Source organism: Cibotium barometz, chromosome 52 (genome assembly GCF_041138505.1).
Source record: "Cibotium barometz isolate CiBa-2024 chromosome 52, ASM4113850v1, whole genome shotgun sequence".
Classification (NCBI taxonomy): Eukaryota; Viridiplantae; Streptophyta; class Polypodiopsida; order Cyatheales; family Cibotiaceae; genus Cibotium; species Cibotium barometz.
This window is the reverse complement of record NC_141097.1, coordinates 15,501,292-15,562,239: the sequence shown is the minus strand read 5'-3', so window position 1 is coordinate 15,562,239 and position 60,948 is coordinate 15,501,292. Positions and strand designations below refer to the sequence as shown.

At 42.3% G+C, this 60,948-nt stretch overlaps 1 protein-coding gene across 1 annotated transcript; it reads left to right on the top strand.

The window, feature by feature from the left end:
- Nucleotides 1-2,265: 2,265 nt before the first annotated feature.
- On the top strand, nt 2,266-39,787 carry LOC147608856 (4-hydroxy-3-methylbut-2-enyl diphosphate reductase, chloroplastic-like). The gene is made up of 10 exons (XM_086788159.1): nt 2,266-2,606; nt 3,230-3,426; nt 3,556-3,735; nt 3,852-3,983; nt 4,093-4,167; nt 4,257-4,362; nt 4,486-4,580; nt 4,787-4,972; nt 5,150-5,236; nt 39,233-39,787. The coding sequence occupies exons 1-10, from the start codon at nt 2,333-2,335 to the stop codon at nt 39,323-39,325; spliced, it is 1,425 nt and encodes a 474-aa protein (XP_086644285.1). The 5' UTR covers nt 2,266-2,332; the 3' UTR covers nt 39,326-39,787.
- The last annotated feature ends 21,161 nt before the right edge of the window (nt 39,788-60,948 follow it).

Here is a 60,948-nt window from a genome sequence, read left to right as displayed (position 1 = left end):
ACCATTGTGTTTTTCTCCGTTAAATCTACTTTAAAATGTGCAAAAGCAATGGTAGAGAGCTATTGGTGGCATTTCTCACTAACTTAGGAAAAGGTCCAAGAAGGGACCATGAATTTTGCTTGCTCGGTAGATTATGCACAATGCCACTGAATGAGAGAAGAGGTCTAAGAAGGGTCCCATGAAGGTCCCTTGTTGTTGCTATGCACAATGCCACCAACATGGACAGGTAATGTTTTACCCACAAAACTTAGGTGGCTTTTTTATGAAGTTAAACTCGCCCAAAGCTATTAATACCAGAGCCATAAAAGGAGCTTTACCCAAGAAAAATGGCTCAAGTTGACAGAATGGAAAGGCCAATAAACTCAAAATTTCTTGAAACTACTTGAGTGTAGTTGGTTAGCACATTTAGTAAAATCATGTATCTAGAAAATTTATAATGCTAAAAATTACTAAAATAATATTTATAATGTTAAAAAATACTATAAATAATATTAAATTTATTACCTTTGAGGAGAAATCTGTAAAAAAAAATCACTTAAGTTGATGGAAAGTATACACCATGGACTCTCTCTCTCTCTCTCTCTCTCTCTCTCTCTCTCTCTCTATATATATATATATATATATATATATATATATATATATATATATATATATATATGTAATATTATAGCACGCTTTCAAAGAGAAATTAAGTAAATTTACAAAAAGGGCCTAAATGATGATCGTGAAAATTATGTTTTGTAAACATTTTTGGTGGTTGTTTTATTTTTTAAAATAATAATTTATGTTGAGAGTGTTTCCCTACAGAGAAATTATTTAAGTTGTCTTAATTAAAGATAAATATTTTTTAAATTAAAGTCTCTAGAAGCCATACAAATTGTTTTTCTTAAACAAGACTAATGTTAATTCCTCATTTGAGAAATACGTCATGAATGTTACAGCCGAGTTTTTAAGGTTTGTGGCCCTTAGGAACCTCATAATCAAAGACATTCAATTGGGGGCTTGCTAGCTGGAAGTTTAAATGGGGTCTTCTCTGGAAAGTGGACATTCTAATGAGGATGAAGATGTTTTTGTGGAAAGTTATTATGACTGCTCCGCCCTTAGGGATCAAGCTGGTCAAAAGGAATTTTACTTTTGGTGTGTGTCCTAGGTGTAGATATGCCTTTAAAGATGGGTTTCATGCCTTTTAGAGCTCTCCTGCCCATTAGGGATTTCTAGGGAAAGACAAACATGTGGATAGCTAATTGGTGGGTGTGAGAATGACCTTGCCTATGTGGTTATTTGGAAAATATTGGGACTCAAATTCAGAGACTTCATGGGTGCTGGTTGTTATCAGGTTAACAAGCTTGTTGGAATAAATGGTTATCTAGGAATATCATAGTGTTTAATGTTAAAGGTAGTCAAGGGCTATTTTTGTTAAATGTAAATATACCTGCATCTCTAATTGCTAGGCTATGTATTATGCCAATGGGTGCAATGCTAATGTTCTTAAAGTACTTCAAATAATACGTAGATAAGGGAGGATTAAGTGAATCTATGGGGACTTTTGATAATGATATTGAGATGTTAGTGCATACTTCTAAAGGGTCTAACCATTATTACTATTTGATACAGAGGTACAACTCAAAGAGCTGTGGAGGATAGAAGGAGCTGGTTGATGACAAGCAGAACTTTTCCTAAGAGAGCCTTGATTTTTGTCATTAAAGAGTTGGGTTTTCAGTTAGATTAACTTTCCTGCTGTGTGGTCGTCGCAGCTTGTATATTTTAGGGGTTGAACTGCTGGGAGTTTGTGCTGTACTCAGTTTTATTTCTATAAATAAATAAATAAATTATATATATATATATATATATATATATTACAACCCCCCTAAAAAGGAACCTCATAATCAACTTATATTCCATGCATTTAGGCAAGTTCTTGGCCATGGGAGAAAGGCCTTTAAACATTTATATCCCTTTGTTAAGCAATAATCACATATTGCAGAAGGACAAGAATTTCACAGCGACTCACGAGTGTAGTGAAAGGGAATAGAACCCAAATTCAGGGCCGACTGGAAAAAAAATATGGGGCAGGGTGGGACTTGCCTAAGGTGTGTGGGGTTGTTGAGAGAGAGAGAGAGGAAAATGCTATTTTATAATTATATATATATATATATATATATATAGAGAGAGAGAGAGAGAGAGAGAGAGAGAGAGAGAGAGGGCCTCAAAAACACACTATTATTGATGGCATTGGCATGTTTTATCTTTGTGGTCCACCACCTTATACTAACAGGACTACAATAAGGCTTCTTGGATAGAAACTGTTCAGGCAGAAGCTAGCAAAACCACTATGGCTGCGTTAGTCCCTGGAGGAGCAGCAGCATCAGCATCAGCATCAGCATCATCTGTGCATCCTGCCCTCACACCTTCCTTCCGCCGGGGTTATAGGACCCTTGTTGTCCGCTCGAATGGCTCCGCCCTCTCCACCCCCGCAGACCCCGCAGTGCCCGAGGCCATGGACACCAAGGCCTTTAGAAGAAACCTCACCAAAAACGAGAACTACAACAGAACCGGATTTGGGCACAAAAAGGAGATGCTTGAGCTCATCAGCCAAGAATATACAAGTACTCTCTTTACCTATGTATGATGTCCTGTGTATTTATGTATGTATGTATGTATGATGTCCCATGTATGTATGTATGTATGTGTGTATGTAAGTAGACTCTAGCTTTTCTGTACATTTTCAAATTAACCCGTCCTAGGAACTTATTTTGTACTGTCTAATATATGGGATGCACAAGACTACCTTGTGTGCTCATCTGTAGCGTGCACGCACGTGCTGTGGGATGCATTTACGGCTAGTTAGTTATGCATACGGTTGGTTGGTTGGTTGTTTAAGAAGATAATTGTGTTAGTTACCTTCGATGGTTCACTGGGTGAGCTGCATTATCCCCTATGCTTCAGTGGGTGAGTTCCATTTTCCAGTGGGGAGTTGCAGGTCTCAGGTTCAGTTTGACTACATGCTTTCCTCTCTGGCTTGTCCAATAAAGTTGCACGTCTCTGTCTAGACGAACTGTGCCGACAGGGATCAGGGCATCTAGCGTATGTGTTGGATGGAAGGGGTTGATGTTGTGAAGCTTTATGAGTAGCCTCTCTCAAAGTTAAGATCGTACCACTTAGGCAGTTACATGAACTGTCCATCCGATAAATGTTGATTCAAAATCACTTGTTCATACACTGGTTGCAGGCAACATTGTCAAGAAGCTTAGGGAAAATAACTATGAGTACATATGGGGCAATGTTACTGTGAAGCTTGCCGAAGCATTTGGCTTTTGCTGGGGTGTTGAGCGTGCTGTTCAAATAGCTTATGAAGCTAGGAAGCAGTTCCCGGTGGAACGCATCTGGATAACAAACGAGATGATTCACAACCCCACAGTGAATAAGGTAAAGATCAAACCTGTGAATAGGTGCTTTCTTTACCTCTCTTCCCTGTAAGTTTGAGATTAGTCTGGTGCATCTATAATGATATGAGCCTTTTGCGGTTTATAATTGAGATTCTAAAGCTGGTGACAGAGGTTGAAGGAGATGAAGGTTGAACTTCTACCTGTAACAAAGGAAGGTAAAGATTTCGATGTGGTTAGTGAAGGGGATGTAGTCATCTTGCCAGCTTTTGGAGCAGCCGTTGAAGAGATGCAGACATTGATAGACAAGAAAGTCCAGATTGTGGACACCACCTGTCCATGGGTCTCTAAGGTATCACCATCCTCCTCCGAGTTTGAACTCTGAGGTATCCCCGTCCTCCTTTGTGTTTGACATGGTAAGCTGTGTGCAACTGACTATGTGTGCCTTGAATTGGAAGGACTGTACAGGTATGGAATACAGTTGAGAAGCATAAGAAATCACTGTATACATCAGTCATTCATGGAAAGTATGCACATGAGGAAACCATTGCAACAGCTTCTTTTGCAGCAAAATACATCATTGTCAAGAATATTAAGGAGGTACTTTCTCAAACAAATGTGCTCTTGGAATCATATGTTCTAAATTGTGCCATGGCCATTGCCAAAGGTATGTATGTAAGGTCTTTTGATTTTGATCTACCTTCAACAGGCCATGTATGTGTGTGACTACATATTGGGAGGAAAGCTGAATGGTGAAAGCGGATCAAGGGAAGAGTTACTTGAGGTTAGCATTAAATTTATGTATACTGCTCCTACTCAACTGTGTTTTGAAGCTTAAGATTATGCACTAAAGTGAGCGTTTGTCTTCGGCAGAAATTCAAATTTGCAGTTTCCAAGGGCTTTGATCCTGATGTTGACCTTTTGAGAGTTGGCATTGCCAATCAAACCACCATGCTAAAAGGAGAGACTGAGGAAATAGGTGGGTCATTCAAGGATTGGCTGCCTGCTTTTTTGATACTGAAGCAGCACTGGCCGGTAGAGAGATCTATTATTTGGTCTTCATTCATAACCTGGCCAAGTTTTATATTCCTATAATATGCAGGAAAGCTGTTTGAGAGGACAATGATGCAAAAGTATGGTATCGAGAATATCAATGAGCATTTCATGAGTTTCAATACCATATGTGATGCCACTCAGGTAGTGTAAATCATCCTCTTGGTAAACTCCTCCTACAGACAAATCCTGCCACTGGACAAGCAAGCGAGTCCCCCTTGCCCATGAGGGACGGGCTGGTGAGAGCTCCTTTTTCCACAGGCGAGGGATCACGTCTGGAAACCCTCTGATATATTTGTTGGGTTTTGTTTTTGTTGATATCTCTGGTGGTGGTGTCCTTGTACAATCAGGAAAGGCAAGATGCCATGTACGAGCTGGTGAAGCAAAAGCTTGACCTTATCTTGATAATTGGTGGCTGGAACTCTAGTAATACATCTCATCTGCAAGAGATTGCTGAGCTTAGTGGGACCCCATCTTACTGGATTGACAGTGAGGACAGGATTGGCCCTGGGAATTTTATCGCGTACAAGCTCTCTGTAAGTTTTGGATTTATCTACTTCTCATTCGTAAATCTAATCACACAGAGCCTAATTTCCATTTAGCAGTGGTGCTCACAAAGGGTGCATTTTTCTTCTTCTTGGGAACACAAAGGGTGTATTTTTATGCAAGCTTAATCTTTGTGGTGCTGTTGACTACGTGTCCACTGAATGCAGCATGGTGAATATGTCGAGAAAAAAGACTGGTTGCCAAATGGGCAGATTATCATTGGTGTCTCATCAGGGGCATCTACGCCTGACAAGGTAATCAAGTTTCTCAGTATTTTGTAGCTTTGCAGAGTGATAAAATTGCAGTGCTTATGCATCTGGAAGTCTTTATCTAGATTAGATTAAACATAGCTTAATGGCTGTGTTATTTTGAAAAGGATGTTCCTTTGAGAAGGATGTTCCCTTGAGAAGTAAAAGAGGGTCAAGCAACAGGTCAACGCATTGGGTTGCGGGAACAATAGGTCTTTAGCATGCCTTGCCATTGCAGCTTTGGGTTATATATTTTCTTCCCAGAATGCGTGTTAGATACTCTTCTTAATCAAACTATGGATGGTCTGTCATGGGGTGTTACATCCCGAGGCACAGCTAACCCAGCGTTAGGTTAACTGGGGGATGGGATTAGACATCTAAACGGGGAGGTTAGGAGTTATTAGAGGCTTGGGCTATTTATGGCACCTATGTATTAGGTGGCCTATATAAGTGAGTTATTGAAGTCAGTTTGAGAGAGAGTTCCTCATACCTAGACTCTTGGCCCTACCGAGACTACTTGCTGTGTTAACATCAGAGGGGTGTGTCCAGTGTTACATAGAAACGTTTTTCATACCTCTTGGAAATGTAGGGAACGTTTCGCCTCGTATGAAACACGTTTTTTTTTTCCAGCCCGATTTTAATAATGCCCTGGAGACCATGTTGCTTTCCTTTCGTACGTTTTTCCATGTGCGTTTTCCAGAGGTGGTTCCCTGCACGTTTCTCAATGATGTGTAAACCAGCTGGCCAATGATAGTGTGCCTGTGATTGGCCCGTGTGCTCCTTGGTGTCCTTTTGCCCTTTGGAGGTCTATTCAAGGGGTAATTTTCTTTTGTGCTTTATGTACATTTTCTCTGTAGAGCTCATAAAGAAGCACGTTTTTTACTCTGTGCTCAACATTTCTTGCATATCTTCCTTCCCTTGCTCTATGGAGGCCTAAGGCTACTTGCCTCGGGTAATATAGGGTGAATTTGGAGCGTTTTTACAAGGACCAAGACTTCTTTGATATTAGAAAATGAGATTTCTTTATGTTCTATGTCGCACGCTATCTCAAGCAAATCTGCCATCTGCAAACACTATGCAAGGTGGCTTTCCAACAGTGATGGCCACTTTCTACCCGCTCTCCAAGTCCCGAACAACCCAAGAATTCTCCAACAAGCACCAAAAAACAACAAACCCTCGAGCTCTCACTGTCTCCAAGCTTCAAGACACCTGGGACTCTAATACCATGTCGGAATGCACAACAGAAAATGAGACAATTGTTGTGAGAAAGGAAACGCAGAAGTATAAAGAGAGAGAAGTTGTATAAACTATATACAATCAAGATCCAATACAAATGGAAGTGGGGAAGCAAGGGTGGTATTTATACCACCCTATGGTGCTGGTCGACCAGCCCAAAAACAGCCGACAGGCTGTAGACATGTCCACGATTGGAATAAAACCAGTCGGCCAACACAACATGGTAGTTGGCCAGGAGAAAAACAGGTCGGCTAGGACCGGATCAGTCGGCCAACAGAGGAAGTTCCCCACGACAAGCAAAAACTGGGAAAACAATGGAAAAGTGAGGAAAAAATGGAGACTACTCCTAACTTGGGCGGGCACACCCACAACAAAGGCCCTCACTCCCTACTGAGTAATATGGTAGGGACAGGAGATGACTGCTAACAGACTAGTGGGTAGATGACTTAGGGGAAGACTGTGTCAGAATATGCAGTGGAGATGAAGACAAAATCTGAAAACTCAAGAGCAAGTGCACTGCAGAAAAACACAGCAATAGAGAAGGAGAGAGAGAGGCGTGCAACTCTGCTATATATACACAAGAAAATCCCGGAAACTGAATACAACATGTGTGGGGGCAAGGGGCCATTTTATATGGCCCCTATGATCCAGTCGGCCAATAGTAAGGACAGCCGACAGCATCAAAAGACACCCGACTTGCTGAAAATCCCAGTCGGCCAGCTCCTGTCAGTTGGCCAGCACACGTGTGAAGTCGGCTAGCCACAGAGAGAGACGAGGAGCAGCAAGAGCAGTCAGCCATCACCTGGATCAATCCCAAAACCACAGGACAGCCTCCCACACCTGGTAAAAATAGGGAAAAAATATGGAGAGTGGGGAAAAATGAGAAAACACCTAAATCGGGCGGGCACGCCCACAACAGAGCCCCTGGTGTAAATATACAGATAGGAGATGACTGCTAACACCCCCTCTCAGCTCCTGGATGTGGAACCAACCCCAAGGAGCTGGAGTGCCGTCGGAGCATAGCCTGAGATAGAGACTTTGTGAAGAGGTCCACCGCACTGTCCTCTGTGGAACAGAACTCATCAGCAACGATCTTTTCAAGAACAAAATGCCTCTGGATGACCGTGGGTTCCTCCAGTGGAAACCCAATCTTGCCAAGTAACCTCTATAGCCTCACCACCTCGCAAGCAGCACCACAAGCAGCTCGGTACTCTGCCTCTGTCGACGACAAGGCAATAGATGGTTGCCTCTTACTGCTCCATAAAACTGCTCCTGAGCAAAGGGAAAAATTGTAGCCTGATGTCAAGGTCCTCGTGTCTGGCTCTCCTTCCCAATCTGAGTCACTTCGACCGTGGAGTTTGACTCCATCCATCAATCCTCCTCCTGTGTAAAAGAGTCCAAGATCCTTCGCATGCTGCAGATACCACAAAATACGCAATCCTACCTCCCAAAGAGTCCTCTGCAAACATGAGCTCAACTTCCTCATCAGGAAGCTCTCGTCCAATGTGGTATGCATCAACCAAATCAATGAACCATTCTGCTTCCGAGTCAAGGAGACATCATACTGCTCACAAGGATCAACACCTATTACGGTGAGATGCCAAGTCCTAGAAACCTGCTGAAGATCACTCAAGGCCTTCGAAAACCCGTAACCAACCCCCTCTGAATCTGGAACCACAAAGCCTAGAGAATTTGCAACATCCACCTCCTTCTGGAAGTAATCAATTGTCACCTGCCTGGCCTTCCGATAGGTCCCCGTGGAAAGAACTTCCTCATCTACAAGAGTTTCTTTGTCCCGGATACTACGAGACATCAAAGCATAAGTTACTTGTAAAGTTTCCTCTGACTGACGAGCACAAGAACTATCAACATCTGTATTGGAAAGTTCCTGCCAACTGCTGCCATCATTTGGCAAGCCATCCACCATCTGGTCCTAGAAAGCCTGCATCTGCAGCGTATCCACACTGAAGCGGCCATTACCAGACTCCACTAATCACATGGGCGATACCCTGTTATAGAGAGAAGCCAAATGCTGCCATATACCTCTGGCCAGCATCATATGCTTGATATGATTGATTCCCTGCGGTGTGCAGTTGAGGAAAATGAAAGAACGGACCCTGGCATTGACACGATCCCACAATTGTGCCTGTGTCTCGCGTTCCTTTCGAATCGAGGGTAACTCCCCTTTTTCTAACTCCGGCCATGGAACCCCAACAACAATGAAATCAGTAAGGTCGTAAGACTCCAAAACAGATTCCATCATTACCTTCCATATGCCGTAGTTGTTCCCGTCCAACGGACGGTCCCTTGGGAACGTGGGGAGTGTCGGGATCTTCACATGCTTCTCAGCCATCTCAAGCAAATCTGCCATTGCGGGAGTGTAACTGAAAACGGTGGGTGGGTGGGAAAAAGGAAGAACTTAAACCTGCAAGTGGCTGTCCAGCGAATCAGCCCGCCTTCCTCTTGCTTCTCCTCTTCCCGTACGGTCCAAAATAGTCCACCAATCAGCAACAAAACAGCCCCCCTCTTGCTCACACAGTTTCCAAGATTTATCAAGAGCCTAGAGCTCTAATACCATGTCAGAATATGCAGCGGAGATGAAGACAAAATCTGAAAACTCAAGAGCAAGTGCACTACAGAAAAACACATCAATAGAGAAGGAGAGAGAGAGGCATGTAACTCTGCTATATATACACAAGAAAATCCCGGAAATTGAATACAACATGTGTGGGGGCAAGGGGCCATTTTATATGGCCCCTATGATCCAATCGGCCAGTAGTAAGGACAGCTGACAGCATCAAAAGACACCCGACTTGCTGAAAATCCCAGTCGGCCAGCTCCTGTCAGTCGGCCAGCACACGTGTGAAGTCAGCCAGCCACCACAGAGAGAGACGGGGAGCAGCAAGAGCAGTCGGCCATCACCTGGATCAATCCCAGAACCACAGTACAGCCTCCCACACCTGGTAAAAATAGGGAAAAAAAATGGAGAGGGGAAAAATGAGAAAACACCTAAATCGGGCGGGCACACCCACAACAGAGGCCGTGGTGTAAACATACAAACCGGAGATGACTGCTAATAGACTGTACCTACTTGGGGTTACCTCCGTTCAGCATCAACTCTTGATTCTGAGTGAGGGTCAGTGCTCGTGCGTAAGTCTGAGGCTCGAAATTCCTCATTGGGTACCTAATGGTGGTGTCTAAACCTCGGATGAGCTGCTTGAGCTTATCTTCTTCCGATATGCCCAATTGTTGGGCCATTGTAATGACCTTGTTGAAATTGGCCAAAATAGAGGAACCACCCTGAGTGAGTTTGTAAAACTCATCCTCAAGATTGGTCATGTACTATGGTGGAAGAAAACGGGCTTTCAGGTCAACCATGAAGGTGTTCCAATGAAAACAGAATTGGCCTGTGAGATGGGGTCTGTGTGAAGTTGAGACCAATGCTGCCACCAAGTAATGGCTTCCCCAATGAGTTGGGGAGCTGCTACATGGACTTTGTCTTGTGGATTTGTAATTTTAGCTTTAAAAAATGTGCTTCAAATTGATGAATAAATTGAGTAATTGCAACATGATCACACTTACCATCATACTAGAGGTTCGTATGACGGTGGTGGTAGGGGAGGTGGAGGACAAGGAATTCAAAGCCTGCTGAGGAAGAGCCGCTAGAATTTGTGCCATCGTTTGCTGATGCTGGATTTGCACAGCCTCCCAATCGAGTCTTTGCTGGAACTCTCGGTCGGCCTTCTCTCTGTGACGTTGGTCTTCCTCATACTTGCATGTGGCTTCCCTATCCCTTTGTTCCTCCGCACGTCTCAATTCTTTTTCTTCTTCTGCTTTTTTTTTTTTGGCTTCTTTATCTTTTCTTCTTTGTTCGTCACGTTGGTCTTCATTTTTTCTTCTTTGTTCCTCCATATGTGGGCTTCTCTTTTTCGGCGGCAAGCTACATCTTCAGAGAATTTATTTGCTCTATCATTATTCCCAAGAGCTCTTCTATGCTAGCGTTTTTTCTATTTGGAAGCTTTGTGCCTCCATCTCTTCTTGTTGGCTTTCTTCGTGATGTGATGTCTCTCTCGACATGGTGGAGGCCTGGGTTTCTTTTCCGGACCGCAGTTTTACCATCCACCGGATGCTCTCACTTTTTTAGATAGCCGAGTTGGGTTACTAGCTTGATGCTCTGATACCAATGTTACATGCACTGAGCTTGATCATGATAACGCACAACAGAGCCTGCTTTTTCCTTTACGTGGTGAGAATCTTTAGCATCAACTTTAGAGAGAGAGAGAGAGAGAGAGAGAGAGAGAGAGAGAGAGAGAGAGAGGAGAATGAGAATGTAGAAGACGACACAATATTGGGTCTCAATACCCACTGAAGGGCCCCCCCTACAAGCACGAGTATTTATTCTTTGGAAAAATGTTGTACAATGCTAAGTACAAGTGAAATGAATGCCCAACGGAAGGACGAGGAAGACCATACGTCGGCTGAGTATCCACCTAGTCCGAGACTCTGCTGAAGACTCTTCTGGCCACTGATGCAAGTCCAAATAGCTGTAGGACTGCACATATGCTGGCTGAATGTGAAGAGGATAGCTCCCTTGTAGCCTGGAGTCAACTGGATCTTGTCTAGCTTCTGCACTTTATGCAGAATACCTGAATGGATTTGTGTGGGACTAAGGCCATGTTTATATATGTCCTTCTGGCTACAGTTGACTGCTGCAAATGGACAGTCGGCCTACATAAATGTCTCCCACGACTAGCTAATGCCAGTGGACTGGTGTAGATTCCCGTCGGTTGCTAAAATTGCCCACGACTGCACAAAATGCTAGCTGGCTACATGAAATGCCAGTCGGCTACACTATTTCCTGTCAGCTGCACAGTGGGAACATGCATTGGATGCCACAGGACCATGCCACTTTCTAATACGCGATGGTTGGCTTTTCTACAAAGGCCGACTGTGTGTCATGAAGTCGTTCAGGGCAGCCCTTCTCCATGATGCCCATGACGCCATTACAGGTGGTCATAGGGGCATGAATTCGACTCTAGAGAAATTGGAACGGCAATATTATTGGCCAAAGATGAGGCGAGATGTGTTTACATATGTACAACGCTGTGATATTTGTCAAAAGGTGAAAGGACCTCGTGGAAAGAAGATAGGTTTGCTACAGCCCTTGCCAATTCCTGAGGGTCCTTTCCAAGATATTTCGATGGACTTTGTCACGAATCTACCTCCCAGTCCGAGTAAGCGTAATACGCAGTGCTTAACTATTGTTGATAGATTTAGCAAATTTGTTATGCTTATTCCTTGCAGGGCCAATGTGACCGTCAAGGATGTTGCCCAGTTGTTCATTCGGCATTGGTACCTGATTGGCGGGATTCCTAGGACCATAGTGTCAGATCGAGATGCCAAGTTTACCAGTCATTTTTGGTGGACTAAGGGCTCACAATGGGGTCACGACGTACGACAAATAATCCTAAATCTATATGAATGCTGCATTGATGATCATGCGAGTGTGTCACTGTGTACCCCAGTGCAAGGCGCACGTGACAATATGGGTGAAGAGTGTTGGTCGCCACCTACATAAGCTGTCAACCAGCAGTGGACCTGAAATAATGGAATTAAATCCCATTTAATGCTACATTTAGCCTTAGATGCTGCCCACTTTGTTGCCATGAAATCTATCGCCTGTTCCCTTGGAGCTCTACTAGCTGCCGACTGGGTCTTTATGGCTACCAACAAGTCTCCAATGCCCCTTACATGCTGTCAATGCTAATGGTAATGTTGTTGATGATGATGATGTTGGCTCTAATGTTGTTGATGAAGATGATGATGTAGATGATGATGATGCCAAATTGTCACTGTGCAACCCAAAGGGTGTGCACATGACATTCCCTTCTACTAAATTTGTTGCTAAGGTGGAGACCTTGCAACACTTTGATTCCGATAACTGATTCCAACTCCACTGATGCCACTGACACCCTACTTCTTCTCCTGCAGGGATTGGGCCTTATGTAGAAGCAAGTGAGGAATACCTAAACCAAGAGTCCTGAACTGCGGAAATTTGTCTAGCGATGCGGCCTAAAACTGCTTGGAAAACTCAACACACCACTGACTGGCCTGTTGAAACCTTTCGCACACCATCTCCGGAAAGCATGATACCAATGTTGCATTGTCACATGCACTTTGCACCATAGTGCATGCTGACAAGATGGCTCATCATCGGTGCGTCATTATACATTAGTAGGACCCTTTAGGATATGATTTTGTCGTATGCCGTGGCCCTATTGTAAGCCCCAGTCCGGGATATGTCAGGCACGAGCTACATGGTCTTTTCTCAGCCATAGAGTGTTCAGTCAGTCCGTCAAGTCCCTTAACCCACTTGAAGAGAATCATTCATGCATGTAGAAGTCAGTCTAGAAGCCTTAGGGTTTGCATTAGGTCATGGTATGCATTGCATATCATTCATCTCATGTGCATATCCTTCCATTAGCATCTCTATCCCCTTTAGCCATAGCATTATAGCCTAGTCGGCAACATTATAAACATTATATCCAGCATATATATCCTATTTACCCAATCATGTTGCACTAGGAAGCCAGCTGACCTGCCCTTGAGCAAGCCAACTAGCTCCATTCTTTCATATAAATACCTAGCAATTTCGGCATTCATTGATTCATCAAAGCATTCAAGCATTCATCAATCAAATCAGCAAGCGAACAACATCCAGGCTGAAGCGCATCATCCTTCTACTCATCCCTGCAAAAAACGCAGCACGTCTCAGCCTGCATAATCAGCATCTCATCGTTTTCTTCTCCATCCTCCCAGGTGAAGGAAAACGCATGCATAAACAGTCCCTCAGAGCCATAGAACAGTCCTCCAATTCAGTCCCTTCTCTCAGCCTCAGATTGCAGTCCTACAGTCCCTTGGAAGAGTGCATTGGCATCGAGATTGGTCATCATTGGTGCTTCTACAGCAATGTGCAATCAGCCTTGCTCTTCGTCTTCTGAAGGTCTTGCATTTGGCTCATCTACAGTCTCAAAGTCAGTCCTGCAGTCATTCTCTTCAAAGAAATAAAGCAAATACTCCTAGCAATAGGAGGGGGCCCTTCAGTGGGTAATTGGGACCCAATATGGTGTGTGCAGATCTCTATCTTTCCCTCTCTCTCTCTCTCTCTCTTAAAGTTTCAAGTGATAAAGTGGATTGCTATAGACTCACGAAACTCAGGATATAGAAGCCAGTGTGAGACTTTGTGTGACAGCCTACATTATCCTTTCATCTACGCATAATCCGCTGCATGTTACATGCATGCATGGAAGCCTTGCTGTATTGATCCACAACCCTAAGCCTGATGAAGAACAAGATGCTGATTAAACATGATTAAGACAGAGGAGAGAAGAAGAGAGAGGTCGTGTCAGGGTTTTTCTTTGTATTTATATGGTACAAAAAGGATGTTGAATATATGTACATGGCTGAGGCCCTTGGTCAGCCCCAAAGGGGTTGACCTCTGGCCCTACATATGCTCTATTGACTTTTGGGAATGCTTGACTAATGAAATGACTGAATGAATTATGACTTGTTGCTTTTATATGTGATAGAGATGCTGGTCGGCCAACATATGCTGCTGTCGGCCAGCTTTGGACAAATATTTAAGGATTTAATCCCAATAAATGTTATGCTTTTCTACCCACAGTGCTTACACTCTTCTGATGCTAGGCCGCTTGCTAGCGGAGTGTCTCCTGGTTGTTGCCGACTGTGATCTGAAGGCTGCTAACAAGACTCTCAAGCCCTCCAATGCTTTTGATGATGGTGATACTAATGATGATGATGATGATGTTGCTGATTCTGATGCTAATGCTTATGATGCTTCTGATGAAGATGATGCTGTGGCTAATGCTGATGATGACACTTGATGATGACCTACATGCTGTCCTAACTAATGATTAATCAGGGATTAAGATTATTCATGTCGAGGATTAGCCATGGCACGGGCGTACACGAGAAAACTTGATGATGGGGTGGACACTCTGTCATCCTTCCTCCCTGGACTACTGACTTTGACCTGGCTTTGACCTTCTACTTTAACTTTGATTCTTTTTGTCTGGAAACCTTCCACTTATGTTCTCCACTTCCAAGTCTTGTTGAAGAAAAGACCATTTGTTTCACTATCATCCCCATGCCTGCTATCCCTTACCCTTAACACAGCGGTGGGTTGCCTACGAGAACTGATCATGCCTGTTGCTAGGCCTTTGGAACTAATCTGAGACCTTAATGACGTACTGGTTATGCGTACATACCCTCAGAGAATGCTTCCTCTAGCTTCACTTGTTGCAAACCACTCCATCTGCTACCCTGCTGCATTCTTCTGATGGAACTGTGCACCTTCCTTGGGACTATGCTTAGTGGACTGAGCCTGAATGCTCTGATACCAATGTTACATGATGAGGGTTGATCGTGGTAATCATAGCATTAATTAACTTAATTACTGTAGAGATGAATTTAGATGAATGCAATGCAACTATAGTAATGAATCCCATCTTGTTCTGAAGATACCATATGCTCTGGCCTGCATCGAGGCTAGTTACCCTAGATGCTCTGATTTCAATGTTACATGATGAGGGTTAATCGTAGTAATCACAACCTTAATTAACTTAATTACTGTAGAGATGAATTTAGATGAATGCAATGCAACTGTATTAATGATGCAAATGATTACAACTGAGATGAGATTTGTGAACGGATGTATGATGCCGATGTCGATACTGATGTTGACTTCATGCTGAATCTGCTAAATTTTTTACTTGATCAACTTCTGATCTAATGAATGAACTTGATGATTGCTGATTTATGACTTGATGTTTATATATGGGTGAAGGATGCTAGTCAGCCAGCTACAGAAGCTGTCAGCCAGCAGTGGACCTGAAATAATGGAATTAAATCCCCTCTAATGCTGCATTTAGCCTTAGATGTTGCCACTTTCCTGCAATGAAATCTATCGCCTGCTGCCTTAGATCTCTGCTAGCTGCCAACTGGGTCTTTATGGCTGCCGACAGGTCTCCAATGCCCTTTCCATGCTGTCAATGCTGATGGTGATGATGTTGATGATGATGCTGCTCATGAAGATGATGATGTAGATGATGATGATGCCAGCTTGTCACCGTGCAACCAGAAGGGTGTGCACATGACGTTTGCATCATGAGAAAAAGTGGCGGCTCCATTACCACCACAAGGCTCGTCATGGCCTTAGCGGACATCTTGCCACTTGCGGACACCTTACTGCATGCTCTCCTTTCTTGGGCACCACACCAACACGACGGTCCCATACCCGCCGGATCAAGTTTCTTAAGATAAGCAATCCCAGCCCCATAACCGGTCGCTCTGTGACTACATGTGTGGCCCCTTTGTTTGCATCTTTCTGACCTTGTCGTGGCATTCCTAGCCCACGATCCCAATCTTGGGTGCTATCGGTCCGTAATGTGCCACTTCATCTTCATTGCATGCCTTCACTGTCTTGCATCAAAGCGTCACCTTCCATGCTGGTTACTCTGTGAGATCCTGAGCCCTTTGTTCTTCTTGTTCAAAGTGTTGTCATCCCCACCAGGACCAAGTTGCATGATGTTAGACATCATCCCCTTGCTGCTAGCAACCTGTGTGGTGTCCTATTTTAGCCTTTAGGGCTGACCATGTTAGCTGGAGGGGCTGGTCACCCCTCACATCTTTTTCCATATTTTATCCCCATTTTATGGAGTCTTGGGCATTTATCCCTAGTCGTGAGCTAGTCGGCAACCTCTACATGGGCATATATATAGCCGGGCATACCCTCCCTCATTTTTATTGCTTAGCATTGTTTGCCGCAGTGTTTCCTCTCCATCTCTCTCTCTCATGGTATCAAAGCGCTAGTGACATGCAGCGTTGGATGCTCCCTCCTACGTTTTTTTTCTTCTCAGATTTACTGCTGGTCGGCTGGTCACTTCCTAGCTCTTCTCCATTGCAACATGTGGTCTTCCATCACTGGTTTTGACCCCTAACACATATCACATGCAGAGGGCTTTTGTTTGGATTGTGGCTTTGGTGGTAGTTTGGTACTTGAGGAGGACACTGAATTTTTTATTTCAGTCAGCGTTTTGCTGATTTTGGAGCATCTATACCTGTGTTTTGTTCCTGGCCTACAGAGTTACCCAATTTCTTCATGTTCCTTACCTTTTGTTGGCGGTGGAGTGCTGTTTTTTGCTGGACAGCAATGTTTTGGTTGCGTTTTGCTTCCCAAAGGAGTTTTCTACACTCACATCTCCAACGACTTCACTTGAGGATCAGTTTCGGGAGCTGTTTTGTATCTGTGGAGACTTTCTTCTTTCTTCTGTGACAGGAGTTTACAGATTTTGGAGGAGAGCAATGATCTTTTCAGAGATCCTGAGTAGAGTTTATTTTGTTCGAGCCTATGTTCTTTGGAGTGTTTGCAGAGAAAGGAGGGTGTTTTGCCTGTGAGGTGTGATCCTTTCACATAGATCATTTGTTTGTTGTTGATTCTTGGGATCTGATTCTACTTATGGAAGAGTCTTCTGCTATCAATAATGCTCTTGAGGACTTTGTTACCACTGCAGTTTATATTCCTACTTCCCTCCCTCATTGTGAAGAGTCTTACCTCTGTCTCTCTTTGTGATGCTTCTAAGGATGCCGCTCCTCCCTGCCGATTTGATGCGGTGTGTAGGTTTGTTGTTTTGGAGGATGGATTTTTGGACCCGATGGGATGTTTGGATCTGATTCTACTTATGGAAGAATCTTTTGCTACTATCAGTGATGCTCTTGAGGACTTTGTTACCACTGCAGTTTATATTCCTGCTTCCCTTCCTCATTGTGAGGAGTCTACCTCTGCCGCTCGTTGTGATGCTTCTGAGGATGCCCCTCCCCCTGCCAGTTTTGCTTTTGGTTTGATGCGGTGTAAAGGGGGGTTGTTTTGGAGGATGGACTTTTGGACCCGGTGGGATGATTTGGATCTGTGGTTGCTAGCCGTGCCTAGGGCACAGTGGTACTTCCAGAGTTTCTTGGATCCTCTCATAAGGCCGTTAAGTGCAATCTTGTGAGAGAATTCTCAATGCAATCCGTCTCTACATTGTACAAAAAAGAATGTAAAGTTAGAGTCAAAGAGAGAGTAGCATTTGAATATAGATTTAGAAAGAATAGGAGACAAAGATACAAGATTCAAGAACTTACCAAGTTCGGTGTACCAATACCGTATTACTCCCACCAAGACACCGGCTCCAACTATATCTCCTTGAGCAATGCCAAACATATGGCTACCGTTGGGGTAAATGAAAAGCTCATCCTCGAGATTTCTCAAATGCTGTATATCACCTCCCACCAACTTGGTAATGTGCTCAGTCTATCCTAACTCTAGCTCCTCATTGAGATATTTTTCCTCATTCCTCCAAAAGGGATGCAAAATGTGAGCAACAACATGGATTGACCTATGAAACCAATCCCAACGTCGATTCCAGATGTCCTTAATATCTTAACTCTACTTGTGACATACGTAAGAGATCAAGATTTAGGAAGCACCAAGAAAGCTGCAAATCTAGACTCTATACATTTATAAAAGAACTTTTAGGAAGAGAAAGAGTGAAAGACTAAAGTTAAGGCCTAAGGGTGAGCAACTGTTAGGCAACAAGATAGTACATGGGCTATTTTTCACACGAAAAAGAGAATCAGACTCTCCACAGCACAATTGGAGAGACTTTCCTTTTGCCATTGCAATCTGCGATTGCTAGAGCAAAAGGGTCATTCCATTTAGCCTCGCCAAGTGAATCCTGATTTGATTGACATCACGAAGTACAAGGAGATTCCCGACATTCTTCAGGAGGAGAGAGACATCTATTCTATGATCTATGAGCAGATCATGGCTCGATCTCGCACTACACGATCCCATCGAGAGGCTAGTCACAGCCGCACCTCTAGAGGATGAGGCATTTGAGGACTCAGCTGCCAGTAGTGACCATGAGAGTGAGACTGCATAGGCAGAGAATGCATATGAGGATGAGCATGAGGAGGAGGATGAAGTAGATAGCAACTAGCAACATCATTTTATTTAAACTTTGTTATTTAGTTTAGACATGTTACATCATATATTTATGTACTCTTCCTAGCTGCTAGCATCTAGCTTCATTTGCAATTTATGCCATGCATTATGAGTCATGACTCATCACCCACATGGTGATCCTTTTGATTTCTGTTTAGTGATCACTATTGGTGAAGTATGAAGCTTTTTCTTGGTAGTGGATAGTGGCCCAATGATCAATTGTGATTTGTGATATCTTACATGTATTTTGTTTGTTTATTGAAATGAATTCAGTGTGGTCTCTTATAAGTTATGTCATAGGGCTAAATACATATATTTTTTGTATATTCCAAGTTAAAAATATACATATATTTTTTATTTTGTTTGAAACTTTTTTGGACCCATTTCTTACCTTTTAGGAAACGTTTCAAAACATACGAAACCCATTTCATACCTGCCATTTAAAAAACGCCTGGCAACACTGGATGTGTCCTAGTGCTATAGGAGTCGGGACACCATGGCTTTGCACGTGGAGCCAACTCTCTAGATGCTTGTAACCTCCAACTCAGGGGTGAGCCTATGGTTGGGTGGTTAGCTAGATGCCGGTGTCCTTATGTTCCTACAATTGGCTAACTACAAGTGTTTACAGGATATGGTCCTAACATTGGTATCAGAGCCAGCCCTATTGGTGTGAAGTCAAAGGAACTCCGGAAGGAGGAAGGTGTAAGTTCGTTGCCAAAAGTTTCGGCTCTGGCCAAGGGCAGATCCCTGTGACTCCCAAGAACTGTATGGGTGGTATGGGACACGTTGGATGGAAGGGGAAGGGGAAGGCTATGGGAGAAGGTGCTGCTGTTTTGCTTGTCTTTTTGTGAAAAAGATGGCTCTTGATATGTCAAGTTGCTGTTTTTTTTGTGACCAGCAGGTATGTAAGGCTGCTTTTGAGTTCAAGGCATAGGTGTGCTCCGGCTCTAAAACCCTAGTATGCTGTCCCGAGGGTGTACTGGTCTGTGAACAGACTGTACAGAGTGTATGTATGGCCTGAGGGGCTGTACACAGGCCGTACAGGTCCTCAAAAGGGGCTATGTACATGGTGGACTGTAACATGTATGTGCAGGCTATACAGGGGCTGTGAACAACAGCCATGAGAGTTCCCATGAGCCTGGCTGTACTGTACGGATAGGTGCTGCATGTGGCCGTACAGCTGCAACAGGTGGGTATGGTTGCCTGCATGGGTGGCGCTTGGGATGCTTGTGGACTCTGTAGAAGGCGGCCAGTAGAGGGGCAACCAGCCCAATTTGGAAAAAGAAAGGGGAGAAGATGGGTGCACATGGGCTTCCTTCAATTTTGGAGGTTAAAAAAAGCATGTGTGCTAGTGTTACCATTTTGGAACCCCAAAATAGTGTGCTTATGTTGCCCTTTTGGAACCCCAAAAAAAGTGTGCTAGTGTTGCCATTTTGGGGCCACTTCTTGGGGTGTCTTAAAATGGAAAAGGCACATGTGTTAAACTTTTTAGGATGTCTTAAACAAGAAAAGGCACATGTGCAGTGTTGCCACACATTTCTGAAACGGCAGGTATGAAACGGGTTTCGTACGTTTTGAAACGTTTCCTAAAAGGAAAGAAATGGTTCCAAAAAGGTTTCAAACAAAATAGAAAAAATATGTATATTTTTAACTTGGAATATACAAAAAATATATGTATTTAGTCCTATGACATAACTTATAAGAGACCACACTAAATTCATTTCAATAAACAAACAAAATACATGTAAAATATCACAAAACACAATTGATCATTGGGCCACTACCCACTACCAAGAAAAAGATTCATACTTCATCAATAGTGATCACTAAACAGAAATCAAAAGGATCACCACATAGGTGATGAGTCATGACTCATAATGCATGGCATAAATTGCAAATGAAACTAGATGCTGGCAACTAGGCAGTAATAAAAGAGTACATAAATTTATAATGTAACATGTCCAAACTAAATAAGAAAGTTCAAATAAAATGATGCTGCTAGCTGCCATCTACTTCATCCTCCTCCTCATGCTCATCCTCATATGCATTCTCTGCCTATGCAGTCTCACTCTCACGGTCACTACTGGTAGTTGAGTCCTCAAATGCCTCATCCTCTAGAGGTGCGGTTACGGCACTAGTACTAGCCTCTCGATGGGATCGTGTAGTGTGAGATCGAGCCATGATATGCTCATAGATCATAGAATAGATGTCTCTCTCCTCCTGAAGAATGTCGAGAATCTCCTTGCACTTCGCGATGTCAATCAAATCAGGATTCACGTGGCGAGGTTCAATGGGATAACCCTTTTGCTCTAGCAATCGCAAATTGCAATGGCAAAAGCCAAGTCTCTCCAATTGTGCTGTGGAGAGTTTGATTCTCTTTTTCGTGTGAAAAAGAGTCCATGTACTCTGGTTCCTCTCACAAGGCCGTGAAGTGCAATCTTGTGAGAGAATTCTCAATGTCTACACTGTCACCAGGAGGTGAAACTTTTTGCAGTTGTTTTCTTTATTTACATTTCTTTATAAATATATACATTTTTCTTTTCTTTCTCTTTGGTTGCTGTTGTTTTTCCCCGGGATCTCTTGGAAGGGCTTGGGCCATTGCAATGTCAGAATGGGTCAGCCAGTGGGACTTTGGACCAGTGGTTGGCTAAGCCTGAGAACTGCACTGAAAGATGAATGACAGTGTCCAGGACATGGCCATTGAATGAGGGCATAGGCCGGTTTACACTAGTAAGTGGCCGCCACCGAAATGTGAATGTATCTTGAATTCTAAGCAAATTCTAAAGTGACCATAGTGGTCAAAGATGGTTAGGAGACCAGAAGGAATGCAGATGACATCATCCCTAAAATCTAGGAAACTGCTATTTTTGGCAGTGTCGGAATTGAAAAGTCTTCGTGTCAGTTTGTGCAGAATGTCAAGGGGACCAAAAGCTGGCAAAGGACTGTTGTGAGAGTGTGAACTAGTCAGGAGATTTTTAGCTTGGAAGATTGCATGTGGAAAAGGCTTAAAAATGTGCCAAGTGTCAAATTTATGTGCATTTTCCACACTGGGAAGGGGGAAGCGTGGGATTTTGGGCTGAATGAGGCTCATTTGCAGCCATTATGGTGGATTGTTGCAGGTTAAGAGCTATTGTGGTGCACTCCCTTGCCCTGCAACTCATGTATTGAGGGTTGAGCTTGCTCCCCACAGCCTCTCTCTCTCTCTCTCTCTCTCTCTCTCTCTCTCTCTTTCTCTTGCAGACTATGGTAATGCTCTCATCAGATAAAATCAGGTACAGTTGTGTGAATTTCATGCTTATATGCAAAGGCTAGTTGCCTCCTTGAACAGGAACCGGTGTAGTTAGTTTCTACACCAAAGCAGGGACGGAAGAGGGTAATAACCTCTTCAATACAACGCTGTTTCAGCACTGTTTAGGTGCTGTTTTTGGGCTGTTATGTTGCCCGGTTGATGCCAGAATGCAGTAGGACTTTGCTAAAGTCTTCCAGGACAGTACAAGGGTTAATTTGGGCTGAAAACAGAGCTGAAAACAAGTCTGTGCAGAAAATTACAGCAAGCTGAATTGTGATGTTTTGGACTCCATTGGGTAGTCTGATGCCTATGGAAGTGAGCCTGTTAGTTGGGACTCATTCTGAGATGTTATGGAACAGTTTTAGTGCAGTTATGTTGGCAAATTTCTCCCAGAATTTGTAAAACTCAGCTGGTGCAAGTAGAGTGCTCTATTGCACTCGTGCTTTGTATTTTCCAACTTTTTAACAATAAAGAAATACCGCAAGGGGCGCCGGACTTCGGGGCCAATGTGTTGTTGAGCGAGGGAGCGAGGATTCTGTGATTGTGTGTCTGAGTAAGTCCAGGTTATTTGTGAATGAATTACCGCTTTATGTGTCCATAGACCGGTTTTATGGTTCCGTTGCCGGGACAGGGTCCTCTTTTCTGCAAGAGCCCGGACACGGATTGCATTGGGTGAACAAGAGACACACACAGAGAGGTACAGCTGATTACAGGTGAGAAAGATTACGAGATCTTTCTTTGGATACAAGATTTCTTTGAGGGCTCAGTAGACAGTAGACAGCATGGCAGATAAGGGAAAAGGAAACCTCCCGGCAGAAGAGAGTTCCTCTTCTACCCGCCGACACCGTAGAGAGATGACAGGTGCCAAAGTGTCAGCATCTGAGCGGACACAGCCATTGTCACAGCCAGCCATGTCAGTAGAAGAACAGGAACAAGAGGATTTATTTCATGCGCAGCTCCTGAGCATGGTTGGTACTTTTGAACAGCTGGTGAAGAATCCCAGGATGAAGAGATATTTGCAGTCAAGGACAGGGGATTCCCAGGCTGAATCATTTCAGCATGCAGTTGAGAGGGCACAGGAACAAGTGCCAAGGATGCCACAGCATGTAGAGCAGACACCAGCAGTGGCAGCTGATCCAGTGCAGCATGTTACACAGGCACAGGATCAGGCAGTTAATGGTCAGGGCAGTAATGCACAAATGGTTTTGCCGACCATTCCTCCTTTGGTTGCTGCCCAACCTGGTTATTTTGGTGGTGGGTCTATTTTCCAGGCCATGGCTAGACCGCCCACAGCTTTGCCAGGTTTGATGCCAAGAGGGTCACCAGGACTGATGCCTACAAAATTTGTGAACCCTCTTTATGCCAACATAGGTGTGCAGCCTGGACTTCAGACACATTTCAGTCCAGTTTTGATGCCTGTAGCACTTGTTAATGTGGCTGAATTTTCTCAGCCTAGTGGACAAAGGGCAGCAAGGACTGGTGCAGAGAAAGTGCAGAAGGATTTCCCATTCTTACAGTCGCCAGTCTATGATTACTTGACCCCCAAGAGCAGTAAGCAAAAGGATTACAAAGAAGGTGGTCAAGCAGTCAAGTTTGAGACTTTCAGTGGGATGCAGGACAAATTGAAAGCGCTGACTTTCATTCAGCAGTTTGATGCAACATTCACTGGAGGCAACTTCACAGAGCAAATAGAGAAGTACTGCTGTGGTTTGCCCAAAGAGATCAGGGATTACTGTATTAAGACCAATGTTTCCAACATGACTCAACTAATTGAGAATGCAAACATGGCTAATGCACTGCTTCAGGGAGGTTCAGGTGGTTTCAAGAGCACAGTGAAGAAGGAACCTCAAGGCAAAGGACAGAAGAGGCCACTGTATGGCAAGTCATTTGAAGAGAGAAAGGCATTGATGCAAGCTGGGAAATGTTTCATCTGTGAACAGAAAGGGCATATGGCTGCAAAATGTCCACAACAGCCAGCAAAAGATGCGGAGGATAAACAAGGGCCACCCAAGAAGAAGACAATGCCGAGTGTAGGATTGATACCTGACATGGTTGGTGACCAGCCATGTGATGATGCGACAGAATTGTGCAGAGCATGGGGTAAAATCAGAGATGCTACAGTGCTGATTTTCTTTGACCCTGGTGCTCGAGCTAACTTTATTTCACCGGCATTGGCAGCCAAGTTGGGAATTCGTGCTGAAGAGATGGGACCAGTTGGACAGGCTGATTTGGCATGCCCTGGACATTCAGTTCCTGTCACTCCTATACTTGGCAAACTTCGCATGCATATACAGAGTTATGTCGACACAGAGGAGTTTCTTATCATGCCCTTGGAAGGATGTGATGTCCTATTGGGAATTCCATGGTGTCATAGGAAACATGTAGTGTTGGATGCTTTCAACAGGAAAATCACAATTGTACATAGGGACAAGACTCATGTTCTGGATGTGAAGCTGAAAGGAGAGTTTGTCCCAGTTATTTCTGCTTTTTGAACCTGAATTTTGAATGACCTGTACATTTGATGGGAGAAACAGAAAATTAGGGTTAGGTTAATGTGGGAGACATACACAGAGAAGCAACAAGGGAGAGAGAGAGAGAGAGAGTTGTGGGGATAAGTCAACTCATGAGGCATGAGTGTGTGACTCCCCTATCACACATGTATATTGCACTAGTACACATGGTGCACTTAGTACATTAAAAGTACTAAGTGTACTATGTACTATAACTTATGGGCTTGTACACACTATAAGGGTGGGCATAACGCCTTTACCCCAACAACCTCCCACTTAAAGGCAAAGTGCCCTTAAATGAAGGAAAAGAAAAATCAGCATGTACATGATAATATACAAGGCCATATCAAGGCTGAAAATGGCCTCATCCAATGCCCATCAAGTGTCTGCAATGAGCAAACCACTCCGGAGGCAAACTCTTTGTCAACAGATCAGCCGGGTTGTCATCCGTATGAATCTTAACAAGCTGAATTTGCTTGTTCTCTATCACCTCTCTGATGAAGTGATACTTCACATCCACATGCTTCGTCTTTGCATGAAAGACAGGGTTCTTTGCCAACTGGATGGCACTCTGACTGTCACAATGCAACAATGGAATATCCCCTGTATAACCCAAATCAACCACTAACCGAGATAGCCATAATGCCTCCTTGCAAGCCTCTGTGGCTGCAATATACTCGGCCTCTGTAGTAGATAAGGCAGTGCACTTTTGCATCCTGGATATCCATGACACAGCACCTCCTGTGAATGTAAACACATAACCGGTAGTAGACTTCCGGTTATCTGGATGACCGGCATAATCCGAATCCGTGTAACCATGCACTAATGCATCCTGTTTGCCAAAGCAAATGCACAAATCCTGTGTGCCCTTCAGGTATCTCATGACACCTTTCACTGCTTCCCAATGCTTCTTGCCAGGGTTGGCCATGTATCTAGAAACCACTCCCACTGCAAATGCAATGTCCGGCCTAGTAGCAACCATGGCATACATGAGACTGCCACAAGCTGAAGCATACGGAATCTTGGCCATATCAGCCCTGTCTCTATCTGACTGTGGGCTGTCCATAGCATTGAGTTTCACATATGGAGGCAAAGGAGTACTAGCTTTCTTCCCCCCGTCCATATTGAACCTCTGCAAGACTTTGCCAATGTATTCCTTCTGAGACAAATACAACACATACTGATTTCTGTCCCGAAGTATCCGCATACCCAAGATGTGATTTGCATCACCCAAATCCTTCATATCAAAGGTTTGATGCAGCCTCTGCTTCAAGGCATCCATCTCTTTACGAGATTTCCCGGCAATCAACATATCATCAACATACAAGATGAGGATCAATAGACTGCCATCCAAAGCTTTCTTGGTGTACAAGCAGTGATCTATGTCACTTCTCCTGAATTTCTGAGATTTCATGAATGTATCAAATTTATGATACCATTCTCTTGGTGCCTGTTTGAGCCCATAAAGACTCTTTTTCAGCTTGCATACAAGCTTCTCCTTTCCACTCACTGCATAACCCTCTGGCTGCTGCATATATATCTCCTCATGGAGATCACCGTGAAGAAAAGCAGTCTTCACATCCATCTGAATCAAGTCCAGATCATCATGTGTTTCCTGCTTGAAGCCCTTAGCCACTAACCTGGCTTTGTATCTTGGCTTTGCATCTGGTGCAACTTTGAGCCTGTAAACCCACTTGCATGGCAAAACTTTCTTGCCTGCAGGCAAAGGCACCAACTTCCATGTTCCATTTTTGTGCAGAGAATCCATCTCTGACTTCATGGCACGCTCCCAAAGAGCCTTGTCTGCCCTCTGTAAAGCCTCCTTATAACATGAGGGCTCCCCACAGTCAATAAGCATCAAGTAGTCAACCCCTGGAACAAACCTGTCAGGGGCTCTGGAGGGTCTTGTGGACCTCCGTACCCAATGACCATCATTTGCAGGTTGCTGTCCAGCCTGCATATCACCCATTGGTGGCTCCTGTTCCATGCCATAAGGCTGAAATATCATGCCCGGTATCTCCTCTAACTGTGGTATATCCATAGGGATATCTTCTGCCATATGTGGCTGTCCATTTGGACCATTTTCAGCACCATTTAAGGGCTGGTTTTCCTGCTGTAATGGCTGATTTACAGCCCTTTGTTGTTGTCCATGATGTCCATCATCATCAAAGATGACTCTGCCAGGCTCCTGTTGCCTTGCAGGCTCCTTATACATGCATGTTTCATCAAAAATGACATCATTGCTGCGTATGATCTTTCTATTCATGGGATCCCAAAGTCTATACCCCATTTCACATTTGTCACCATATCCTAGGAATATGCATTTGTGAGACTTAGGATCAAGTTTGGTACGCATTTCCCTGCGTATGTGCACGTACGCAACACAACCAAACACTCTTAAGTGCTTGTATGACGGAGGCTTCCCTGTCCATACTTCTTCTGGCACTTTCCCACCAAGCCTCGTGTTAGGTGATTTGTTTATAAGGTGAATGGCTGTCATAACAGCTTCAGCCCAAAAACCATGAGGTAATGCAGCATGTGACAACATAGAACGGACCTTCTCCTGTATGGTCCTGTTCATCCTCTCTGCTGTCCCGTTTTGTGGAGGATCATAAGGAGTAGAGAGCTCCCTCTTGATGCCTTTAGCATCACAAAAGTCCTGAAACTGTTTGGACATGTACTCTCCACCATTGTCGGAACGCAAAGCCTTCAGTGTTTTGCCAGTTTGATTCTCAACAAGAGCAACAAACTTCTGAAACACTGCGAATGTATCACTCTTCAAACGAAGAGGATAGACCCACACCTTGCGTGTGGCATCATCAATAAAAGACACAAAATATTTTGCCCCTCCCAAAGAAAGCTGAGGCATCTCACATACATCTGTATGCACAAGCTCTAACTGAGCATCTTTCTGTCCAAGAGCTTTCTTGTGGGGGCACTGCAGTTGCCTGCCATATATACAATGCTCACAAAACTGAAAACTTGAAAACTTTAGAGAAGGCAAGTAACCCAAACGAGACAATTGCTCCATTCCTTTGACACTCATGTGTCCCAACCGGCTATGCCACAGAGATTTCCGGCAGCTCGGTTGCATTTACATTAGCATGGTGACAAACACCTGCATGCATAAAGTAAAGAGTGTCCACCTTAGAGCCTCTGGCAACAACCAGTGAGCCCTTACTAATTTTCCACTTTCCACGACCAAATGTGGTAACATAATCAGCATCATCAAGCTGTCCAGTAGAAAGCAAATTCTTCTTGATCTCAGGCACATGCCTGACATCATGGAGCATAAGCTGTGAGCCATCTGAAAACACAAGCCTCACATCACCTCTGCCAAGAATCTTGCATGCATGGTTATCACCCAAATAAACCACTCCTTCATTGCCAGCAGTATACCTGACAAACAAGTCTCTGCAACCTGTGACATGAAAGGAGGCACCTGAATCAATGATCCATGAGTGCATACCATGACCACCTGTAAGAAGTGAATGGGCATCAAGTGAAGACGTAAATAGGACCTCATCCTCACTGTCACCTGCATGTGACACATTGATTTCTTCAATCTTGACTCCACTTTTGCCCTTTGGCTTCATCTTTCTCTTTGTCTTTGCCTTTTCCCTTTTCCTTTTGATCATTTTTCCATTTGTAGCATTGCTTTTTAATGTGTCCCTTCTTGCCACAATAATGGCATTCCAAATCCTTTTTGGAGCGAGACTTGCTCCTTCCCCTTTCTTGGCTTTTCCCCCTTTGCTGGGATCTCCCACGTGCATTCATTGCATTGGACTTTCCAACAGAGTTGTTTTTCCTGTTCATCTCTTCTTGAAGAAGAGCACCCTCAACATCTGCATATGACAGCATAGCATTCGAATTGCTAGTGGCTGTCCTGAATGTGTCCCAACTCTCTGGCAAAGTGCATAACAAAAAAGTGGCTTTGAACTCATCGTCCATTGCCAACTTTTGATTAATGACCTGGCTGACAATACCATTAAACTCATTTAGATGGGCTGTCATAGACGCCCCTTCCTTCATCTGAAGACCTATGAGTTTCTTCAACCAATACACTTTGCTTGAGGCACTTTGTTGGGCATACAAGTCCTGCAATCTCTGCCACATTCCCCAAGCTGTCTTCTCTTCACGAATGCTGAAAAGTAATGAGTCTGACACAGACAACATGATAGTAGATCTTGCCAGCTCATCCATATCTTCCCACTCTTCAGCTGTAAGAGAAGCGGGCATTACACCCCTTTCTTTGATAGGCTTGTGCTGCTTTTTCTGGAGCAACACATTGTAGCACTGGGTTTGCCAAATATCATAGTTATGCGAGCCTTCAAGCTTCTTGATGTGAAGCAATGAAGAGCTCTCACCTGTGGTTGCCATAGCAATATGCAACCTGTAAATGCCTGACTCCCTGCAAAATGTGCAAACACTGCACCAAAAGCACACACAGTGCTCACAGTTTTTCTCCCAAGCTTTATCTCCCATTGCGGAAGCAAGAATGCAACTTTTCTCCCACTGTATGTGATGAAAATACCAAAATCTGGTTGCTGCAGATTTTGGACAGCACCTTAAATGTGCTCTTTTGCCCTTCCAAAGTACTGTACAGCAGTACCAAGTGCTCACCAATGATGTACCAAACCTGTACCGGCAAGTACAGCAGCTGAAATTGAACCTTTTGGTCACTCAAAACAGTGTACATCCATCCCAAAACATGCACAAAGCTGTGCCAAATCTGTACCAGCAGGTACAGTAGCAATAAATGCTATCTTGGCTGTCCAAAAGAGTGAAAATCAGACTTTTACAGTCCTGTATACTGCATACAACAGTCCCGAACAGAAATTGGGCAAAAGCCCCTTGACTGCAAGCTGATTTTTTGAGGATTCAAGGCATAAATGTCTTGCCTGCTGCTTTGCCAAGCTCAACAAGCATACAAACTTGAAAAGCCCCTTGATTTAAGATCAATTTTTGATCATACATGGTACATTGACGCACATGAAGGCATCCAGAGTGTTCACGATGCTTCCCCCTGGTCACATATACATCCAATACATGAAAGCCCCTTGATTCATAGGCACATTGAGTGCTTGTAAGGCATCAACACATTATCCACAGCATCAAATGCGATTGCCTGCATGCAAATCAACCAAATCGGCACAAAAGCCCCTTGATTTGCACTGCAATTTGCTGCAATTTTGCCCAAATGTGCGATTTTTCACATCATACAGCATGTATGAGTGCTTAATTGCACAATTACATCAAAAGCCCCAAATTTTGACATCCATTTTCCTGCAAATTGATCCTGATTGTGACCAATTTCCTGCAAATTGATCCTGATTGTGACCAATGTCACCCAATTTTACCAATTTTGCTCAAAATTGAGCAATTCGACACCTGTATCTGCTCAATTGTTGATTGTACTTGCTCAATTGCAAATCGCAAAAAAAAATTGAGGAAAATACCTTGTAATTTTCTGATTTTTCTCTGATTTGCAGGCGAATTTGGTGCTGATGCTTGATGCTGATGCTGATGCTCCTGCAGCTGTGCAGGTAGGGACGGCTGGGTGACAAACTCCTGGTTTCCCCTCTTCTAAAGAGCCTCAAGAGATTCCAAAACCCCAGCTTCGCTACTGTTAAAAGCGAGCAAAAGAGGCAAAGGAGTAAGGAGATGAACGAAACCCACTCGCGCTGTTGACGTCCGCCTGTGCGCTTGATTCAACGCACGCCTTCGCCCAACGCTTGTAGTTTTTTGCTGCCGCCTAGCGCTGAACTTCAGATGACGTGATAGCCTTCGCTTCACGCCCGCCTGACGTATTCGCCTAGCTTCGCCTAGCACCGCATACACGTCGACGGGCTCCCTTCGCTACTGGCCAGGCGTCGAGCGAGAGCCTTCGCTTGCGTATCTTACTCGCTTCACGCCCGCCTGACGTATTCGCCTAGCTTCGCCTCTGGCCTCTTCACACACAGGCTAATGGAGAGTCGAGATGCTGCCTGCCTGCGTCAGAGATTCGAAGGACACCTGCTCTGATACCTGTTGATGGGAGAAACAGAAAATTAGGGTTAGGTTAATGTGGGAGACATACACAGAGAAGCGACAAGGGAGAGAGAGAGAGAGAGAGTTGTGGGGATAAGTCAACTCATGAGGCATGAGTGTGTGACTCCCCTATCACACATGTATATTGCACTAGTACACATGGTGCACTTAGTACATTAAAAGTACTAAGTGTACTATGTACTATAACTTATGGGCTTGTACACACTATAAGGGTGGGCATAACGCCTTTATCCCAACAACATTTGTATTATATGTTTGGCAATGTACAGTTTTGACATTTGTTGTCAATTACTTAATCAATGAATGAACTTTCAGTGCTTTGAAGTTGTATCTGTTACACTTCAATGAATGATTATACGTGTTGTGACACTAATAGTGCGGGGACACGTGCTATCGCCCTGTGTTGCATCCGGAAACATGTATTTGAAAGGCTTGAACCTGCGATGACACAAATGGTAGTGGGGATTCCTATCATCGCCCCGTGTCATCTGTTCGCAGGAGATACATGCGATGACACTAATCACCTGGGGAATCTTGTGATCGTCTTGTGTCATCCGTTTGCATGTGGACTTGCAATCGAGGTCGCTTGCTTCTTTCAAGAGGGGGGTATGTCACCAGGAGGTGAAACTTTTTGCAGTTGTTTTCTTTATTTACATTTCTTTATAAATATATATATTTTTCTTTTCTTTCTCTTTGGTTGCTGTTGTTTTTCCCCGGGATCTCTTGGAAGGGCTTGGGCCATTGCAATGTCAGAATGGGTCAGCCAGTGGGACTTTGGACCAGTGGTTGGCTAAGCCTGAGAACTGCACTGAAAGATGAATGACAGTGTCCAGGACATGGCCACTGAATGAGGGCATAGGCCAGTTTACACTAGTAAGTGGCCGCCACCGAAATGTGAATGTATCTTGAATTCTAAGCAAATTCTAAAGTGACCATAGTGGTCAAAGATGGATAGGAGACCAGAAGGAATGCAGATGACATCATCCCTAAAATCTAGGAAACTGCTATTTTTGGCAGTGTCGGAATTGAAAAGTCTTCGCGTCAGTTTGTGCAGAATGTCAAGGGGACCAAAAGCTGGCAAAGGACTGTTGTGAGAGTGTGAACTAGTCAGGAGATTTTTAGCTTGGAAGATTGCATGTGGAAAAGGCTTAAAAATGTGCCAAGTGTCAAATTTATGTGCATTTTCCACACTGGGAAGGGGGAAGCGTGGGATTTTGGGCTGAATGAGGCTCATTTGCAGCCATTATGGTGGATTGTTGCAGGTTAAGAGCTATTGTGGTGCACTCCCTTGCCCTGCAACTCATGTATTGAGGGTTGAGCTTGCTCCCCACAGCCTCTCTCTCTCTCTCTCTCTCTTTCTCTTGCAGACTATGGTAATGCTCTCATCAGATAAAATCAGGTACAGTTGTGTGAATTTCATGCTTATATGCAAAGGCTAGTTGCCTCCTTGAACAGGAACCGGTGTAGTTAGTTCCTACACCAAAGCAGGGACGGAAGAGGGTAATAACCTCTTCAATACAACGCTGTTTCAGCACTGTTTAGGTGCTGTTTTTGGGCTGTTATGTTGCCCGGTTGATGCCAGAATGCAGTAGGACTTTGCTAAAGTCTTCCAGGACAGTATAAGGGTTAATTTGGGCTGAAAACAGAGCTGAAAACAAGTCTGTGCAGAAAATTACAGCAAGCTGAATTGTGATGTTTTGGACTCCATTGGGTAGTCTGATGCCTATGGAAGTGAGCCTGTCAGTTGGGACTCATTCTGAGATGTTATGGAACAGTTTTAGTGCAGTTATGCTGGCAAATTTCTCCCAGAATTTGTAAAACTCAGTTGGTGCAAGTAGAGTGCTCTGTTGCACTCGTGCTTTGTATTTTCTAACTTTTTAACAATAAAGAAATACCGCAAGGGGCACCGGACTTCGGGGCCAATGTGTTGTTGAGCGAGGGAGCGAGGATTCTGTGATTGTGTGTCTGAGTGAGTCCAGGTTATTTGTGAATGAATTACCGCTTTATGTGTCCATAGACCGGTTTTATACACTGTACAAAAAAGAATGTAAAGCTAGAGTCAAAGAGAGAGTAGCATTTGAATATAGATTTAGAAAGAATAGGAGACAAAGATACAAGATTCAAGAACCTTACCAAGTTCGGTGTACCAATACCATATTACTCCCACCAAGACACCGGCTCCGACTATATCTCCCTGAGCAATGTAGTAGCTCGTCCAAACATATAGCTACTGCTAGGGTAAATGAGAAGCTCATCCTCAAGCTTCCTCAAATGCTGTATATCACCTCCTACCAACTTGGTAATGTGCTCGGTCCATCCTGACTCTAGCTCCTCATTGAGATATTGCTCCTCATTCCTCCAAAAGGGATGCAAAATGTGAGCAACAACATGGATTGACCTATGAAACCAGTCCCAACACCGATTCCAGATGTATTTAATATCTTAACTCTACTTGTGACATACGTAAGAGATCCAAGATTTAGAAAGCACCAAGAAAGTGTCAGAATACGCAGTGGAGATGATGACTAGATCTGGGAACACAAGAGAAAACGCAATGCAGAAAACAACAGCACAAGAGAGAGAGAGAGAGAGAGAGAGAGAGAGAGAGAGAGAGAGAGGCGTGTAACTCTGCTCTATATACACAAAGAAGATCCCGGAAATGATACACTAAGTGGCAAGGGCTGTGGGGCCATTTTATATGGCCCCCAAACAGCAATCGGCCTGCTGTAGGGCAGCCGATAGGACCACATACTCCACGACCTGCTGAAACAAGGGGAGCCGGCCATCACCAAGAAGGTCCACGTTCGTGCAAAACAGTCGGCCACCTCGAGTGTATACACAGATGCAGTAGGCCAAGATCAAGGTCCTCCTGCCACTACAGGACTGCCTCCCATGCCACAGAAAAAATAGGAAAAATGGGGAAAAAATACGGGGAGTGAGGAAAAATGATAAAACACCTACAAAGGGCGGGCACACCCACAACAGAGGCCCTGGTGTATATGTATAGATAGGAGATGACTTCTAACACCCCCTCTCAGCTCCTGGCCCTGAAACCAACCACAGGGAGCTGGGGTGCCGCTTGAGCAAATCCTGAGATAGCGACTTCGTGAAGAGGTCCACCGTACTGTCCTCCGTCGAATAGAACTCTAGCAAGATGTCATCAGCAACGATCTGTTCACGAACAAAGTGCCTTTGGATGACCATGGGTTCCTCCAGTGGAAGCCCAATCCTGCAATGCAACCTCTGCAACCTCACCACCTCACAAGCAGCATCACAAGCAGCCCGGTACTCTGCCTCCTCTGTCAACGACAAGGCAAAAGATGACTGCCTCTTACTGCTCCATAAAACTACTCCTGGGCCTGAAGTAAATCTCCTCGTGTCTGGATCTCCTTCCCAATCTGAGTCACTCCAACCGTGGAGTCTTGGACTCCATCCATCAATCCCCCTCCTGTGTAAAAGGGTCCATGATCCTTCACATGCCGCAGAAACCACAAGATACGCAATCCTGCCTCCCAAAGAGTCATCTGCAACCATGAGCTCAACTGCCTCATGAGGAAGCTCCCGTCCAATCTGGTGTCCATCAACCAAATCAATGAACCATTCTGCTTCCGAGTCAAAGAGGCATCACACTAAACTACTCACAAGGATCAACACCTGGTACGGTGCAAAGCCAAGTAGCGCCTTGCCAAGACTCAGGAAGCATTACCCGGCAAGCCAACAAATCTAGGCGAGATGTCAACTTTAAGGAAGGGGATTGGGTATATCTCTGTATCATGAAACAACGGCGAAAGCAAGTGGGCAAGTGCTGTCCCAAACTATCATTCCGAAGTTTCGGCCCATTTCCAGTCATTCAAAAGTTAAGTGATATCTCTTTAAAGTTAAAGTTGCCGGAAAGTTAGACGATGCACAATGTCTTTCATGTTTCTTGGTTGAAGCCATATGTAGGTCTAGCATTGCAGATATATCCGAAGAGCAACAACCAGATATGATAGACGAAGCTGAATTCATAGAGCCAAAGCAGATTCTCCACCACAGATGGAAGCATGGTTCCAGTCGAAGAATCCGACAGTTCTATACAAAGTTGAAAGACTTCAAAAGCCATGAAGCAGTTTGGCTGGATGAAGAGTTCTTTCAGGAGTACCCCCAGTTCTTGGTGGACTACTTGGAAACCCTTAACTTGTCACCAAGTTAAGCAGGAGGGAATGTCACGTGCACCCTGCGCACTAGGGTACACAGTGACACACTGGCATGATCATCAGTGCAGCATTTATATAGAAGTAGACTTGGAGAAAGCATCATACGGGAGCATATAGTTGTCTGCCATAGCTTTAGTTGCATGTTAGGCATTTGTAGGACATTTTCACATAGAAGGGGCCAGCCCTAAGGCCAGCCCAACATGGGTTAGCCATGCAAAGGGCAACCATGCCTTTGCCAAGCAGCCCGACAGGGGCTTGCAGCAGCGGACAGGGGTTTGCAGCAACTGACAGGAGATAGTGCAGCCGACTGGCATTTAATGTTGCTGATTGGCATTTTGTGCAATCGTGGGCAGTTTCTGCAACCTACACCAGCCGACTGGCATTAGCCAGTCGTGGAAGACATTTATGCTGGTCGAGTGTCCATTTGCAGGAGTCGACTGCAGCCAGGAGGACATATATAAACATGGCCTCAGTCCCACACAAATCCATTCAGTTATTCAGCATAAAGTGCAGAAGCTAGACAAGATCCAGTCGACTCCAGGCTATAAGGGAGCTCCTCTTCACATTCAGCCACATTCAGCCAGCATATGTGCAGTCCTACATCTATTTGGACTTGCATCAGTGGCCAGAAGAGTCTTCAACAGAGCCTTAGACTAGGTGGATATTCAGCCAACCTACGGTCTTCCTCGTCCTTGCGTTGGGCATTCATATCACTTGTACTCAGCCTTGTATAGCATTTCTCCAAAGAATAAATACTCTTGCTTGCAGGGGGGGCCCCTCAGTGGGTATTGGGACCCAATACTATGTCGTTTTCTACATTCTCATTCTCTCTCTACTCTCTAAAGTGCACACTCCTTCACAGTGCAAAACAATAGAAGCCCACACTCCTTCACGGTGCAAAACATGGGATAGGCCGGAGGAGCCGAGTCCCTTTTCAGATCAAAGAGGATCAACTTGGGTGGAAGCGACACAACGGAAGCCCACACTCCTTCACAGTGCAAAACATGGGATAGGCTGGAGGAGCCGAGTCCCTTTCCAGATCATATAGAGGATCAACTCGGGTGGAAGCAACACAACGGAAGCCCATACTCCTTCACAGTGTAAAGCACGGGATAGGGTGGAAGAGCCGAAGCCCTTTCCAGATCATAGAGGATCAATGCGGGTGGTGCGGCATGCAAAGCCCTTTCTCCTTCACAGTGTGAAGCAGGGTGAGACTGGAGGTGTCAACATTCCTTTCCAGGTTTTTAGAACCAAAGCAAACAACCTTCAAGAGCTGGACAACTCACAAACCAACTTCGAAGCCTAGAGCAGCCTGGATTGTGAAAATCCAATGACCAGAAGTCCATCAAGCTACGGTACAGTAACCAACTCGGAATATGTAATGATGATGTGAAACCATAGAGCTGGTGGAAGCTACTGGGATGCAGAAACCATACCCGCAAAGCAGGCATGCAAGTGAGGGTAAGGCCAAAGATGGGACCAACAAACTCATGACCTCTTGCAGAAGAATGTGCGCCAATGAGACGGAGTCCTCATCACAGGTTGACATGTTGGGCAAGTAAAGCTGATGAAGAAGATAGCACTCGGGTGAGGGTAAAGCCATATACATCACCAACAGCCCTGGTCATGAAGACAGCAGAGAGCAGTGCAGGACCAAGCAAAGGTCCACCCAAGTGGCCATGCAGCCAAACATAGGAGGCTCACAAGGTCACACAACCAAGAGTACCCTTGGGCTCTAAGGTGTCACAAACACTTTGGGCTCCATGACGGCCCAAATTGGAGAAATCAAGGGAGGGAGAAGCTTCTATGTGCAACAAGTGCCAAATCAGGTCAACAAGGACTACAAGGCACAGAGTTGGATGACTTTGGAAAGCAGGCTTGATGAAGGCGACTACATGCAAATTCTCAATTGCAAGACATGGAACGTAGTGCCGGGCTCATAGCACTCTGTGTGAGGGGGTGAACAGGTATAGCTAAAGTTGAGCAGGTGGACCCAAGTTGTTTAGCTCAGCCAAGAGGAACGATAGATGGAAACAGCTATTTGTGCAAAGTGGCAGTTGTGCAGGTAGTTGGGTGAGGCGAAGTGTTAATCGTTTCATTGAATTCTAAAGAGAGACTTGGTCTAAGTACCCCGAAGATGGAAATAGCTGGATGTGCAAGTGGCAGTGTGCATGCAGCTGGGTGTGGGCAGAGTGGCAGCTGTCTTACTGAAGTTCAAAGGTAACATGGTTGTGGAAAGCACTCAAATCCAGCCGAAGGGCAAAGAGGGTGCAAAACAAGAGGGTTACAGCCCAAGACAATGTTCAAGCAGGTGAAACTTGGGACTTAGCCGACCAAGCAGAACTTGTTGGGATGGTGTCAAAGAAGACTGTAATCTTCAATGAACTGCTAGACACATTCTAAACGCACAGGCTCAAGGTGATGGGTCAGAGTCGGGAAACAAAAGATCATGTGAAGGTTGTCATGGTGTCATGGTGGCCTAAGCAGAGACTTAAGTGGATGGACTTTGCGCCTTGGTGAACATGTATATACAAACATAAAGGTCAATATTGTGTTAATTTTTTCTGTCTTTAGTGGTGCATATGTCCTGTAAGTTCTGATTTTTTTGACCTTATGAAGGTATATATATATATATATATATATATGTATGTATGTATGTCCTATCAACTATCTTTTTGTTGTAATAATTCTTTCTATTTGTTATGATCCTTAGTGCTAGGCTTCATCATGGCTGAGTCTGCCCTGCATCTCTGGAGCTCAGATAGAAACTCAGTACATAGACCTTTGTATGAAATTTCAATATATGCTCTTATGTGTGCGCGTGCGTGGGTGTGTGTGTGGGAGCATATATTGATACCAAGTTCTACACCCACTATTGGGCATTGATGACGTTAGTGGGGATGTCATAGTATCTAGTCCACATACTATTCATGATGGAGTTGATGGTTTATTGTCTTGTGGATGACTACCATGAGGTTATAAATTGCTCTTTCTTATAAGGTGAATTTGGGCATGTTCATGGATTCATGGATTCATCTAGGTATATCTTGACATTGTATTAGTGGACATGCAAATTTATTGTGAAGTTTTCGTCGAAGTTGCGGCCAGTTGATATTGTGTTAATTCTTTCTATCTTTAGTGGTGCATATGCCCTATCAACTTCCTTTTTGTTGTAATAATTCTTTCTATTTGTTATGATCCTTAGTGCTAGGCTTGATTATGGCTGAGTCTGCCTGGCATCTCCGGAGCTCTGATAAAAACTCAGTACACAGACCTTTGTATGAATGTATGCTCTTATTTGTGTGTGCGCGTGTGCGTGTGTGCATGGGGGGGTGTGCGTGGGAGCATACATCGATACCAAGTTCTACACCCACTATTGGGCACTGATGACGTTAGTGGGGATGGAGTTGATGGTTTATTGTCTTGTGGATGACTATTATGAGGGTGAATTCTCCACTTTTGTACCTATCTACGGGCTCTCCAGTTGTCAACTTGGCATCTTGTGCCTGGATCTCTATGTGACATGCTACCAAGGAGTTCAACTCGGCTTCACGGTTTGAATCTTCCCACGTACTCGTCTCTCCGATCCTCCCAAAACTTCCAGGTTGAATCGTCAAACCATGCTCCGTTTTGCCCATATACAGCTTCTAACTTTGCCCTTTAGTGGCTGTAAAGAATAATCATGTCTTTGTGGCACTGGATTAAGGTGTGCATGTGACATAATTTTTCTTTCTTTTCCTTTTCTCTCTTTCATGTGTGGGCTTTGGCCTAATCCTCCTTGATGTGATGAGTCTGGTTCTCCTTGGTTTGTGGGCTTTGGTCTGATCCTCCTTGATGTGATGTGGGCTTTCATGTGTGGGCTTTGGCCTAATCCTCCTTGATGTGATGAGTCAGGTTCTCCTTCGTATGAGGAGTCTGATGGTCTCTGTTATTGGCAGCCTCGTCCATGTGACCCCGATGCAGCATGACCATACAATGTATGTAAAAACAACACCCATAATTTTGTTGGCGAGGATAAAAAACTGAAGTCTGAAAAACTGCAGTCCAAACCTTGCCCTGCTACAAATGCTAGGTAATGTATGGGAGGCCATAGCTTTTTCAGATTTGTTGCTTCAAATGGTCAAGACAACAATTATACACCCACGGCATTCAGGCATCTTTACTTGGTTCCATTTGGTAGCAACCCCCTCTCCCCCTCCTCTTCTCTTGCTCTACTGATATGTTTGGTTGAAATCTGATCTAAAACCCCTAATGGTGCTTTTCATGAAATCCAGGACAGGGGACAAAGTAGAAGGTATTCTCCTTCAACTCCACGTATACATGTGTTACTTGCAGGCCCTAAAGATCCTCACACTTTGCTTCTAGTTTTGGCCCGGTTCTGGGAAACAGATTGCTGTAGGGTCAAAAAAGGGTCCCCCTGGGGGACGGGGATTCCTATGTGGGTCCTTTCAGCTTCCCAAGAGCTCAACATGGCTCCAACCTAGCCCCCTAAACCTGCACATTTCTGTTAGTGCTAAAACATGCTAACTTATTTGATCTGCTCTTGGTGGAACACCCAGACCCTTTACGCATGGATTAGATGGTGGGCTACGTGTGGTGAACCTCTTAAAACTTCACGATTCTGATTAGCTATTTTCCCATTTTTTTCATGTGCAGGTGGTTGAAGATGTGCTTAACAAGGTTTTCCAGTTAAAATATCAGGAGTCTGCAGTTTGTTTGATGATGATATGGAGCATGAGCTTGGTATAGATGCAATGCACCCTTGATATTGCCTTGGAAACCTAGAATTCTTAAAGGCTTGTACAGTGGAAGCTTCTGAAAAAATAATTTGTTTAAGAAGAGGCTGATCATACATAGTGAAGGCTTTCTGGGAATTGGGCTGGTTTGCACAAGTCAAACGTCACATTGGTTGGAAGGTGGTGGCCAACAACAAACATCTAAGGCAGTTTCATGAAAACACTGCTAAATAAACTGGTTGCAAGGTTGGCTCTACTTGTAGGCCCTTGCCATGTCTTTTGTCCTGATATCGTATCTACAGGAAAGCCTAACTTGAATGTGATTATTTTGTCAAATCAATTGTCATGTAGCTCCATCTGGGATTTCAAAGGGTGTGCACCTGCCATTGTTGTATCCTTTGAAAAATGTATCATATCTTGATAGGAAGTTTGAAACCGATGTTCATTTTCGAGAAGCAGAGACTTTTGCTATGTATATTTTATGATGGATGTTTTTTAGTTCACTGACCTATATATGTATCAGTTGGTACAGCAGTATATGTACGTGTTAGTGCACATGTTGCTCTCTCTAGAAACCCTTATGGAGTTGTAATACCTATGCCCTGCCATTTTTGTACTAACAACTCATGAGTAGGTTAAATTCTTGTAATGAAATGAATGACCTCTGTCACTTACACATGGAGAGATTGGTGGATGTGTTGACATGCTCAATCAACATTTCTTCTTGTTTATATATTAAAATCAAATGATCATCCCTCATATGAATATCTTATATTACATCCTTGAGAGAGAGCAAGCGTGTGCTTGTACGTGTGCATGTGCATGTGCGCGAGTTAACATGGGGACAATTTTCAAGAAAAGATGCACAACTGTCATTACTCCCAAGACATCGCAAGGAGGTATATATTATTATTATGTCTATTTTTGCAAGTTATTATTATTTATTCTCAGATGTCTCTGTTAAGCTTTCCTATTTTTGATTTTGTTTGTTTTTAGTGATTCTCTTCCTTTTAAAATTATTCGGAAGTTCAAATTCATCTGGCCTTGTGAAGTTATATCGCAAACAAAGAGGATTTGTGATAGTTGGTTGGTAAGACCAGGTATATAGGCCTTGGAAGGCATTGCACGGTCTGAAACTGACTCCTCGAGCATGGTATGAGCAAATTATCATATATTTTGTGAGTATTTGGTCTTTTGAAAAGCTCGTTACATGAAAATTTATATATTTTCTTTAAGCAAGGCATGTACATGATCAGTGTCATTTATGTGGACGATCGGATTTTTTGGGAACCATGAGGAGAAGACCAAGCAGTTGAAGGAGATGTTGAGTTTAGAGTTGAAATGAAGACCTTGGGTTTATGCATTTTTGTTTGGGGATTGAGGTCTTTTAGACTTTGGAGGTCTTGCTCGAGGTATAGGTGATGCCATCTCTATTGTACCTCAAATGTATTTCAACACCCACATGATTGCCTTCCAATAGTTCTCTCGAGGCCGATTTGAGAACTTGCCCAATATATCAATTGCAAAGTTGATGTCCCACCATGTATTGGACAAAAAATTCAAACTCCCCACAAGATTCATTTACTCCTTTAGATCCTCCAAAGTGGAGAAGTGTCTTCCTTGGACAACTTGGCATCAACCTTCATAGAGATCCCAATTGACAAATGCGTTTAGTATTTCTCTTACATACTTCTAGTGAGAAATGAGGATGCAATCCGGTGCCTAAAAGACCTCAATTCCCAAACAAAAATGCATAAGCTTAAGGTCTATCACTTCAAACTTTGAACTGAGCATCTCCTTTGCTTGCTTGGTCTTCTCCTTATGGTTCCCAAAAAATATGATTGTCCACATAAATGACTGTGATAATGTATATGTCTTGCTTAGAGAAAATTTATAAATTTGCATGTAACAAGCTTTTAGAAAGACCAAATACTCACAAAATATATGACAATTTGCTCATACCATGGTAGAGGAGTTGGGACATCAGCTTTGCAATTGGTATACTGAGGAGGTTCTCGAATCAGCTTTGAGAGAATCATTAGAAGGCAGTCATGTGGGTGATGAAATACATCCTAGGTACACTGGAGTAGGTCATCACCTATACCTTGAGCAAGACCTTGGCTTAGATTGGGCAAAGATTGTACAAACATCCATTTTTGACTATTGTTTTTACTTGGGTATGGAGTTATCTCTTGGACCAGTAAGAAATAGCATGCAGTGGCCCTTTCTTCTATGGAGGTTCAGTGCAAGGCAGCTTGCTTTTCTTCATTTAAAGCGGTTTGGCTAAGAAGAACTTTGGGAGACATGGGAGCTCCACAAGAGTAGCCAACAGAGTTGTGTGACAATCAAAGTTGCATGGCAACCCGATGTTCTACTCTTGCACAAAGCACATTGAGATACAATAAAACTTTGTGCATGAGTTGATCATGAATAGGAGAGGTCGAGCTGATCATGGTTGGAGAGGTTATGCAATACATTCGAGGTATCCAATGTACATGGAGTATGACAGCACCTATACCTCTAGCATGACCTTGAGTGTATATTGTGACTTAAATTGGGTAGGAGATTATGATAACGTAAAATCAATTTTTGCTTATTGTTTTTTACTTGGGTCTGGAGTTATCTCATGGACCAATAAGAAATAACCTATAGTGGTTCTTTCTTCTACAAAGAATATAATACAACTTGCTTTGGTTTATGTGAAGCTGTGGTTGAGGATAATTTTGGGAGATGCACATGAGCATCCACAACAGTGGCAAAATTGCATAGCAATTACAAAGACCTCGATGTTTCATGCTTCCACGAAGCACATTAAGAAACATTATCACTTTGTGCACAAACTGATCATGGATAGGGAGGTCTTTCACGCTTCCACAAAGCACATTGAGAAACAATATCACTATGTGCATGAGTTGGTACGCTGGACATCTACAGTAGTAGAACTGTTGTGCTTTGCTGATAATGGAGAATTGTGCGGATATCTTAACAAAGTCTCTTGGGAGAGATTTATTGGAGCGACATCTTCATCGAATCAAAATTACGACCAAGCGGTGACATATTGTTCTATTTTGTAAGGCTCCCTTTATGAGGACTAGTTATTCTGTGCTAAACTTCCAGCCACCTGATTAATGTCTAGTTTATAAAATTGAAGTTGGCCATAGGTGGCCGGATGATTGTGGGAGTGCTTATGTAAATTTGGCACCATATTAAGTAGGATGCATATGAGTGAGGGTTGATAGACCACATTCTTTCCGACATACCTTATCCTTGGGTTATGATGGATGGGTATCGAGACAACCTCGGATGTGCTTAAGAGCTACACCTAAGATAGGCCACATTCTTTCTGACATACCTTATCCTTGGGTTATGATGCTCCGATGGGTATCGAGACAACCTCGGATGTGCTTAAGTAGGATGCATATGAGTGAGGGTTGATAGACCACATTCTTTCCGACATACCTTATCCTTGGGTTATGATGCTCGGATGGGTATCGAGACAACCTCGGATGTGCTTAAGAGCTACACCTAAGACCTATGGTCCTATGTTTCTTTTATTATCTTAATCAAATAATGTGATCAGTTCGGTCCATTTGGACTAGTAGGATGGTTGACCTATGATATTACCAACCCTAGGTACTATATATATAGACAAGTTTAGTAGACTTCTTGGTCATATATTGAGATCATAAAGTTTAGATCTATCTTCAATCAATTGGACACCCTTATTGCTAGTACACATGATAGCCTTAGTGAGATCTATCTTCAATGAATTGGACATCTTTGTTGCTAGTGCACATGATAGCCTTAGTTTCATACTCTACTTAGACCACCATCAAAGCTCCGTGTCAGAGGCATAGGTGGATAGACATCATTAGGATGTATTTCGTTTGCAAACATTAATTCAATTTTATTCTCCATCAAAGCTGCGTGTTTTGGAGCACACGAGCGGGAAGACATTATCAGTTTGTATTTAGATTACAAACATTAATTCAATATTATTCTCCATCAAAGCTCTGTGTCACAGCACGTGGCTAGGCATACGTTATCAATTTGTATCTGGTTTGCAAACATCGATTCAATATAATTCTCCATCTCTTCTACACTAAGATTTTTGTGCATACTTTAGACTCTTGTCCCTTCTCAACAAAACCACAATGTTGAGATACATAAACCACCTCATGTAAATCACCATTCAAGAAGGCAACCTTGATTACAACTGATGTACATTCCATCCATGCTACACGATTAGCCAATGCAATAATACATGGAATTGTAGCCATACGAGACGTGGGAGAAAAAGTCTCATCATAATCTATGTCCCTCTCAGAGCATAATCCGTTTGCAAACAAACCTTATCTTGTAGCGTCAACGTTACCATCAGCTTTACGCTTAACCTTATAAACCCACTTTGTACGAATAGCTTTTTTTTACCATAATTCAAATCTTCCAACCAAGTGTGATTTTTAAGAATTGAGTCGTACTCATTTTTGTGAATAGCCTACATCCAATGACCATTGTCGTGTTCTTCCTAAAAGAAAATAGGTTCCTTTTCATTGTAAATACTGGCAATGAGAGCATGATAGTGTTGATGCATCAACCATCACAGCCATGCCTGACTCTTTCTTCTTCTCTTTCTCCAGCCTTTTTATGCATTCATTGATATAGTGGTTGTTAACCCATTCTTAGAGTTAACAAGAGCTACTACCATTATCTTATATCAATGAGTCAAGGTAGATACACGAAAAGGTCATACATTCAAGATATGAAGCAATGGTGTCCAAGTCTACAACTTGGACGTGCGCCTGTAATGGTCTTGTGGAATACTTATGGTGATTTTCGCTTCAAAGAGTGTGTGGCCCATTAAGCTAGGATGAAGTCCCAAGTGATGTACTTCATGTGTATATTATGAGAGTAGTCATTGTAATAGCATTAGGCCTCTTATGAGCCTAAAGTGTCCGGCTGGCCACAGTTTAGTGAGTGTGAACACTTATGGCCATGTATATAAGTGAAAATATCTCATAATACAAGGACTCTCCCATTGTGCAATAGAGTCTTGCTCTTGATAATCCTCTTGTTGCTAATCTTTCTCTCTAATGTATGCTAGTGAGTGTGTGTGAGTGATGTGAGGTGAGAGGAGGGACGAGTACACGTAGTGCAACGCGGGAGTGTGACAACGCTCGTGGGAGACGCTGTGGAATTGCTTCTCAAGGAGTTGTAGAGCTTGGAGACCTCGAGAGTTACAAGCTCGGTCATTGGAAAGATCCTCATGACAGTTGCAATTCAGTAGGTAATCTCTTGTTGGATGTAATTTAAGGAGGGTTAGGGTGAGCCATAACATCTTTGGCGTCGCTGTCGGGGAATCATCCCTTGGCTTTTTCCATCATTTTTCTCTAATCTATGTATTACCCATTTTCCATTATCTTGAATGGTTTTCCATGAAAAAGATGTGGATTTGATGGAGATTTGTGTTTGATTTTGTGAGAAATAGCTTTCTTTTTTATTTTGTAAAAAAATGTTCTTTTAGCTTAATTTGTTGTTTTTGTTGTAGATAATGTGGTTTTTAATGTTCCTAGGGCTTGCACATAATTTGTATTAGGCTTTGTTTGCATCCATTGTATCAAACAATGCTATGGAATGCAATTTCTAGTGATTTTTAGCTCTCTTTAGAATTAAACATAGAACTAGAATCATTAATTTTTGGTTGATTTGTATGTTTTTTGTTTGATTTGTATGCATTAGAGTGAGCAAGTATTAGGAGTAGCTTAATTATTGAAAACATTTCTCAAAAACATCAAAAAATCGTTGAAATCGACTAACCTTCCTTAATTGATTGATTTTTGTCATTAAGGGTGATTAATCCAATTTAATAGGCAAAAAGATTAGAAAATATACTTTTTGGAGTCAAATTTGATCATATAAGAGGTTGAAATTAGTGTTTTTGGATGTTTTGTGAGCATCTAGATGCATCAAAACATGTAATTGCATCAATTTTTTCATTAATTTGAGGAATTGTCTCTCTTTTGCTTAATTTTGCATAAATAGAAGAGACTAAATTAAGAGTTTAATTAATTTCTAATTATACATTAATTTACATATTAGTTGATGCACATAGCTTAGCAATTTCATGCTCTATCCAATGATGCTCTTTATTAGTCCAAAAGGAGAAAAGACTAGTGGAAGGATTAATTCTTGATTAATTCTAGGAATATGAAACAAAAATGGGATCTGAAGCTAAAACAAAAACTGAAACATCCATTGTTCCACTTGAAGATTCTATCATGATATGGTTGGATTTTCCTACTACAGGCAATGATGTTAAGCATAAATGCACGTTGATTAGCCCTCAAGCTAGTCATAACATCATGACAATAGACACCTTGTCATTTGTACAACCTAAAATCATACCTAGAGACAATGGTCTTGAAAGAGATGCCAATGGAGAAAACATTGAAGTTCCAAGATACTTTAGCTATGCTACTCAAACAATCGGTGGAGATGTGGAATTTAGATTCCATGTTTTCCCAGATCCCCTTGAGTGTGATATCATCCTTGGTGGAACTTGGATACATGACTCGTTGTATTCAATTGATGAATCTATACAAACAGTCACCTTGAACACTCCTGTAGGCGTTGTGCAATTGCTATTTCGGGAGGAAGAGACCTTGGAAGAGTTGGAACTTCCAACATATCTTATGGAGAATATCCCAAGAATTATAGTTGGATTGGAACTTTCCAATAAAATCACTATAATTCAAGCACAACTTTATCCAAAACGAGAGCAGAATCTGATGACTCGAGTTATGGGATTTGTTAGGTCAACCAACACTTACAGCTCATTCTGAAAGAATTCTATTTAAAAAAGATTCGAACATGCCATGTTTGGGGTACTTTGAACATACAATGTATATTGAAACTAATTCCCTTACTTGCTTGTGGTTGAGTATGTGTTGGAAGCAGATTTGATCTTGGGACATAAATGGACTATTGCTACCCAAGCACCTTTGTGCTTTGCTTTCTAGCGATGATAGGGTCATCATGATTGTCAATGACACAAAGTTGACAATACCATACTGCAAGGAAGAGGATCCAACCCTAATGGATTTCTATGATGCTGAACGCAAAAAGTTACAAGCCTCTTCCACGGAACCCCCTCTACACAATGACCTACCATCTGCATCAATGACCAACCTCGATAAAGCATCTATCCTCTCAACTCCATCCTCACCACAACAAGGTCCAATGCCACCCACAACCTCGCAATCCACATCGATTCCTGAAGAAGTTCCCCAAGCGCAACCATCTAACAAGGAACTCAAAGGAAAAGTCTTGGAGCTCATACCTCTTCATCAACAAACCTCACCAAAGGAGACGACAATATGCTCAAAGCCTCATAATTGAGAACCTTTACATGGTAAGATGTATGGTGCCCAAAATTAAAATAGGTACCCAAATACTTAGCATTAAGGCTTACAAATCTTCACAATTAGGAAACTATAGCCTCCAATCTTTCCAAAATATAACTTGTGTTGCCGAAAGCTATTGTTTTGCAGAAGAGATGATCCTACTATAGCAAAAGTTGTAAGGATTATGTATTTGAGTATAGGATTGTACAAGGGACAAGAGATAATTCATTGATCAAGGGAGGTGAGGTTGGAGAAGCCGCGTCGGGGGGGGAGGGGGGGTTGGTGGTAGCATTAGGAGGCACAAGATCTAGCAGTAGATGTCATATAGGGGCAGAGCTACATTAGGATATGATAAACATGAGCAGGTGGCAAAGCTAGGAGAAGAGGGGGCAAGGGAAAAAAGAGAGAGAATGGGGCAACGGGACGAGTGGCAAGGGAGCACAGGTGGCCAAAGCTAGGAGAAGAGGGTGCAAGGATGACAAAGAGACACAGGGCGATGGGGGAGTTGAAGAGGGGGTTAGGCACATGAGGCAAGAAAAGGGAGGGGTGAAAATGAATGGAACACATTGTACGTAGGGGGGTGCACTACAAGCATTCAAAGGCGAGGTAGGGGGTATGGTCTTTAATAATAACAATAATAATATTGTTATTGTTGTTATTTTTCTCTTTTTAATAGTATTATTATTTTATGTGTGTGTGTGTGTGTGTGTGTGTGTGTGTGTGTGTGTGAAATGAAGGGAAGAAAGAGAAATAGGAGAGAGAAATAGGGGGTTATTTTTAAGGATTATACACACACACACACACACACACACACACATGTATATATTTTGAAATATAAAATTAAAAAGAAAAAGTAAAGGGAGAAAATAAGAAAGATGTTTTTTTATTGAAAAGTAAAAATAAGGGAGAAATTATATATATATATATATATAGATAGATAGATAGATAGATAGATAGATAGAGAGAGAGAGAGAGAGAGAGAGAGAGAGAGAGAGAGAGATTTGGTTAACCAAAAAAGGAGGGGGGGTGTGCAAAAGTGTATTTGCATGCATGTTCATGTGGATGTGCATGTGTAAACGAGGATGTACAAGGTGTTAGTGTGTGCGCATGTATGCAAGTGCACACATAACGTGTGGGGATGTGTACAAAAATGGGAGTGCACGAAGAGCAAAGGTGCATGCACATGTGTGCATGAAGTGCAAAGGTAAGTGCACGAAGTGTAAAAGTGTGTGGGGTGCTTATGCAAAGGGGGCAAGTTCCCATGTAGGTGAATGTGCACTTGCAACATGCACATGTGAAGTGTAAATGGAGGTGCATGGGGTGCATGTGCGGTGAAAGAATATACATGCAACTACTTCTTGTAGATATGAGTTCGTCTCATGATGAAGGATAACCCTAATGCCCTTATTTTAGGAGTTGGTTGCAGTGCTGTTAGAAGAGAAATCACAGCAAAACTAAATGAGTATGCATATGGGAGATTAGACATTTGCCTGCTGGGCAAAAAGGTAGTAAAGGCAAAGCAATTTCTCAAGGTAGTTATAAGACAAAGGAAAAATCAGCCTAATCTTCGGGCAAGGATGCTAAGAAGGGGGGTGATAAGCCTAAGAAGAAAGTAAAATGCAACTATTATCAGAAGCTATGCGGCTCACCCTAGCCCTCCTTGAAACACATCCAACAAGAGATTACCTGGTGAACTGCAAATGTCATTGATGAGGATCTTTCCAATGGCCAAGATCGTAACCCTCGAGGTCTCCAAGCTCTACAACTCCTTGAGAAACAATTCCATCGCATCTCCCATGAGCGTTGTCACACCGTCGCATTGCACTACATATACTCGTCCCTCCTCTCATCTCACATCACACACACACACTCACTAGCATGTATTAGAGAGAGAGATTAGCAAGAGGATTAGCAAGAGCAAGACTCTATTTCACAATGGGAGAGTCCTTGTATTATGAGAGATATTCACTTATATACATAGCCATAAATATTCACACTCACTTAAACTGTGGCCGGTCAGGCACTTTATACTCTCTATGTTTTGCCTTCTTGCACATCATCTCTACACGGATGATATTGGTTTTAGGACAATGAATGAAAATGAGTGAAGTCATACTGTGGGATGAGGTGGCTTGCCAAGAAGTGGAAGTCACACTATACAATGAGTAAAAATGAGTGAAGTCACACTGGGTAATGAGGTACACAATGAGGTGGCTTATAAAGGAGTAAGAGTTGGAAAGTTACTACTATGTTGAGATGTTAAGGATAATAATTGGAAAACAACAATATCATTTCCCTATCAATTTATAATAGATCTCAAGAGGAGAAGGCTTCATGACCATCTCTATAAGTCTAGACACTACATCTCTGATGCGTGTTGCTACACGAGGCAATAGACCTTGTAGGCACAACCTACAAGACAAGGATGTAGAAGTCATCCACCCCCCAAACCAAGGTATTGGGGAAAAATCATCCAAAGCCTTTGCTGCTAAAGGAGCCCAACTAGCATAGCAAGAATCCTAGTCAAGGACATAACCATCAATCTAAGTGCTCTCACCATAAATCTCCTTCTCATTTCTCTCTCTCTCTCTCTCTCTCTCTCTCTCTCTCTCTCATTACTCGTATCTCTATTTCTACCATGTCTCTTAATTTCTCTCTCTTTCTTTCTCCCTTTCTCGTTCTCAATTCACTATCATCTGTCTCTCTTTTCTTATATGCCATGGAAAATAACAATACTCATTATCCGTTAATAAACACTGATATTATGTTGCTAATTGTACTTGGGAGACACTTGAGTTCAAAGGCTTTTGACCAAGAATAAATGATTGACAAACTTTATTAACAAGAAAAGTCTTTTGGCTCACCACATGATTGACAAACTTTATTTTAACAAGAAAAAATGTGTTTATTTCTAACCTAATACAAAAACCATACCTAGTTTCCTGATGAGCTTGCTCACGCAAGAGGCTCAAGCAGGAATAGTGCTCAAGTGACTCTAGTCCATCACGAGGAAGTTCATCCTGTTGATCCACAATATATAGTTAATGCCTCACAAGAACAAGTAGTATACTTTATCAAAATGATGCAGATGCATTGCTTCTTTACGACATATCGCAGGCATTTCTCGAGTACAGGTATGACTTTGCATTATTAACTAAAGAAATTAGAATCATATGCTTTTTAAAATTTTGCATGATTGAGTAAGAAAAAAGAATCTTAAGTTTTCTTTTGAGTAAGCTCTTGTAGTGGTTTGAGCTCCAAATATGTTTAAGTAAGAGTGATCTTGTAGTGATTTGAACATGGGACTCCCAAAAGGAAGCTCATATTGGGGACATCATATCCTCCCTTAAGAGGGGATGGGGACTCGAGGGTAAGGGCTCATGATTATTATGCATTACATATGCAAGTGCCCATGAGGGTTGCCATACCACATAGGCATCTTTTGGCAACTTGTCATATGCTCTGGACCTTGTCTATGACAATCAATCAGCAAAAGTAGTATGCAAGTTGGCTCCTCAAAGCTATGTCGCTCTAGATCCAAGGACTTGGACTGATGAATTTCTGAAGCGTGGTCTCTAGTACACATAGCCACTATGAGTACCAGGATATGCTACTTATGGAGATGGAGTCAACAGAGTTCTTCAGTCACTGAGGTATAGAGGCGTGGAGAAGGTCTTGCAGAGGTCGTTGAGAGAAAGAGGATGAAGAGCCTAACAAGCTACAGCCAGAGGCCTACTACACATACCTAGGATGATGCTTACACAGATGGAGTTAGCAGAGTTCTTCAGTGCTGTGCACGCCGCCTGCAGCTTACAGAGGCGTGGAGAAGGTCTTGGTGCCAGAACAGGTCGTTGAGAAAGAGGATGAAGCACCTAACCAACTTCTAGTACACATAGCCACTATGAGTACCGGGATGATGCTTACAGAGATGGAGTTAGCAGAGTTCTTCATCAGTCACTGAAGTAACGGCCGCCGCCAGCTTACAGAGGTGTGGAGAAGGTCTTTGCGCAGGCTGAGACTGGGATGAGAACTACACCTACTGTTGAAGATGCTGGAGCTGTTGGAGGAGAAGGGCGTGGCTAGCTTGTGAGCAAAGCAGTTAAACAGGGCTCTGCATGTCGCTGGGCAACACCACGGTATGCTTAGTTACTGATGAGACTGTTAGCTTCACACGATCGTTGCAGTATATATTTATTTTAAATCAAAATATAAAGGATTATTAAGTCAAACACATAGTCTTACTATCAATGTTCAAAACTATTCATAGCCAAATCAAGGCTCTTTACTTTATTATGGGGATGATCTGGAATTCGGCCTTCTAGCCTCTATAGACTGGGTTACAATCCCTACGGGACCATACACCTCATCATCGGATAGCTGATGTGACGAGGACTCAAGCCGGCCTATTGCCCTCTCAGCCTCCATCACTTGATCCTCTCACCCCTTAGAGGAGTGTCTACACGCTACTGCACTAGCTTAGGCCCGCAAAACTAGGCAGCATCACAATATTCACCTCCATTGGTAAAATCTTATTCTCCCAATAGTATGAGGGATACCTTGGGTCGACTTCAAGCCTCGCTAACGTCGTCACCCGGCTACACAAGCACAAAAACGAGGTTAGCGGTGTCGAGGGGGGGAGAAGATATACCTTTACTTCTTAACTCAATCAAGATAATAATTTACAAACTAAACTCTAGAATATGACTGATTTCATCACTTTCCTTAAGAAAATAACAATTTCACAGAAATTTTGGTATAAAGAAAAGTAGCATCTTCTTTCTTAATTTCTGTAAAGTTAACGTTAAAGATTAATTTTTTAAAAATCTCCTTTTAAACGATGACCAAGCTAACCTACATTAATTCTTTGTGGGGCTCCCAAGGGGAGAGATGGGGCGGCATCTAGAGCAACCTCTCTAGACTCATTGTTGTACGCATCTCTCGAGGCGATACTTTGGCACTTTTGTGAAGGAGCCATTTTTCCTACCTTCTTGTAGGCCACAATGTCACGAATCCAACGCTTCAATTGGATCACAAATCGGAGCTCATTTGCTCAAGCTATGAGCAAAAAACTCCTAGGTGTGAACCACCTCTAAGAGGCTAAAAGCCCTTACTAAAGTCAGCGCTAATGGGGGGGAAAGGTGTCCTTAAATTGGATGTGCAGGGAGAAGGTTATAGCTAAAGGGGGAGAAGGGGGAGTCCTCCCTTAAGTCTATTCACACAGGAGGGGGAGAGCACAGCTAGGGACACTCTACTCTCAAGGGTGACAGAAGGGAAAAAATATTCTGTTGAGGGCTTACTTGGAGTTGGGCAAAAATGGCTTGCTGGAAGAGGGGTGCAGAGGGTTCTCTGGTGTAGTCCCCTATAGAGTGCCGAGTACGGACTATCGGGTACAAGCACTGTGCAGAGTATCGGGTGTGGGCAGAGGAGGGTGCTGGGTGTCTCGACCAACGAGGTACTAGGGGGGTTTATATAGGTGCGGGTACGGGTACAGGTGTAGGGAAAGGGAGAGCAAAGCGTGGGTGCAAAGGACGATGTACAACAAAAGTACACCAACCTATGGGCCTAGGGAAAGGAATGGTACCTGTACGTGGGCAAAAGCTATGGTACGCATGTACCTTCCAGGTCAGAGACAGCATGGGCATCCATGTGGTGGTCTATGTGGACCGTACACTAGGGCGGTCGGCCTTTAGTCCTCGCATAGGCGTTGTACAGGCGCTCGAGTGTGTGTACGATATCTTTTTGTGGCGGCGGGGACCCCTAATTTGGGACGTCAGCCTCGCTATGCATGACAAAGCACCTAGTGGTGTGAAAAAAAAAACGACGAAAATATCCGAGGTGTCTCCCTAGTCGTAGGATGGCTGACTATTTGTCAATCAGACACCAGGTCGTGCATTTATTAAGGTTCAAGTTTATCGTAATTTAATGAAAATAAATAAAAATTTACGTATAGGCTCAATCCAATGTCTGTTTTGGATGCAGTAAAATCCTATATTAGGATAAAATCATGTGCAGATTCCAAATTTAGACTCAAAATTCTAAGATTCTAAGTGGAAACAGTTTGTTTATTAAAATTGTGGATTTTTACACCACAAAAAGACCATAAATTCATGGGCATATATTATTATTGAAGATGGGCATGTTACATCCTTCCTCCCTTAAAGAAATCGAGATGTCCTTGTCGCTTCATCTTCCCAAGTCGCATCTTCTTCAGGATACTAAATGTTCTACAAGATTTCTATTATGGAGTTGCCTTTCTCTAGAATCTATGGTCCTACTAGGCTGCAACTCAAGGACTCCCTAAGTTGGGATTACAACTTGTTCATTATCACGAATATGATCGAGACTAGGTACATAAGGTTTTAACAAACTTACATGAAATACATTATGGACCTTGATATGGACTGGGAGCTAGAGCTTATAGACACTTTTACCCAAACACTTGATAACTCTTTAGGGCCCACAATATCTTGGGCTGAGTTTCTTATATTTCTCAAGTGACAGAGAACTACGCTCGGGTTGCACTCGTAGAAGAACTTTGTCTCCTTCCTTAAAGATCCTTTCAAACCTCCTTGTGTCAGCATAATGCTTTTGCCGATCTTGAGCAGCTTTAATATCTTTTTGGATCACATTGGTCTGTTTCTCCATCTCTTCGAGCATTTTTCTGGATGCCTCAACTCTTATGGTTTGATCAAAGAAATTTAGAGGAGATAAACATTCTTGCCCATAGAGTGCTTTGAATGGTGACATTCCTATGCTCTGATGATAAGATGTATTATAAGCAAATTTTACCAAAGGAAGGTATTAAATCCATCTTCTTGGTTCCCGTCCTCCACAATATGCCCTAAGAATGTCTTCAATTACTTGGTTGACTCTCTCAGGTTGGCCATCAGTCTCTGGATGATAAGCTGTACTAAAGCAAAGTTGAGTTCCCAAGGCCTGAAATAAGGACTACCAAAACTTTGAAGTGAAATCAGAATCCCGATCATTGACTATCCTCTTTGGGAGACCATGAAGCTTGAAGACCTCCTTGACGAATAACCAAGCAACATCAGAAGCTTTGAAGGTTTTCTTTGCTGGTATAAGATGAGCTACTTTGGTAAGCAAGTCCACCACCGCTAAAATGGAATCATATCCTCCTTGTATAGTGGGGAGACTTGTGACAAAATCCATGCTAATGCATTCCCACTTCATCTTGGGGATATCCAAGGGTTGAAGATTCCCACGCATCTTGACTCTTTCAGCTTTGATCCTTTGACATAAGAGAGATTGCTTCAAGTACCGAAGGACATCATTTTTCAGGCTTGCCCAATGATAGCTCCTCCTTACAGCATTCAATGTTTTTGCATAGCTTGGATGCCCTGCAAAAACGGGGCTATCATGAGCTTCATCATGAGCTTCATGGAGGATTAGCTTTTTTAGAGCTAGATCCTTAGGAATACATAGCCTGTGATTGAAGTAAAGACTCCCATCATGGATGAAGTACCCCTTGAATAGATTTTTCTCTTTCTCTGAAGTTCCCCCTTCTTCTACTAACTTGACCATCCTCTGGTAATCAGGATCAGGAGAGATGAGACTTATTTGACCTTGTCCAATATGGGATTATTTAGCATTGAAATCGCACTCAAGAAAGATTTACGGCTAAGTGCATCTGCTACCACATTATCCTTTCTAGGGCAGAATTTGATGTCGAAGTCATATTCCTGTAAGATTTCAATCCATCTTCTCTGCCTCATGTTGAGGTTAGGCTGGGTAAAGATCCACTTCAGACTCTTGGTCAGTTTTACAAGCTAGAATTTGCCCCCCTAAGAGATAATATTAGTCTCCATAATTTGAGGCAATGAACAATTGCTAAGAGCTCTAAATCATGGGTGGCATAATTTGCTTCATATTACTTCAGCTTGCTAGAAGTATAAGCCACTGGTCTCCCTTCTTGTCCTAAGATACCACAAAGTGCTAGACTACTGGCATCAGTAATAACCTGTTATGATCCATGTTAATTAAATATCTTTTGACATTCAAAAACCATCCTCAATAAGATGCAAAATGGATACCCGAGAAATTTTTCCGAGCTTATCCTGAGATCCTTCGTTCTTTTCAAACCCAGCAAACCTGCAATTGAGGACAATTGCAAACTCAAGCAAGAGGGATGTTATGAGAATATATTTTAAGTCCTCTTTAAGAATATTATTTTTCCCTCTTAAGTAATTTGGGGACGCCTAGGTTACTCTTGCGTCATGCCGGCTAGGTTAATATCGTGGGTGACACCACTATAAATATTAATACGTGCGGTATATGACGTATGCTTGGGGCCGTCTATGATTATTTCAGTTAGGTTTGTATTGGCAGGGTGATCCCTGGAAGTACTTACGCCTGGTAGTCATGAGTTGGTTATGATTTGTGCCTGTTTAATATTTGTGGGATTAATTTAATTATTTATTGGGCTTATATTTTCAGGTCAAGAAGATTACGAGGATTAATGAATAATGTTGAGGAGAATGTTTCTTATGCGCATCATATTTAGTAACCTTAGTAGTTGATTTTTCCATTTTGATACATTGGAAAAAATACATTTATGATGTTGAATTTATTAAAGCCTAAAGGCTTTACCCTAGCCCATATTTTACACTCTATTTTTGTTGTGGAAGAGTGTCGTGCTCTCTAAAAACACACTTTGTATATTTTTGGGGGCTATGGCCTATTTTTGATGGAAAGCTAATAATAAAAATACTCTTGAGTGGGGGAAGGCCACGCACAAGGGGAGGAAGATTGCACCCAGCCTGGTGTTAATGGTGATGTTTTTCTTTCTCTTGTCTTATGTTTTGTTATATGCTTTAATTTTCAATTTAATTCAAGTAGTTGTTTTAATATTTGATATATTTTATGAGTTTTTGATTATTCTCTTCAAGAAAATTAAAGGTCCCATTAGAGTGGTATCAGAGCTTTGGTGTAATTAATTTTCTTGAAGGCGGTCAAAAGAGGTGAAAGAGACAAAAAAAAAGAGGTGATTTTGGTAATTTTCTTGAATTTAAATTAAAGAAGAACACGTTTAGGGATTTTTGTTTATGCATGGATGAAATAAAGCTTGTTTTTGACCATTGGGTAATCAATCTCCATCAATCTATTGCCCAAAGGGTAAAACTAGGTGAAAAACCATTAGTGGGTTTTCCAAAACCATAAAACCACCTTCCTCTTCACTAATCCTTTTCTTAATCTATCCGTACGGATTGAAAGAGCAAGCAAAGGAGCATGGAGAGCCATAATCAGAATTGCTAAACCTTTCCTTTGCTCAGTTTCTATAATAGAGGGATGAGAATTGTTCAAGAGTTGTTTTCAAAAATTACTTTTAATATTTATTTATTTTTTTCCTCCTCAGTTGATGAAGCGCTGGGTGCAAGCTTAAAGTAATATATATATATATTTATTTATTTATTTATTTTTATTTTTTAATTGATTTTTTTTTATTTCTCTCTCCCTCCTTCATACCCGGCGGCGAGCGCTGCGAATTCAGGGAGGGGAGGAATTTTCAGATCTGCGCGAAATCCAAGAGGCCCTGAATTTTTTCTCTCCATCCGACCTCTCTCCATCCGGCCCCGACGACGCCAAGCGCTGCGAATTCAAGGGGGGAGGAATTTTCAGACCCGAGCGCTTATTGAGGCTTTAAAAAAAAGCTTTGTTATTACAAAGCTTATATTAGCTAAAAGCTTTATAAGCTTAAAATGTTTATTTTTATTTTTTATTAGATGCTGTGAATTTTTTTCGTGGACTGTTTCCTTTATGCGCTCCAGCATTTGGCGTTGGGCATTTGCCAGGTTATAAGCTTTATGAGATAAAGCTTTTTAATAAGCTTTGATTTTAATAAAGCTTTATGAGATAAAGCTTAGTATAAAGCTTTGATTTTTTTTTATTTTTTTTATTTTTTTAAAAAGGGAGACCATATCTATAAATATATCACCTCTTCTCTAAATTTGGGTTAGCTGAGCTGGTAGTTTCAGGCTCTTAAAAAAGCTTTTATTATAAAGCTTTGTTAAGTTTTTTTTCCAATAAGCTTTCCAATAAGCTTAAAGCTTTACAAAAAAGATCAATAAAATGTTTTACAAAGAAAATATTTTTTGACTATTCCCATCATATTTTATGGAAAAGAATCTCATGTACATATAGTTAGTTTGGATTTCTTCTACATATTTTTAGAACTTGCCTCAAGAGAAATTTTGAGAGTTGTCAAATTCTTGTGAAGAATGTTGTTTTCTAAATCCTCATGAAGTCCAAATAATATAAGCTTGTTAGTGAAGATATCATTAAAATGTTGCTTTAACCTACGGCGGCTAGTTTTCTAATTTTAAAGAGTACATGGATTATTTCTTGAAAAATAATGCATTTGTGTATTAAGCTAACTTGGCAGGACTCACATCTAGCTCGACATTCCATATGAGATAAGAAATCCTATCTTTTCTCTTGTTTTTAATTTTTCCTATTCCTTTTAATTGTCAAGAAATGGGTGAATATCCGCACCATCGTACTATTCAGGAACAGCTTGACACCGAAGAGGTTAACGCACTCGACACATTAACCAAAGGTGGAGGTATGTGTTAAAAAAAATATTTATTGTATACAATTTCTTGTTTGCTTTTGTATTTGTTTTCTGAATATTCTTTCGAGACCTAGTTAGAAAACTTTAGCTCCTGAAAAGAATTTTAGATACCGTGACCTAATTAGAAAGATCAAGACAAGATTAGCAAAAGTTATCTTCAAGATCTAGTTGCCCAAATTCAAGTAAAAATGATTGCTAGACATTTCATAGAAGATTAAGACCAATTTGAAGATTCAAGAACCAAGCAAGTTTCTCCAGTCTTTGATTCAAGTTATCAATTGCTTCACCATCGAATTTAGTGATGATGAGAAAAGTAAAGAAATAGCTCTCAAGTGACTAAAAACCAAGCTTAAGTTGTATACCAATCACAATTACGAAGTTTATACTAATTCAAGTAAAGTTTTGTCTAAATTTTCAAGTGTTCTAGTTTAAGATCTATCCAAGTACAAGATTTTTTTCTAGACCAAGAATTGCTCTAAGTCAACGATATATTCAACCACAAGATTTAAACCCCTTAAGAACAAGATTTATTCAAGAATTTCAATTATAATTAATTAAAGACTAATCTCTCAATTTTAATCCATTCAAGTATTTTTAATCTAAGCCAAGATTCATTACTAGTATATTAAGTTCTTGCTATCAACTAGGACGCAAGATGTCTATCTTTATTCAAGTTCTGATTTCAAGTTTAAGATTAAGCTTAAGATCAAGATCCCCTTTAGATTTCATTGTTTACAAGTAAGATTCACAAATTCAAGAATTATAAACCTATTCAAAGATTATAATTTTTGAATTTAGTTAGACAATTACAAGATTAAGATTAAGATCAAAAACAAATCTCGAGAATTCATCAAGATTAAGATCAAAAATAAATCCCAAGAATTTAGTTAGACAATTACAAGATTAAGATCAAGAACAAATCCCCAGAATTCATCAAGTTATTGACAGTAATGTAAGTGATTATTTTTCAATCTTAATTGATAAGAATTTCCATTTCGACCTAATTCATTTTTGGAATAAGACTTGTAGTCTAATTTTGAGGATAGAGAAAAGTTATGTCAGAATGAAAGTTTCAGAGGGAATTAGCTACTCCGTCTAAAACTTCTGTTCTTAAGGTAGTGTCGTGTGGAATTAATCTATGGTATGGGACATTAGATTGGTTTTACATGGCTACACCAGTCGTATCTATGTCTTCTATCTTTCACCAGCGAGCGAGTGTTTGTATGTGGAAGGTACCTCTGTGGTATGGGACACTTAGATACATTTCACATGTGTTCACTTGTTTGGTTTTATTTTCAGAAATTGTTTGATGTGATGATCTTGTCCTCCACTTGTGCCATCAAGCCATCCACTCATTGATTGCCCAACTGAGGACAGTTGATTCCCAACAGGGGGGACTGTTATGATCCATGTTAATTAAATATCTTTTGACATTCAAAAACCATCCTCAATAAGATGCAAAATGGATGCCCGAGAAATTTTTTCGAGCTTATCCTGAGATCCTTCGTTCTTTTCAAACCCAGCAAACCTGCAATTGAGGACAATTGCAAACTCAAGCAAGAGGGATGTTATGAGAATATATTTTAAGTCCTCTTTAAGAATATTATTTTTTCCTCTTGAGTAATCTGGGGACGCCTAGGTTACTCTTGCGTCATGCCGGCTAGGTTAATATCGTGGGTGACACCACTATAAATATTAATACGTACGGTATATGACGTATGCTTGGGGCCGTCTATGATTATTTCAGTTAGGTTTGTATTGGCAGGGTGATCCCTGGAAGTACTTACGCCTGGTAGTCATGAGTTAGTTATGGTTTGTGCCTGTTTAATATTTGTGGGATTAATTTAATTATTAATTGGGCTTATATTTTCAAGTCAAGAAGATTACGAGGATTGATGAATAATGTTGAGGAGAATGTTTCTTATGCGCATCATATTTAGTAACCTTAGTAGTTGATTTTTTCATTTTGATACATTGGGAAAAATACATTTATGATGTTGAATTTATTAAAGCCTAAAGGCTTTACCCTAGCCCATATTTTTGGGACACTCTATTTTTGTTGTGGAAGAGTGTCGTGCTCTCTAAAAGCACACTTTGTATATTTTTGGGGGCTATGGCCTATTTTTTATGGAAAGCTAATAATAAAAATATTCTTGTGTGGGGGAAGGCCACGCACAAGGGGGGGGAAGATTGCACCCTTGATGGTGATGTTTTTCTTTCTCTTGTCTTATGTTTTGTTATATGCTTTAATTTTCAATTTAATTCAAGTAGTTGTTTTAATATTTGATATATTTTATGAGTTTTTGATTATTCTCTTCAAGAAAATTAAAGGTCCCGTTAGATAACCACTTCAAATTCCCTGGTGAAATCAGGAAGTTGCAGGACTGGCACTGAGGTAATGATGGCTTTGAGCTAATCAAAGTTGACTTGATGGATTGGCAACCACACTATTTTGCAATCCTTCTTAAGGAGATCCGTCAAGGGTGCAGCTACCAGGGCATAATCTTTGATGATGAAAATCCTATACCATCGTGTGATTCCCAAAAATCCACGAACTTCACGTCGACTGATTTAGGGGGTGGCTATTCCAATATATCCTTGACCTTGGTAGGATATACCGAGATACCATCTTGGGAGACAATGAATTCAAGATACTCAATCAGATGAGCAAAGAAGGTACATTTACTCTTCTTGGCATAGAGTTTATGTTTGCACAGTAATTGCAAAACTCTACGCACATGCTCCTCATGCTCTTCCACCGACTTGGAGTATACTAAGATGTCATCAAAGAAGAAAAGTATAAATTCATCCAAGTAAGGACGGAATATATCTTGCATTAGGTGGTTGAAGGTCGCAAGAGCATTGGTCAACCCAAATGACATTACAGTAAACTCATAGTAGCCAAACGGGTATTGAAAGTTGTTTTGGGTGTATTTGCTTTCTTGACTCTGATCTGGTAGTAACTAGACCTTAAGTCTATTTTTGAGAAGACTTTGGCCCCATGAAGCCTATCAAAAAGTTGGTCGATGCGAGAGATAGGATACTTATTCTTGACGGTGACTTGATTTAACCCCCCATAATCTATGCAGAGGCGAAGAGTATCGTCCTTCTTTTTTTGGAAAAGAACGGGTGCTCCCCAATGAGAGCTGCTCGGACGTACAAATCCTTGCTCACTGAATTGGGAAAGTTGCTCCTTAAGCTTAATGGCTTCAGGAGAGACATTTTATAGGATGTTTTTGAGACAGGTTGAGCACCAGGGATCACCTCAATTTCATGATCGACTTCTTGAGGAGGCAATAGCCCTGTGAGCTCGTCACCAGGAAAAATGTTAAAGAATGCTTGGAGCCAAGAGGGTTCTGTTTCTTTACTAGGTTCAATAGCTCTATTAAGCTTAACTAGAAAAACTTGTTGTCCCCTATGTGCTCCTTTAAGAAGATGCTTTGCCTTGACTACCCTAGACTTAGGTTTACATGTCTTTCCCTGAATTGATACTACTTGGCCATGCTCATTATTAAAGTGATACTCCCCTGGCTACAGTGAATACTAGCATTGTTTGCAATTAACCAGTCCATTCCAAGGATCCCATCATAAATTCCTAATGGCATGACTCTAAAATGACCATGAGTTTTCTCACTCCCTAATTCA

What these genes read in the sequence shown, in the direction of transcription:
- LOC147608856 (XM_086788159.1), top strand. Translation starts at nt 2,333, where the DNA reads ATGGCTGCGTTAGTCCCTGGAGGAGCAGCAGCATCAGCATCAGCATCA. An exon ending in CCTGTCCATGGGTCTCTAAG is followed by an intron (nt 3,736 to 3,851) that starts GTATCACCATCC and finishes AGGACTGTACAG; the next exon opens with GTATGGAATACAGTTGAGAA. An exon ending in CAAGGGAAGAGTTACTTGAG is followed by an intron (nt 4,168 to 4,256) that starts GTTAGCATTAAA and finishes TGTCTTCGGCAG; the next exon opens with AAATTCAAATTTGCAGTTTC.